At 46.0% G+C, this 68,228-nt stretch overlaps 1 protein-coding gene across 1 annotated transcript; it reads left to right on the forward strand.

Moving 5' to 3' along the window:
- The first annotated feature begins 1,479 nt into the window (after positions 1-1,479).
- Positions 1,480-19,959, forward strand: WSB1 (WD repeat and SOCS box containing 1). Its single transcript, XM_055002041.1, has 9 exons — positions 1,480-1,636; positions 4,836-5,004; positions 6,082-6,350; positions 8,723-8,854; positions 10,633-10,733; positions 13,523-13,695; positions 14,661-14,774; positions 16,951-17,058; positions 18,837-19,959. The coding sequence occupies exons 1-9, from the start codon at positions 1,597-1,599 to the stop codon at positions 18,994-18,996; spliced, it is 1,266 nt and encodes a 421-aa protein (XP_054858016.1). The 5' UTR covers positions 1,480-1,596; the 3' UTR covers positions 18,997-19,959.
- The last annotated feature ends 48,269 nt before the right edge of the window (positions 19,960-68,228 follow it).

Here is a 68,228-nt window from a genome sequence, read left to right on the forward strand (position 1 = left end):
TTATTTTTAATCGTCAGTAAGCTGCCTCACGTGCTTTTGGTAGAGGGAATGGGATAAAAATAAAGTAAATACGTAGAAAAGTAGAGATGTGGAATTCAAGGTTGCTGGGCTCCTTCAGCCACAAATACTCTCTCTTATTCCCACTGAGCAGAGATTTGGCTGCTGTTGCTTAGTGGTGAGAGGAAAGAACTCCAGACATACTCAAGGACAGCCAGCATACAGTAATGGTTTGTGCTGGACAAGAATCTGGAAGATCCAGGTTCAAATCCCCACTCTGTCCTGAAAGCTTGCTGGGTGACCTGGGCTACTCTCAGCCTATTCTACCTTACAGGGCTGTTGTGAGGATAAAATGAAGGAGAGGAGAAAGATGTAAGGAACGCATCTTGCTGTCTATTATTACTGCATTTGTTCCAAGACTGAAAGCCAATTTGGTGTAGCGGTTAAGAGCAGGAGGACTCTAATCTGGAGAGCTGGGTTTGATTTCCCACTCCTCTGCTTGAAGTTAACTGGGTGACCTTGGGTCAGTCACAGTTTCTCAGAGCTCTCTCAACCCCACCCACCTCACAGGATGGGTGAGGATAACAACAACACACTTTGTAAACCGCTCTGAGTGGGCGTTAAGTAGCCCTGAAGGGCAGTATATAAATTGAATGTTATTATTATAGCTTGCACTGAAAAAAAAAGCTCCTGAGGCTACATGGTTAAACCTTGAAACTTGACTGACTGGGTTGTTTAGGAACACAAACTGAACGTTATAAAATCCTCTGGTAGGGTTGCCAACCTCCAGGTGGTGGCTGGAAAGCTCTTAGAATTAGAACGGATCTCTGGATGACAAGAGGGAAGTTCCCCTGGAGAAAATGGTTGCTTTGGAGGGTGAACTCTATAGCATTATACCCTGTTCAGGTCCCTCGCCTTTTCCAACTCTGGCCTCTCCAGGCTCCACCCAAAAAATCTCCAGGAATTTCCCTTCCTGGAGCTGGCAACCCTATGCATTATTATTACAATTGATATTTTTTAACGGCCTTTTCTTAATTTCCCCCCATATCAACAAGAATATTGATATTAGGAAACAAGTCTTCAGAGCACTTCACATATATTATCTTGCTTCACTCCTTCCTCCCCACAGCCCTGATCAATATTTTGCATCCCCACGTTGCAGGCCGCAGGCTGCGGCTGACCGAGCGTTTGTCGCCCGAGGCCGGGCCTTGCAGTGCGAGCGGCCATTCCCGGGCGCGCAAAAAGACACCGAGGAGGGGGAGGAGGGAAGACCCCCCAAGTCGCTCGTTTCAGCCCGTTTCCGACTCGAGCGCCCTCCGCCTCTGCCCCGCGGCCCGCTGCCCTGCGAGGCTGCCGCCTCCTCCTCCTCCTCCTCGGGGCGAGGAAGCGGCTCGGGCGGGCCGAGGGAGGCGCGGAGGGAGCCCCGCCGCCAGGCCCCGCCCGCCCGCCCGCCGCGTATATGCCGTGCCTGGGCGGCCATTTTGTGCCATTCTTCCTTCGCGGAGGCTGGAGGGAGTTCCGCGCGCCCAGGCCGCTTCGCTTCCCGCCTTCCCCGCCTCCACTCGTCGTTCAGAGCCGGTCTGAGGGGCGGCCCCGTCGATGGCCAGCTTTCCCCCGAGGGTCAACGAGAAGCTCATCGGTGAGAGTCCCCCGGGGAGGGGAGGGGGACAGAGGCCCCTTTCGCGCCCCTCCATCCCGCCCTCGGGAACTCCGAGCGGGTCTGCAGCGCGGGCAGAACTCGCTGCTGAGGAGGCCGGGTGGCGTCCGCTCCCCGCCTTTCGCTCCCCGCCGCTCTCGGTTCTCTCTCCGGCCCCTCGGTGGCTTTCCCGCCCCCGCTGGCTTTCCGAGCGGGGGTTCCTGGGGCGGCGCCCGGCCTCTGCGCTGCCCCCCCGCCCTGGGCGCGGCGTGCCCCTGAGGGGCCCCTGTGGCCCGCGGGGCTGGTGGGGGGCAGAGAGGGGAAGAGCCGCCCCCAGAAGGGCGTGGGGGGGAGCTTGGGTGCGTCTTGAGGGGAGCCGAGCGGGAAAGAGCAGGGGCCCCCCCTTGGGGTGGGCGGGGGGAGGCCTCGGCGCCCCCTCCTCACTTCAGCACTCCCCGAATGTTGCCCGCCTGGGAGGCGCCGCCGGGCTCTTGCTCTTTCCTACCGCCACGGGCTCCCCGCATCGATCTCTCCGAGCGAGAGCCGCCTCCTGTGGCGGTGGAGGAGGGGTGGGGTGGGGTGGGGGGCCTGGAGACAGGGCCGCTTGGGGGAGGGGCGGGGGGCAGGCCCCGGGGCAGTGCCGCAATGGGCGCCTCAGGGCACCTGCACGGCCGCTCCTAACAGGAGGCGAAATTCGGTGGCATGTGCGGAGGCGACGTGTTCTTGACGGCGTGGGACCGGGGAGGGTTTGGGGCCCAGGAGGGTCTGGTGGAGGACCCTGTGGGGGGTTGCAGAGGTGCTGCAGAAGGACGGGGGGGGGAGAAGAGCTCCCGGGGGATGGTGTCTGATGAATGGGGCGGTGGCATCAGGAGGCCTGTTACAATCTGAGGTTCAGGGTTAGGTGCCTTAAAATGAAACGGGGGAAATGCCCGTAAATGAGGAGGGGGGCAGATTCGGCAATATGCTGGGCTTGGGAATATGTCCATGTGGATAATGTCAGGTCTCAGAGAGGATCCTGAGGGGAGGCACCATGGAGTGAGGTCGTTGTGTCTCCTTTCTGTAGTAGAATTGTTAACTTTCCAAAGGATTATCCCCCACTCACACACACACACCCCAAACCCAAGCTGAGCGATTCAAGTCACATTTGGTGTGGGGTGGCCCTGTGGGGAAAGGGTTTGTGTGTGAACAAGTGAGAAATGAAGCACAGCTGTTGCTTTTGACAGAGAGGAAGGCATGAAATGCTTTCCTGCCTCAGCCCTCAGGAATGGCCTCTCTTTAGACTCGATTTAGACATGCGGTTGTTGAAGCAAAGATCTCATCCTGTGGCGCAACCATTGCAAAAATCCCTGCTACGTGTGTTTTAGCTTGTATGCAATATATCTGTCGCCCTTGAAAGTATTGGTACTGGCATGAAAACGAAGCAATTTTCAGTGATTGCTACACAATTTACGTTGGAGAACTGTGTGAGAAGACAACTGGTTGTAGGACAACAGATATTGGACACAGTGAAAGAGTTGTGTGTACCTTTTGTGATCTATTGCCCACTTTTACAACAGGGCAGCAACCTTCAGTTTCCATTGTGACACTGTGGCCTCTTTTGCATTGTTTTACAGCGCTGACTTGAGAGTATAATACTGCCTTGTATAACATAACTTCTGATCTGTTCTCCTACAACTGTGTTGCTTTCCTCCCCATGGTTTCCTGAACTTTGTGTATGGCAAATAAGATTCTGTTAATTTTTTTTTAAGTCTTTTATTTGGACTTGTGACCTCATTCCCTTCCTTCCTCCAAATTTGTAATACTGGATATCTGTACATATGAAAGACCAAACTGGTGGGTGTGGGGGGATTTTAGCACAAGATGAAGGAATTCTAGCTGCTTTTCAAGAGAAGCCATTGTGGATTTTGGATTTTCATACTCCGATTTGTACAGTGGCAATTTCTGTCAAATTGAGCAAAAGATTGTTTTCTTGCTTGAAACTCATTTACAGATATATTTCTGAGCAGATTTGTTGTTGTGAACAGATCTGGCATCCAATTTAGCCCTTTTGTTGAAAGCTGTGTTATAGTATAGTGAGCCTGTAATAGATTTCATCTCATATGGCTCATGTGCCTTCTTCCTCTTTTGGATGTAGGTGAGGAAGTGAATTAATTTTTCCTAATTATTTCCAGCAGTCTGAATATTTTTGCCCCAACAAGTACAGGAACCTGGCAGGAATGTTCTGATGAGAAAGAAATCTACTAAACTGGCAAATACAGTTTTTTCTCCCATCTAGGCTTTTTTTTTTTTTTTGAGAGAGAGAGAGAGAGAGAGAGAGAGAGAGAGAGAGAGAGAGAGAGAGCCTGCAGTAGTGGACACCCCTACCTTTGAATACAGACCTCACATGAGGAGCCCTGCCCAGTTACCCTGTATGTGAGGAAGGCGTGGCTGGTCATTTCCTCTCATTCATGCTTGCTATGCCTGATTGTTGCTGGAAAAAGGAACCTGGTGTTGGTAGTAAATATCTCATTCTTGCCATCTCTGAAGGATATGTTTGTGTTGAAATTACTCTTTGCATAGTCTAACTATAAATACAGTGCAAAACAATTGGAATAAACCTAATGGAGAGAGCATCCTTAAGGAACAAATAGTATTTTTAGCATTGTGCAGCTATCCCTGCTGAAGTTGCTAATAAAGCATGTGAAATTCAAGGCTGCAGTCTTGGGTACTCTAGGATTTTTGGTGTAAATACACATCTAGCTACACAATGATTGTTGCTAAGGTAGGGAAAAGGTAGTTGCTTTTATAAATTATGTCTAAACAGTTCTGAGTCTACATTTGGTATAGTCTGATGGTATAGGCCGTTCATATGATGAAAGCTAACAAGCTGTAGGAGCTAGAATGCCGGACTAGGCCTCATAGAGGCCCAGGTTCTAAACCTTGCCCTGAAGCTTGCTGGTTAACCTTTCTCAGCCTTTCTGCCTCACAGGGTGGCTGTGAGGGTAAAATGAAGGGATGAGCTATGAATGCTTTCAGCTTCATACAGGATGGGTGGTACATTAAGTTGTCTTTTTAAAAAGAAGCAAAATAAGAACCCAGGCTTCCTGGGAGAACATAAACATTTTTTTAAAAAAAGAAAGTGATACAGTAGCATGAAGAATGCTGCCCTGTTATGTTGTTGAGTTTCTTACTCTTGCTTATGAATGGCATAATCTCTTTTTAGGCAGGTCACGTACAGTAGGAGAGCTTCTAGCCCCTGTTTCTCCTTTTGACAAGAAGTGTGGCCGTGAAAACTGGACTGTTGCCTTTGCACCCGATGGCTCCTACTTCGCTTGGTCACAAGGCCACCGCATAGTGAAATTGGTTCCCTGGTCTCAGTGTCTTAATAACTTGTAAGTACAGCCTCCTTTTGCTAAGTAAACTTCGTCCTCCTTTTTTATTTTTGTTGGTCTGAATTCCTAATTGAGATAGTGTGCTCATCAGATGAATCTTCCTATTACCAGAACTGATTTTTTCTTCTTGATATAGGAATTAGCATAATTTAAGCCAGTCAAGAGCTGCATGAAACAGAGAGAGTGTAAAAAACTAAAATGGTGAAAGGCATCCCCTCCCTGCATAGACATGCTACAATGATGAGCGTAGAGTAGTTTGGTCCAGTGACTAGACCTCAGAGATCCACCTTTTCCTTGGGCATGCCTCAGTTCTTGATGAAGTAGTGACCTTCACTAAGTTGGTAAGAAAGTATTTAAAGCGTCTGGAAAAAAGGTGTAGTTAGCTTTTTCCTGTACCATAAATAGAAGCTATTTATTTCCATTAACAGGAAAAATGGCAGTCATGACTAGGGGTGTGCACCAGGGAAATATTCCGTTTTCCCCCTTCAGGTAAATTTGGAATAACCCAAAACCTGAAATGGCAAGCCCCCTCGGGTTTGGGTTATCGGAAATCGCTTTGGTATGCTTCAAAATGATTCGGAGCATACCGAAGTGAGACCCCCCCACCTCTGCTCTGAGCCCCCCTTCCTCCAACCCCAGCCCTACTTACCTTTCCTGAAGGCCACAGCCAGTGCCTCCACCGCTCGCGCCGCAGTGGCCAGCAGGGAAGGCTGCCACCGGCACTGCTGCTTCCACTGCTGCCAGGATGTCACAGGTAAGTCGGGTGGTGGTAGGAGGGAGCCCTTTAAAAAGGCCCCGAATCTTTCCAAAGCGATCCAAATTGCTTCGGGAAGCTCTGATTCGTTATTTCTGAATCGGGGCCATTATACTGGCCCTATTTGGAAATACCAAATCTTTACGAATCAGGCCCGGTTTTCCCCCGAACTGGGAACCCGAAGCGCACACCCCTAGTCATGACCCATCTCCTGACTTCCTTTGCAGAGAATGATGTATAGCAAACCCACTTATCAAATCTGTCATTCCAAGGGCCTTCTAAAATGTTCCTTCTAAAATGTTGACCTCTTTCCCCCTCCCCAGCTCATTGCCTGGTGCAAAAAATTTTGCAAATGCAAGCCAGTCCAGATTCTTGAGACAGAACAGCAATGGTGACCAGAAAACCAAACCTCGTGAGCATTCAATAGATTGTGGTGATATTGTTTGGAGTCTTGCTTTTGGGTCTTCAGTGCCTGAAAAGCAAAGTCGCTGTGTGAATATAGAATGGCATCGGTTCAAGTTTGGGCAAGACCAGCTTCTGTTGGCAACAGGCTTATCGAACGGGCGTATCAAAATATGGGATGTTTATACAGGTAAAAAAGAAAAAGCAGCCTGGGGTAATGTTCATTTCCTTTCACTCTTAAAAAAAACCCTCAAGAACTGGAATGTGATCCTGGTTTCTGAGAGATGTGTTGTTGCCCTTGGAGTCATTCATGCCAAATGTACTTGACTTGTATTATGTTCATGGAGAATTATTGCACAGATGAGTAAAACATCTGTGTTCAGAGGCAGTATACATCTGAAGGCTACTTGCTAGGAGACAAGTAGGGGTGAAAGGGTTGTTGCCTCTGTCCTGCCTGTGAGATTCCAGGGAACATCTGGCTATCCATTGTTGAAAGTGGGATGCTGGATCTTTGGCATATTCCTGAAGTATTGCTTATTTTATTTTTGCATTTCTGTCTTGTTTTTCTCATCCAAAATGGCTTAGTCCGTCATTCTCCCTAATCCATTCTATCCTGACAACAGCCATCCTATGAGGTAGGTTAGGCTCAGAGTGTGTGACAGACACAGTGTTACCCGATGAGCTTCCATGGCAAAATTTCCTCCAAATCTAGTTCAACACTAGTCGCTAGGGGTGCGTGCTTTGGGTTTTCAATTTGGGTTTTTAACCCGATTCAGGTTGATTCGGTATTCCCAAATTTGCCCCAGCATTGTTGAGCCGATTTGGAAATAGCGAAGCAAAGCTTTCCGAAGCGCTTTGTGACACCTGGAAAGCTTTCAGTAGAGCGGCAGCAGTCACAGCACTTTTCTTGCCATTTGCATACAGCAAAAAAAGTACTGCTTTCAAGCTTCCCGCCACCTTTTTTACCTGATGGGGGAAGGAGGGAAACCCCTCCTCCCATCCAGTAAAAAAGGTGGCAGGGGAAGCTCAAAGCAGCACTTTTCTTGCTATTTGCAAATGGCAAGAAAAGTGCTGCTTTGAGCTTCCATATGCTCTGTAAAGATTTTGGGTTTTTTACCTGAGTTGTTCACTACAACCCCCTCCTTCCCCCTTCCATTGGGTAAAACCCCCAAATCTTAATGGAGCACACCGAACTGGTTTAAATACCTGAATCCTCTTCGGGATTCGAGTTATTCCAGATTGTTTTCCCGCTTTGGGTAAACCTAAAATGGGAAACCTGAATCTTTTTCTTGTGCACACCCCTACTAGTCACTGTGCTGTGCTGGCTGTTACATTTATATATTAGGCAGTTATTTTATTCTGACTTGCACCACTTGTCACATATTTGGAGTGTGCACAGTTGTCCTTTATGTCTGCCAGAGTGATACTATGACCTGTGGTTGTGCCTAAGCTGTTTGGATTCTTGGAGGGCATCTTTTGCTACTAGGCAGGGCAAAAATCAGTCTCGGGTTCCTTGGAACTGTAACTTGAGCAGCGTTGCAGTGGGTTAATGCTTACATTGCAAGCAAGTTGCCAAAAATTAATTGGTTTCAAAACCTTTGTGCTGCTTAGAGAAGTGTTTATGTTGGCACTTGGTCTGAAAGGCTGTCCAAGAGATAAAGCAAGTGTATTGACTTTTTTTAAAAAGCTCAGGCTCAAGGTTTAAGTAAACATAAGTACCATGTAGTATATGTGCATAATTAATTGGTTTCCCGGCCCATTTGTAAGTATTTATGTCTTGTTTTTTGATCTCTCTGTATCTTGAATCACAAAAGAGAAGCTGCTGCCCCAAAGTAAAAACAAATTATTAAAACAGCAAAAGACACAGCAGCCGCAGGATGCTTTACATTTTTATCTCGCCTTTCCTCCAGGGGGTTTGGAGTGGTGAATTTGGTCTTCTCCATTTTATCAAAACAGCCCTGTAAGGGGGCGAGGGGGGATAGATTACTGAGAGTAATTACTGAGCCAAAGTCCGGCAGTTTCAGGCCTTTCTAATCTTGTTTTCTATTACTGAGACTTGGTGTTTAGCCCCAACTGCTCCCTGAATGCCTTCAGTCTTAACTTAGTGCCTTCAGGTCAGCAGAGATGAAGGAAATCAAGCTTTCCTAGGAGGTGCATTCTATGTTCTCAGTGCCCCAATTGAAAGGGACTTGTATTTACTTCTGGGGGAGCACAAAGCAAGGCCTCAGAAGGTGATCTAGTTTGTGGGGTAAGGTCATGCGGGACAATCTTGTCTTTAAGAGGATGATGATACAAGTGGGAGGCAAAAGGTCTTGCAAATAAAGGTTGCTTGAGGGTAGCATGATACTTTAGACATCTTCAACATTTTTATTAGGAATTCTAATTATGTGTTAAACATTAATATTAACAGGCAGAGAAGGGGGTTGCAATCCTTATTAGATGCTAAGACTTCTGGTATTGCCTTGATGTGACATTTTGGAAAGAAGTCTTCCTCTCCCATCCAAAAATGGAATGTGATGATTGATATTCTTTGCTGGATTTTGAAATATGTTCTTCCCACAGGAAAGCTCCTCCTTAACTTAATGGATCATACTGAAGTTGTCAGAGACTTAACTTTCGCCCCTGATGGGAGCCTCATACTAGTGTCTGCTTCAAGAGACAAAACACTAAGAGTGTGGGATCTAAAAGATGACGGTAAGTTACTGCAGTAGTCTTTGTGGTGCAACCAACAGGGCTGTGAAAGGGCACTTTGGGATCTATTTTTTTTGCTACTTGTGTTCTATATAACAAGTTCAAACAGAATTAGAAAAGAAGCATCCCAGATCCTGGTTTTTCTTACCAATCTGGATATAATTAATAATAATAGCAACATTCAATTTATATACCACGCTTCAGGCGGTATATAATGCTCACTCAGAGCAATTTACAAAGTATGTCATTATTATCCCCACAACAATCACCCTGTGAGGTGAGTGGGGCTGAGAGAGCTCTGAGGAAGCTGGGACTGACCCAAGGTCACCCCGCTGGCTTCAAACGGAGGAGTGGGGAATCAAACCCTGTTCTCTAGATTAGAGTCTTGTCACTCTTAACCACTACACCAAACTGGCTCTTATATGCAAGTCCTGTCTAATCCATATACTTTAAGATAGGGCTTTTCACTCTTTGCTTCCCAGGTCATAAAGGTAGCTAACAGACCTGCTGCAAGAATTCTTTAGTCCCCCTCCTTGTTTCCATCGTCCTAATACACATTTGCTTCTTCTTCTTGCCTAACAGACTGCCTGTGATTGCAGGTGGGGTTAGGATGCACAGCACCCAGTCTCATGGACTGCGTGCATAAAGGTCACTTGAATGGGATTTCCTGCCCCATCCAAAGGGGGATCTGGTACTTAAATGGCCTTCCAGGCTCTTTCATCATCCCCTCACTGAGGCAGCGATGCTTCAGCTGTTCCACTTCAGCTGGGGCATGATGGTGGTAAGATTTTTCTGCATGCGTCCGTAGGAAAGTATATTCTTGGCTAACAATGACCATCTCCCCAGATATGCTAGCGTTCAGTATAGTGACAAATTTGGCCTCCCCTACCCCAGTATGAAGTGCCATTGAATGTAGAGAACTGGGGGCATTTGAAATTTCCTGAGATGTAGAAGACACATCTGCAGCCTCTAGGGATGGTATGCTGTGGATCCACTTATTTATGATGGCCTTCTCTACTAGTGAGAGAACAGTAATAATTTCTTAGGTTCAGCACCATTTTCAGAATTGGTCTAAAAACAGACCCACAGTTGCAGAGAATCCTCTCTGTTTGGTTCTCATTTGAGAATCTTGCCATCCTGCTGTTGACCCACTTATACAGGAAGCCATGTGTTTACTTAGTTGGGGTATTCTGAAGCTGTTCCTTAAATATACGTGTTCCTACACCTACAGAGAGAGAGAGAGAGACAGCAAGCAACTTGTGTGAATATATTATTTCCCAGCTCTTTCCCAGAGAACCATCATTCCTACTTCTTTTTGGGACTGGATTAGAAGATGTTTTGCCACTTTCTGGGCATGGAGCAGGGGTCACCGGGTATGTGGGGGGGGAGGTAGTTGTGAATTTCCTGCATTGTGCAGGAGGGTTGGACTAGATGACCCTAGAGGTCCCTTCCAACCCTATGATTCTGCATGCAGAGCAGGCATTGAGAAATGACCTTCAGTTAACTACAAGCTAGTGAGCCATCCCAAAGTTTTTCCTGTCCACCCTTCCCCTTCTCTGCATTCCTCCATTGGGCCTGAAGCGACAGAAACAAGAGGATGTGCATGCCTTTCCCTGCTCTTTGCCAATTTGGTACTCCGGGCATCTGCTTGGGTTCCTTGGGCAGTGACTACAGCTCTCCTGGCTTTGACCGCATCTCTTCACAAGTCCCCTTAGACTGCTCCCTAGCATCAGTAGTTCTCTGGAATGTTAATCTTACCTACCAGTCTCTTCCCCCTCCAGGAAATATGATGAAAGTATTAAGAGGACACCCAAACTGGGTTTATAGCTGTGCTTTCTCTCCGGATTCTTCCATTCTCTGCTCTGTGGGAGCCAGTAAAACAGTAAGTGTCAAAGTTTCATGTTCTCTGGCTTGTATGTGATTGTGAGCAGAATCATTTGGAATCTTAAAATAAAGCCCGCTTGTGCTCGGTGTCATGCTATCATGGTGGTGATGATGCAAGAAAATTGCATGATGGGAAAAATGACAGTCAGTAAAAAGCCTCGTTCAGTTCTCAGTCACTGGGCTAAGCCTTGCGCTGCTTTTCGGTTTCAAAGCATTTGGATGCATTCATTTATACAGACTCGCTGTGCATCTCTCCATCTGTTCCATGACTCTTCAACATTAAAGCCAGCAATAAAGTTTTGAAGAGAGTGGTTGTAGTACTTTGTGGCTCCGAGTCCTGACTTTTCTGTTTCTATGTTCTCTTCAAAAATTTCATTTTTCAAAGTCAGAGCTGGTAAACCTTATTTAATATAAAATGCCACTCTTGAATTAGTCAAGAGTTACAAAGCAGCCCTTGCATGTGCAAGCTCTAGAAGGAAGAGCAACATCTTGTTGGACTTGTATAGAACTGTATTCTGTTGCCTTGCTATGCTATTGGATCTGTGCTGTTAAAGGATACTAGTAACCTGACACTTATATAAAAATGTTGGAAAGTGGGAGGGAAACCATTAGTCTTAACACTGCAATCCTGTGCACCCTTGGAAGTAAGTTGGCTTTGAAATTAGTGGGGCTTATTTCCGAGGAAATGTGTATAAGGATTGACACGCGTCTCTTCTGCATAGTACTGAACTCCAGCCAAGGTAATACAAGGGTGGGCAACTTGTATTCGCTGAGGCATCTTTGTGTGGAGTTGATCTTGTTAGAATGGGAAACTTCCATTTTGAAGGAGCAAGTTTCTACCTGTCAAGGTTACAATGGTATCTAAAATTGTAATGGTGGAAATGTTCATCTGCCATAGGCAAGTGATAAAGATTAAACAATTGCCCGATCTGTGTGTTCAGTTCTTCCCTCCCCACATAAAGAATTGGCTTCTGCTTTTTTCTTTTAAATTTTGATGGCAAAATGACAAAACCAGTATACTGTCTCTCTCCCATTAAATGTCTCTCCCACCAATCAAGCTTTCCAATGTTCGTGAAAAAACAGTATGGAAAAACTCCGTAGCCATAAGCAAATGAGAGAGGAATGCCTTAGCATGCTTTCATTATTCTGAGGTAGCTTTCAGTGTTGAACAAGTTGTCCATCCTCTGGGGGCTAGTAAAGAGCCCAGCTTAAAGCTAGCAGTAAACTCTTTGTTTATTTTGGTATTTTTTAATATTGCAAACTTCAGGGGGGAAACTTAGATGAAAGGGAGAAACAGTGAAATCCTTTAAAAATAGGACAGATGTGGATGTATGCATTGCTCTTTCAGGCTGTGTGTTTTCCATAAGCTTCTTGCTTTCCCTGTCACAGGTGGTGGCAGCAATATTGGTGTGATTGAGGGTAAGCTGACACCACTCACAAGCGCACAATGGTGTTTAGCTGGGCAGAAAGAGTGGCATCTCTGGCTACCAGGCTGGGGGCGAACTTTACCATAGGACGAAGTAACCCTTTGCGCGCTCGGCTGCAGGGTGTACTGTACGTACGCAGGTGCTGGTTGATGGTCCACTTTCTGCTTTTTTTCCTTTCCTTTTCTTTTTTTATTTTCACATTAGTGAAATCTCACTGACTCCTTTTAAACAAAATATAAATATATATTGTCCATTCATACGGAATTCTGGAGTCCTTTTAACAAGCTGAGCAGAGTCAGACTATATGCCTGGCTTTAACAAAGTTTTGTTACAGTTAAAGTAAAGGAAGTCACTAATACCGCATTGGTGAAACCCTAAGTTGTTTTGCACATTGTATTTGCAGAGGTTTTTTAAAATTTATGTCTGACAACTCTGCTTATTCCTAAGGCTCAGGGTGGCTTATATTTAAATGCTTGGAATTTTGTGCCATAACAGCACTAAAGGTGCAAATCTGGTTTTTTAATCCGTAAAGCTTTGCAGATACTACGTCATACGTAGTGGAATGTTGATTTTCTTGCACATGCTCTAAACCGATGCAGTGGCATTTAAAGTGTAAAGCTGCATGCGAATTGTGCTGAGCCATGCCTGCATTTGTAAATTTGCTGATTTACTAAGACTCTTATTTTAAAACCCGGTAAATTCATGTACTGTTTTAATATGTGTATATATAATTTAAGCTTAAACGTATAAACTTTTAGTAACATGGTTTTAAGTTCTGTTTGTTGCCAAAGACTTGTCGTTTGGCTGTGACAATTCTTCTTTGCTTGCAGTATCTGTTTCTCTTCCTAGGCTGACGGCGATCCAAGCCTATTGTAAACAAGTGATCTTAAACTCACAGGGGATACCACGGGAGTAACAATATGTTAACCTTATTTTTTTTTTGTCTGTATATTTCTTAAAAATTTGGTAGATAGTTGGCAAAATATGGGGAATGTAATATAATATTTAACCCTATTTCTTTTATATTTATAGTTTTAAATAATTAAAGTTTATAAGAGGGGATTCATTAAAGATTACGTGGTTAAAATCCCTTTGACATTGTATTCATGTATTTTGGCTTACTTTGTAAAATTAACACTTAACAAGTTAGCATTTGCATGTATGCTTTATTATAAATTAAATTAAGTACGACACTGAGCATATTCCTTAATTGTAGTAATTCTAAATGCTTGGCTTTAACTGTAATCCTAAATAAGACTAGCAACCAAAAAGCAAGGTTTGTGGCGGGAGGGGGAGTGTGCTTGAAGTGCTGCGTGCTGTGCATGAGCCGAGAGAGAACAGTTGCCTGTTTTGATTGCAGGTGTTGCTTTGGGATATGGATAAATGCTCCCTCATCCGGAAACTGGAAGGTCACCACAATGATGTTGTAGCCTGTGAGTTTTCTCCTGATGGAGCTTTATTGGCTACTGCATCTTACGACACTCGTGTTATTATCTGGGACCCTTACGTTGGAGTCATTTTGATGGAGTTCGGGTGAGTCGGTGAATGGGACTGGGCACATATAGAAGGTCAGGATAAAGGCCAGAAGGATAAAGGGAGTTCAGGACCATTTCCTACCCAGCTGCCTCACACCTACCTGAAGGAACAAAAGCAAGACCCTCACCTCGTAGTGCAAGGCCTGCTAGCATAGGCACACACACACACACACCTTGCCTTTAGTCAGACCATTGGGCTAGTATTGACTACTTTGGCCTCTCTTCCAGTTCGGTTATCTTATTCATTTACTTCATTTTTATTCCACCATTCCTCCAAGGAGTACAAGGTGGCTTACGTCATTCTCCTCTCAGTGGTATTTTCGCAGACAGCCTCCGCTTAGGCTGAGGAAGTGTGACAAATCCAAGGTCACCCAGTGAGCTTTCGTAAATGTGGTGGGTCTGACACCTTGACCACTATGTCATGCTTGTTATCATACCTTGTTAACTGGAGATGATGGGGGTTCAGCGTGGGATCTTCTGCGTGCCAGGCATGTGCACTGACGTGCAGCCCTTCTTGAGGATCTTCCTTCAACTCCGACTGCTTCTCTGTCTTAATTACATAAATGCAGTGCCATAGACGTATGACAGGCATTGGTCTGTCGATCCTTGTTTGGGCTGATACCTGTTTTGGGGTCTCTCGCCTTTTCCAGCTCTGCTACCTGACATTTTCTAATTGGCAGGAGCTGATTGACCCACCAACTGTTGCTTACAGAGCTGAGTTCTTGGAATGAACCGTTTAGTGTTTGCCTTGTATATAAATGGCAGTGTCAGATAGTAACTCTTCAACAGCTTAAGCAAATGAGATTTGTGTGCAGCTGCTTGTCTCTTTCTCCGAGGGGAGTGCTCTTTAATTTTACTCTTAACTTAGCATAAACATTTAATTTTTGCTTAGTGAATAATTGCACGGAAAGTAAATGCATATATAACAGCCTTATGAAGTGAAGTTATGCTTTTGATCCTCAGGCATCTGTTTCCTGCTCCTTCTCCAATATTTGCTGGGGGAGCAAATGACCGGTGGGTCAGAGCTGTATCTTTTAGTCATGATGGACTCCACATCGCATCTCTTGCAGATGATAAGTGAGTATGGCCGAGGGAGTTGAATTCTTCTGGGTCTTGCTGGTAATAAGTGGGTATCTCTTTAAATGCCTGGCAGTAATTGGTTTAAACCGCTTAGGGAAGGGAGTCGGTTGGAATAGGGTTGTAATAATATGGATTTGTTCAGGAGGGTGTTTTCCTAAAGGGTATAGAGTTTTAATTGCATTGTTTGTATGTATTACCTTGCTCCTCCTCCATTGTTTTCTAATTTTGTAATCTGCCTTGAGGGTCAGTAAGAAAGATGAACTATAAATAAATAGGTTACATTTTTTATTAAAAGAAGTTCCAAGTATTTAGGGCCTCTTATCAGAAAAACTATTCTCTCTTCATTGTTAAATGTTCATAAGCGGCTACTAGGAAGATACCCTGTACCGAATTGAACCATTGGTCCACCTTGTTCAGTGTGACTGACAGTAGCTGACCCAGAGACTCAGGCCGAGAGGTTTCTTCTTAATATTTCTCAAGTACTAAGTCATTACTGGCAACTTGATTTGTTGCCAGCACACAAGATCTCTGAATTTTAGTTGTAATCTAATGGTGTCAACTCTTGGCTTGTTCCATTTTGAGCTAATTTTTCATGAAGCATGTATAATTGCTTTCACAATAGGTAGATGAATTCTTGATGTGAAGGCTTTTGCAATTACAACATTGTTTGGCTGGCCAGCTGTACCCGAGCAGAAGTCACAGTGACTTCATCTGAAGTGGTGTTTCTTAACCTCGCCTATCAAAAGGTCCTTATCTGGGGAGCCAAACCACAGAATTCTTTAATACAACAACAGATAGGTGTCCTGTCACAAGACAGGAAAAAGCATGCTTATACAAACAAGTTTCACTTAAAAGTGTTGTCACGTGTTCCCCAGAGACCTGTCCTTTAAAAAAAAAATGCCTCCGTTGGCTTTGCCTCAGTTAAAGTTGGCTTTGCATAAACCATTGTAGAAGGAGATTGTGTCTGCCTTGTCCCCGTTCCTCCTGTGAAGGATTCAGTAGAATGCTGGGGGTGGGGAGATAGTGGGTTAAATTTAAGAATGTAAATGCCCTTCTTGGTAAGTGAATGGGGTACTGAGGCCAAAGTCTCCACCCCAGAAGTTGGCGTTTTTGAGCTGTTCTATTTTGCGGCATGAAGGCTTCCTTTAGCTATGCTGACAGCCAGTAATGGCCCTCTTCTCCATCAGTTACTGTCAATCCCCTTTCTTAGGCCATCTAAGTTAGTACCCATTGCTATATTTTGTGTCAGTGAGTTCCATAATATATTACTTGTTATATGAAGTGCTTCCTATTGCCTGTCCTGAGTCAGTTGCCAGTTAGTTTCAATGAGTATACCTACATTCTTGTGTTGCTGAGGGAAAAAATGTATTCACTTCCTGTGTGCCATGCTTAGTGTTATAAACCTTTGTTGTGGTGTGCACGCACGCACTGTACCAAAACTTTTATTGTCCATTAATTCATCTAATCCATGTTGGCAATTAGGAAATACTTTGATCTGCCAAGTCAAAGTGTTTTTCTTACAGTATTCCTAAAACTTGCAGTATAGGATGGTATTGTTACCCTAGGCTTGGTTCATTGCTTCCTTGGGGCCGGTGTCTCCGCTCACAGCCTGTGCACTGTGAGCCAAACGAGATGTGACGGTTTGGCCCTCTGTTGCCAGTTCACAGGTAAAAACTTCTAGTTTTTCCCTTGTGCTAAATTAAATTAAGGTCCTTGGTGACCTGCTTCAGCCCAGAGGAAGTAACTTTGATTTGCTTCATTTAAAATTCCTTGGTTTTGCAATGTCAAGCAAGTTCTAAGGCTAACGTAACAATAAAAATGAAAACAAGTTAGTTTCTAATATTTGCATCCTTATAAAATGTTTAAAATGGCAAGCAAAACATGAACGCCTGGAAGGATAGCACCAAGGATGGGGACCCATAATCAGAGCGCCGCCATGAAAAAGGCTCTCTGTGTGGTGGTCACCCACCTGGCCTCTGGCGGAGGGTGCATCCAGAATGGCCTGCAGGTGAGGGCCAGAGGCCAGGTGGCATTGAGCCTCTTAGCCGGGGCATTGTATACATTGACAACCTTTGTGGCTATTCCTGTTTAAATGAAACATGAAATTTGATACCGGGCATAGCACAGAGTGAGCAGAAGCCATTATTTTGACGTGTTCATTGTGTTCCTCCAGGATGGTGCGGTTCTGGAGAATTGATGAAGACTGTCCTGTGCAAGTTGCACCATTAAGCAACGGACTTTGCTGTGCCTTTTCTACTGATGGCAGTGTTTTAGCTGCTGGGTAAGTTGTGGTCTCTTTTCTTTCCTAAAAAGTATTTCAGTTGGGAGCAGGGCTGGCGCGTCCATTGAGGCCAGGCCGGCAGCCGCCTCGAGTGCTAAGGTGCTGGAGGGGGTGCTGGGGGCGGGGGCGCGCGCCACGGAGCTCAGTTGCCCCGTGCTGCTGTGCCTGGCCAGGAACTCTGTGCTGCTGCTGCCACCAGCACACAGCTGCGCAGCAGGCAGCCAGGGCGGCGCGCAGCAAGCCAACTGACACAGGGAGGCAGTATTATTATCTAAATCAAAATATTGGAAATTTATATCAAACTTTTTAAGAAACTTTTTAGAAATTTAAAGTGCAAGGTGCAACGTGTGAGTCATACGTATTTATAATTTTCAGGGAGCAGACCATCCTCCGGGTGGAAAAGGAGCTGTAACCAGTCTTCACGGGCCGGATTGTACCATTTGATTGTACAGATGGTCTCTCACAGTCTATAATCATATCATGCAGTTGGTAAAGTCCGACGGAACAGTGTTGTGACAATGCCCGTGAGGAAGCTTGTTGCGTGAAACGGGAATTGAAAATCAGCTGGTGTAAGACCCACAGGCTGTTTCTGAAGACTGGTTCCAGCTCCTTTTCCACCCGGAGGAGGGTCTGCTCCCTGAAAACGAGAAATATGAGTAATAAGTGATTCTCTCACCAGTTGGGTTGTTTATATGTTGAATGACTTGTTCATGGTTCTTTACTGAATATGTATTGTTCTTTATGACTTCTGTATGAATTTTGTATGACTCACACGTTGCACCTTGCACTTTAAATTTCTAAAAAGTTTCTTAAAAAGTTTGATATAAATTTCCAGTATTTTGATTTAGATAATAATACTGCCTCCTTGTGTCAGTTGGTTTGCTTGCTTGTCTGTGGAGGTGCCCCGGTTGTGCTAGGGCAGAGGGAGGCTGCACACATGCCGCTCCGGCCACCTGCCGCACCTGGCCCGCAGCTGCTGTGCCCGGCCAGGAGTGTGTGCTGGCAGCGGCAGCGTGGGGCAGCTGAGCGGGCAGCCTCCCAGCCCCTCCCGCTCAGTTGCTCTGGGCCGCCGCCACCGCCAGCACACAGCTGCAGGCCAGGCGCAGCAGGCGGCCAGGGCAGCATGGGGCAACTGAACGGGAGGGCTGGGAAGCCACCCGTGCGCCATTCCTGCCCCCGCGCGTGCACCAACACCCCTGAAGCTGCCTCAGGCACCAGAAACGCTGGCGCCGGCCCTGGTTGGGAGGCAGTTTCTTACCCTCCCTAAGCTCCTGCTTAGATGTCCTCCCTGATACCTTCATGTTGAGGTTCCAGGGCACAACTTAGGTTAGTTGTTAAAATATCTCATCAATTCTCGTCTTCCTTGGTGGTCTCCCATAATCATGACCGACCCTGCTTTGCTTCCAAGCTCTGGTGAACTCAGGCTTATGTTGACTATTAAAACGTGTGCTGACCCACATATGTGACATAGGAGTCTAGTACATTAAAGCGTAACATTTTGTGGGTCAGAGTTCACGTCTTCCCATGCATAGAAGCATAGATAGGGTCAGGCTTGGCTAAATACTCACAGTGGGAGGGAAATGTTGTGAAGGGGCCAGTGTGAAACAAGATCTGATCAGAAGAGAAATCGGTTCTCCTAGATTTCATGAGACGCTTCCAACCAAGAGCAGCAGGGTAGAAAGCACCAAATCTGACACAAAATTTAATTTGAGAGGGTGGGATACGTGTGGCTGTGCTGAAAACCTATATAATTTAGTGTGGTTTTGTTTACTTTGCAGAACGCAAGATGGAAGTGCGTACTTCTGGGCCACTCCCAAGCATGTCTCCAGCCTCCAGCACTTGTGTCGCATGGCGATCAGGAGGGTGATGTCCACCGGTCAAGTCGAGAACTTGCCAGTTCCGTCTGCAGTGGTGGCTTTTCTTTCCTACCGTACTTAGAAAACGGGAGGGAAGGGGTGGTGTCTAAATCTGATAAGAACTTGATAGCCTTTGAGCTTAAAACATCACAAGATTTGAGCTAAATCTGATAACTTTTCCATTAAAAAGTCAGACGGTCCTGAACTCTCACCATGTGGATATTTTAAAGACATTATTTATAGAAAAGAACAGTAGAAGTATTCAGACAATTTTTTTAACATGCCAACTGTGAAAAACCTGTACATAATTAGATGTAAGCTACATAATTAGATGTAAGCTACTGTGCTATCTATGTATCCTGTGAAAGCTTTTCCTGGTGTAATATGTAGTGTTTATATATTGGGTCTCTGGAGCCTCAAGACATGATGGTGCTGTGTGAAGCGGAAGGAAGCTCTTGAACTGGATGGGGCATGTCTGGGTAAATGTTGACAAAGCTTAGATGCTTCTGTGCTGTTTGTATGTAGGGGTTGGGATTAGAAAATTGGCCCCTGATTTCAAAGTTGTGTGAGTGTGCGCATCTTGTTGAGTCTGCATAATTGTGTTTTCATGAGGCCCACAGTGTGTAAGGAAAGGGCGGGTGGGGGGTGGGGGTGGGGGAAGCAAGGACTTGTACTTTGATTTGATAAACAGGCATGCTATCTTCAAGAGAAGGCCTTAATTTTGCAGCCATGTGAAAGGTTAAAAGTTTTCAGTCCTATGGGTTTTTTAAAGGAAAAAGTCTATATGCCTTTGAAATACAGCCGCTGTATTCCTGCCTGACAACTTTTAATATGTGAACATCTAACAAACCTTGGTTCTTTTCAGTATTCTGTGACTCTTTGCCATTTTATGGGCTGATGCTGGGTGAACTACCAAAGATGAGGCATTCTCTTTTTGCTTTTGCCTTCTGTTTATCTGTTCCTGCAGATATAAAGAATGTATGCATTGCATAAAATGCCTGATTATATATTACTGAACTTTTTGTATTAAAGGTACGAAAATGTCTTCCAGGTGTTTATGTACTAGTTATTGTGTAAACTACATTGATTGGAAAATCAGTTCAGCTTGGGAAAATGGGGCGAAGGGGAGAAGAACTTATAATAGTGTGGTGTGTAACTCATCCTTGCAAACCATTCAGCAAATTATCAGTCCACAGGAGTCTTTGCTCAGCATCTGCCAGTGTGTTCCCGTGAAAGTTGTTTGCAGCACATCAGCGACCTGGAACGAAGAATCCATTCTCATCTCGGTCCTAAGCTGCTTGCCTGGAAACAATCTTCACAGGCAAATAGCTAATGAAAAAAATCTGAAATCACACATTAAAAACACTCATTAAAACCAAGATGAATGACAATAAGGCTTTAACATCATCCTGTCTAGTAGTTCCGGTATCAGGGAAATGAGGGTTTATCCATAATAGTGGCTCAGAGATAGTGTTTGAAGAGAACTCTCAAGTGGCTGGTTCACAAAAGAATCCACCGAGCTTCCGAGGGTCCTGGGCTGCTGTAGCTTAAGCTTTAATAGATGGTGCCATGGAAAGGAATGAGGTCACGCAAAGTTCAGCAGGGAGTCCCAAGGCATCTTCCAGCTCCACACACTCCTTCCCTCCTTTCCCAGAGGAGACGACGGCATTGGCTGGCTGCCCCCGCTGGTTCAAGAGCTTAACCGGGGAGGGCCCAGAGCAATGATCCCTCTAAGCAGTGCAGTGTCGTGAGCCAGAAATCTACTTTGTGAGCAGCAACGTGCGAGTTTTGTGCACACCTTTTCTAAAACCAGAATCCATTTGATTAAAAAACTTTTGGATTGTCTGAGGCATTGTTATTGGGTGCCATCAGTGAGCACTCTTTATTTCTTTAATGAGGAAAGAGACACAGGGAAAGAAAATACGAAGAAGACATGCTCAACCTCCACCCCCACCAGCCCCCAAATCTTCAGAAATTTCCCTACCTGGAACTGGCAACCACAGTCGCCATGCCTTTTCTAAAACCAGAATCCGTTTAATTTGAAAACCGTTTGAATTGTCTGAGGCATTGTTTTGGGGTGCCCTCAGTGGGCACTCCTTTCTTTAATGAGGAAAGAGACAGGGAAAGAAAATATGAAGAAGACACTCTCAACCCCCCACCCTATCCAGCCTCCAAATCTTCAGGAATTTCCTTACCTGGAGTTGGGAACCATAGTGTCCATGCAAGGTGGGCAAGGTTGCTCAGGCAAGCCGAGAGGCTGTGCAGGCGTTCATGGGCTGAGGCCCTCAGCCCCACACTGCTGCCACCAGCGGGACCTGGAGCTATGGGCATGCAGCAGAGAGGCCCCAAGGCTGCCCGCCCATCGCCACCGCCGCCTCTAGCTCCCCGTGAGGGGAAGGACAGGGCTTGCCAGGCTAGGCGAGAGGCTGTGCAGGCGCTCGTGGACCAAGGCCGCCAGCCCCATTGCACCGCCGCCTGCTGCAGGTGCGCAGCAGAGAGGCCCCACGGCTGCCTGTCTCACACCACTGCCTCCAGCTCCCCCTTCCTCCGCACCAGGGCTGGGGCTGGGACCGGGCCCTTCCAGCAGGAAAACGAAGCTGTGCCAGGTGCACCAGGCTGGGATCTCCCCAAGGCGAGGCCTGGGCCGAGGTGTCACCAGGCAGGCCATTGGGGCAGGAAACGGAAGGCGAAGCCCAGGGCACCCCTCTGTACGCTGGGCTTCTCAGCTGTGCGCTGGGGGGTTAAAATGTGTGCACATGAGCACACGTTACTGTGAACCCTGGCCCAGAGTACCCTTCTTGCCCCTTCCCTGTAACTCCCTGTTTGGTTGGGCATGAAGAATCCAGGCAGAGCAAATGGGGGAAAAAAATTTTCTGTAACAAGTTATGAAAATGGAGGATTAACCCAGGGTGTATTATAAACACACAAGGCAAAACTCCCAGGAAAAGAAGCTGCCTGGAAAACACTTTTGGGCTCCAAATTACATTTTATGTTGCCAGGGATCTGCTGCCTCAACAACGACCGATTCCCGTTTTCTTTCCATTCCTTCCACCCCTCCAGTCCTGTGGTTTGGGTGGAATCTGGGAAATGGCCCAGGAGGAAAATCTACAGCAGAGCCCCAAGGCTTTGTGCGAGGGAAGTGCTGCCTTGAGGTCTACAGGCTGCTCTGCTCCTTAGGAAAGAGAAAGGCAACATAGAAATGTTGGAACAGGGACACAGATTCGTGACATGTACAGGAATTGCCATAGGGTGTGACATCTCCCATCAGTACAGCCTGATAATTGGAGAGGCTACATGAGCAAATCCACCTTTGCAGGTGGAGTACAATTATTTGGGTGGCTGGTAGTAATGACGTTTTTTGAATGAGGGAGAAAGAATCTTGAATGGCCGAATTGCTGAGTTCCTAGGGCTCGGGTTCTCCATTTCAAATGGTTTCAGATAACTCCTCCAGTGTTCTGATATGCTAAAAGTGAGTTAAATGTGCTGGCTATTGCATCCTACAAAACTGTTCTTTCTAGTTAGATTTCAGGAAGTCTGTGTTCGATCCCAGTGCCATTTTGCATTTGAGTTCTGAACATAATGTGGCAGTTTCAGTTCCTTATGTCAAGACCTTTAAAAAGTTGTCTGTTACAAAATCTATTTGATGACTAGCTTCCAAATCGAAAATTACATGATTTCCTTCAGTTGCTGGCTGCCATGAGCATGTTGCTTTTGTGGCTGGCTGAGATGATTTGCTGTTAGAAAATGCCCAGTATTGCATTAGGCCAGCAGTTCGCATATCTTCCATTGGCCACATTTGGCTTGCAAGGGTTTTTCACCCAGCACTCAAATGGGGACATTGCTTACTGGACTGACACTTTGCTGTAAAAATTTTCACCAGCACACTGGCCATTTCCCTGCAGTGATGGAATAAATTCAGTAATATGCTTGGCAGACGCCTCAAGGTAACAGCTGCTGTCTGGAGCATCACTTTGAATTCCCCTGAAAGAGCAGAGTCTGACAGATGAGCATGTGTATACTGTTCGCCAGGAATGTGCACCCCAACTTGGCTAACACACAAGGCAAAACCCAGTACACTAGCTATACCAACAAGTGGAAAATCCCACCCCGGGAACAGTTATATCAATCGTTTTACTTCAAATATTTAAAGTGACAAGTGCTCAATGGATAACAAGTAAAGACAGTTCATCAATTTCAGTCTTACAAAAATATCTCATTGATTCATACAGTTCATACAAATGACATAATAGTTCCAATCAGGGCTTTTTTTCTGGGAAAAGAGGTGGTGGAACTCAGTGGGTTGCCCTCGGAGAAAATGGTCACATGGCTGGTGGCCCCACCCCCTGATCTCCAGACAGAGGGGAGTTTAGAGTGCTCTCCGCGCCGCTCGGCAGCACGGAGGGCAATCTCAACTCCCCTCTGTCTGGAGATCAGGGGGCGGGGCCACCAGCCATGTGACCATTTTCAAGAGGTTCCGGAACTCCGTTCCCCGCGTTCCCGCTGAAAAAAGCCCTGGTTCCAATACTCCCCCTTAGTACATTCAGACAGAACTAGGGTAATGACTCCAGGACCAAAAGGTGAGTGCTGAAAAGGTGTGATCAGTCCTTGGAAATAATTTTCTTTGATATCTCTTTTTGTAGTTCTCTTTAGTAATCCACAATTGACTTGATGGACAGCTGGAGATCCGAAAAAGACGCCCAAACTGGGGTGGCTATCTAGAACGCAGATTTTGTCCCGTGGACTTCCTCAGGGGCGTGTCTATGGTCCACTATAACATTTACATATCAATCATTTAATAATACAATGAAAAAAATTTCAATAAATATGCTATACATTAACAGAGCTTACCCGTGTCATCTATTATTCATTCATAATACCTGGAGGATGACGCAGATGCAATCTATCTAGCGTACCTCCATTCAAGTCTTACGGCTTTTTATATCTTATCAGCCTTAATCCTACTCCTTCCAAGTAAAGGCACAGCAACCCCAATTTTTTGCTCATCCCCAAAAGCAGTTTAATAACAATTCATTGTTAAGACCTCGTGGCTTCATACTATTAAGGGAATAAATCCACTGTGCTTCCTCTGCATACGTTGATTGCTACCTCTGCGTGCCACGAACAGAACTGCTACTTTAAAGTCGTATGTTTAAAGCATATGTTTGTAATGCTGTTCCTGTGCCACAAATCACAGCCTCTCATTCTCTCCCACTTGCCAGCACGCTATTATGTATTGCGGCAGGCTTTTTCATGGCTTCCGTGTTCATTTACTCTGCAATACCTTGTCCACCACTGATTTAAAACTAATACAAGAGACACTTGAAAAGCTAAACACATCAGCAGCTGTTGTGTGTGGAATAGGCAGAACCCTGCATGTTACTTTATTGTGTATATGTTTTTGCACATGGGAGTCACAGAACAGATAATATCCTTTCTCACTCAATTTTAACTTCAGTCTCTGAAGGCTCGTGCTGAATCTTGAAGAATACCAAGGCTAGTGTCTTGAATTTAACAAGGTATTAACCAAAAGGCTAAAATGAACCTTGTTCCCCAAACAGCTGGTAGAAAATTGAGACTATCGTGTTTAAAACAGGCTTACTAGGAACATACATGGCATGCACATATCATTTCCTATTCCTGTGCTACTAAAATGGAGATTTGGAAAACTGTTGTGAGTATCCACTGGAAGATCTGGCAGTAAAATGAGAACTCTGTTTGCAGAGCTGTGAATTTGTAGCATCTCTCCTGCCAAAAAAACTTGTATGTGCCAAGCTTCAAACAGTACTCTGCTTGGGGAACAAGGTTCATTTGAATCCCTTTGGATTCCTTCCAGAAAGGAAGGAGAAAGAACAGGCACTGGAAGCTGTAATCACAAAAGCAGCCAAACTAGCCTTCGACTGCTTGCAAAAGGACCTCTGCAGCCCCGAGGTGTGGGTTTTCCATGCTGTGAGTGCTCACTAGCAAACAGCGAGTGCTAAGTTTCATTAAGCAATTAGCTGCAATTAAATGGAGACTTACTTCCATGTGCAGAATCAGTCACAGCTTGATTTGGGAGGCAGACAGCCAGGCGCAAGTATTGTCAGCCAAAGTAATAGATGGTATCTGAACATATTGCTTTTAGTTTTTTTTTTGTATTGATGTCTTTGTTTACATAGACATACATAGTCACTTCCATTACATTAATTCCATTACATAGTTCTCCCTCCATTTCATCCTCACAACACTCTTGTGAGATGGGTTAGGCTGAGAAAGAATGACTGGCCTGTGGTCATCCAGTGAGCTTCTTGAAAATTAAACCCTATTCTATCTAGTCTGATAATACAACACTTCCAGTTTTTGCAGTTTATTTGCACAGGCGTCAGTGCTGCTTGCGTTTAAGCAGGGCTTTTTTCCTGGGAAAAGAGATGGTGGAACTCAATGGGTTGCCCTCGGAGAAAATGGTCACATGGCTGGTGGCCCCGCCCCCTGATCTCCAGACAGAGGGGAGTTGAGATTGCCCTCTGCGTCACTGAGTGGTGCAGAAGGCAATCTATTTTTTTTTAAGAATTTTTATTGGATGGGTTTACAAACATAAACATAAAAATCATTATCATTATCCACCCCATTACATTTCCCCCCATCCTTCCCCCCCCCACCTTTTTCTGGTGACTCCCCGCAGTTTTCCATACCCAACTTAATCTAAAAAGTATATTATATAAATTCTTAAAATCTATAATATATATTTATATTATACATACTAATCAAATCTCTTTACTTATCTTAACTATCTACACTAACTATATTGCTTATCTTAATTGAAGATATAAAAATTATATAAGTAATATATAAGTAATAATAAGTACATATATATATATATATATATATAAAACCTACTATTCCTTATATACCAATTAACTATATTGTCTATATTTCACATATACTCCCTATAACCTTATTACTCATACTTATACTTCCCTGTAAATATAAAAATACAGTAAAATATACCCCTTTTTAAGCTTAAGTAAGTTTCTATCTCCCCTAATTCTCCAAAGACCACAATTTCCCCTTCATGTCCCACTTTTTCTCCACATATTTCTTGAATTTTTCCCAGCTTAATGTATAGTCTATTGTCCTCCACTTCCTGTCACGCGGCACGCCTTTCAATTCCCACGATCCGCCCACCGCGTCGCTATCTCCCCAACCGCAGGTATGCAAAACAATATTCTTCTTAGCTCTTTTTAACTTTTTCTCACTCTCCAAACTCCAATTAAATTACTGACTTTTAATATACTTTTTCAGCTTGGTAACTCAGTCTTTAGTTCTTTTAAGGTTACGGTCTTTATTCAGTAAAACGGTCCGTTGGGGGAGATAGTAATCTTAAATTAACACAAACTTCTTGGGATGTACTCACTGCTTCAAACGTCCAAATCTGTTCAATTCCGTTCCCGAGGCTTGGGGAACGATGAGCCTATGTCAATTTAATGACTCCCAAAGCTGCTGCAGAGATTTTGGCCACCCTTCTCCGAGGAGGATCTCAAGGCTTGGGAGGAAATCCCTTAATTCAGAGCCTCCCACCCGCCGAGACCCGTCACTCTCAGGGCTAAAAGCGTTCCTGCCGGATTTCTAGCTAAAATCCGGGGGCTGTGGGCAATCTGAGAGCCCCACCAGCCCAAAAAACAGCACCTTGGATGATCCGGAGCTCCAAATCACGTCGGTCTCGCCATTACCCCAACCGGAAGTCCCGCGGAAGGCAATCTAAACTGCCCTCTGTCTGGAGACCAGGGGGCGGGGCCACCAGCCATGTGACCATTTTCAAGAGGTGCCGGAACTCCGTTCCACTGCGTTCCTGCTGAAAAAAAGTCCAGCACTTAAGCATTCCTTTGCTCGCAAGAGGAAGCAAAAGGATCTCAGGAAGCTGCTTTCTGGTCTCAGGCTTGGAGATCTCGGTCTGTTATGTCCGTATGTGTTTGGGCTTATTTCCTAGCTCCGATGAATTTCTACCAATCTGGAGACGCCCGTATGTGATCTATTAGGACAGGCTTCTGTTGTCAAAAGTCAGCAAAGATATAGCCATGACTTGGCCTGCTGGTGTACTATGAGAGGTTGATTAGAGAGGTTCTCCTTGGTGCCTGTTGGAGTCCACAGTCTTTGTCCTCTTCCCTGCATTTTTTAAAAAATGCCCCACCACACCCTTGGCATCTGTGGTTTCTTGTAAAACTTCCTAAAGCGAAGAGTCTGCTGCACAGGCAGCAGGATTTATTTTATTGTAATTTTTAAAACTGAATCCATGCATATGGTAGCTTTCCAAGTAAATGGTCTAAGATGATTCACTGTGTAGAGCCACTCTCCAAAACCATCACATAAAACTTGTGCAAATGCAAAAGAGCCATCCTAGCTCCAAATAAAAACAGGTGCCAATAAAGCTACACTTAAAGGAGACTGAAACCACATCAAGCAACAGCAGGAAAAAGAAAATGAAGAAGAGGAGGAAAATGAGGAGGAGGAAGAGTGGTACAAAAGACTGGGTTCAGTCTGGTGCTGAAAAGAAAATGTCCTGGGTAGCAGGCACTCCTCCCTCTGGAGCACGTTCCATAGCTGAAGAAGTGCCCCAAATGCTAGCAGTGCACTCTTAGCCAAATACAACAACAACAACAACAAAGTTTATTAGCCAGAGGCCATCACATTCTCGAAATCAATTCAAAATTACATGATTGCACATCAGCGAGACACATGCAGTTTTAAAATAAATATTTAAAAGGTACATATTTCAACAAATCACCACCTTTAGAAATTTACTTAATAAACCAATCTTTAAATAAAATAAAATAAAATAGATCAGTCCTAAAAGCATAATTATATGGCCACAATATAAACTTAAAATATCCAGGCAATCATTAAAATTGTAGTTTACTATAATTTACATAATATCTGATCCGATCCAAGCCACGCAGTCGCGTCCGACCCTCAGCCACTCCGCAGATCGTCCCCCTCCAGGCCTTTCTGTCCTATAGAGCGTCGAGAGAGATCCGCAGAGTCCCGCAGTGAAGTTTTTACAGGGTAGTTCACCATTGCTTTCCCCAACCCAACACACTTAGCCGTACGATAGCCACGAATGGTGAGTCATACGTTGCCACCCCCTTGGCACTTTGAGCTGGTGTGGGATAAGGGGGAATTTACATAATATAAATACCTAAAATTCAAATTACCTTATATTATCCAATTATAACAATACTTATCTAGGATTCTGCACCCTAAGCCAGGATTTCCTCCTATTAATGATGACCATCCAGCCATATTTTGCCACTTGGAGCGTTGTTTCCCTAGCCAAATCCTTAATGGCATCTAATTAGGGTTGGCAGCTCCAACTTGGGAAATTCCTGGAGATCTGGAGGGTGAAACCTGGAGAAACCTGGAGAAAGTGGGGTTTGGGGAGGGAAAGGACCTTGGCATGGCATAATTCCATAGAGTCCACCCCCCCCCCCCCCCAAAGTAGCCATTTTCTCCAGGTGAACTAATCTCTGTGGCCTGGAGACCAGTTGTAATTCCGGGAGATCTCCAGGCACTACCTGGAGGCTGGCAACCCTACATCTACTGGAACGTGATCTCAACAGATGGACTGGTTTGTACAGGAGGAGATACTCTCTGTCATGATCCCTCCAACCATCCCAGTGACTCCAATTGAGTCCCCGCAAGGGAAGAGCCTGAGAAGCTCAGATCAGTGTCTGAGGAGGACTGGAGGGGCCAGGGAAGAACCAGCACTGCAGAGGCGCTTGCTGTGCCACCAGCCCAAGAAGTACTGCTAGGCCTTTAGGCAGGACTCAGAATCACAGAGTTGGGAGGGGCCATGCAGGCCTTCTAGTCCAACCCCCTGCCCCGTGCAGGATCAGCCTAAAGCATCTCTGACAAGTATTCATCCAGCCTCTTCTTGAAAACTGCCAGTGAGGGGGAGCTCACCACCTCCCTAGGCAGCTGGTTCCACTTCTGAACTTCTCTGACTGTGAAAAAGTTTTTCCTAATATCCAGCCGGTACCTTTTTGCATGTAATTTAAGCCCATTGCTTCGGGTCCTACCCTCTGCTGCCAACTGGAACAGCTCCCTGCCCTCCTCCAAATGACAACCTTTCAAATACTTAAAGAAAGCAATCATGTCCCCCCTCAATCTCCTCTTCTCCAGACTAAACATTCCCAAGGCCCTCAGCCTTTCCTCACAGTGCTCAGTCTCCAGACCTCTGATCATTCTTGTCGCTCTCTTCTGCACCCTCTCGATTTTGTCCGCATCCTTTTTGAAGTGAGGCCTCCAGAACTGCACACAATACTCCAGGGCCGATTCCAGATGGCCAGAAATTGCGGTTTTTCTGCGGAAATAATCACTTACCGGCCACGTTCACTTTCGTCTCCATCCGCTTTGTCTCGCAGCGTGCCGTGCCATCCCGCTTCCGGATGTTCGCACGGCCAACTGAGGTACCCGGGATTGGTTGTTTCCTCCCCGTCACAGTTGACGTCGGGGGCCTTCATTGGTTCGCATTTGTTTTTTTTTAAAAAATTTTTTAACGTGTTTTGCGCAAATGCGCAAATGCGCAAATGTGCAGGTATGCGAATATGCAGCGTCAACTTTTGTGCATTTGTGCATTTGTGCGCATTTGCGCAGTTCGATGTGCGCAAACGTGCGACTGCGCAAATGGCGCCCGGTTTAAAAAAAGAAATTAAGGGAATATTGTTGCCGGCCGGCCAGCAAAGGAAGGAGGGAAAGGGGAGGGCCTCTCCACGGTGATGAAGCGTCCAGAAGTGTGCAAACCCGCAATACGGCGTTCACACCGTCCGCTTCTGGAGCGCAACACAGCGCCATGAACCGGAGGTAAGCAGGGACGGGACATTATGGGTTTTTACGAGTGAGGTCGCTGGAAAAGCGAAAGCACTCGCTTTATTTGTGCCCGTCTGGAATCGGCCCAGGTGTGGCCTGACCAAGGCAGTATAGAGAGGGGCTATGACCTCCTGCGATTTCAACACTATGGCCCCTTTGATACAACCCAAGATTGAATTAGCCTTTTTTGCCACTGCATCACACTGACTACTCATATTTAGTTTACAGTCCACTCTTACCCCAAGATCCCTTTCACATATACTACTGCCCAGAAGTGGATCCCCCATCCAGTATTTGTGCTTCAGTGCTATCAGACAAAGCTTTTTCCAGAAGTGATGTCATCATGTTGGCCGCCCTTGCTTCACCGAAGCAAGGGCATCGAATCTCAAAGCAGCATGGGGGCACTTGCACCGCCAGCACACTGCGCCCCATTGGGAGCATACGTGCTGCGTGCTTGTCCAGGTTGCCTGCCAGTGGAGGGTGGTTGGCGGGCAGCTTGCCATCTGCTGCCAATCACCGGCAATCATTGGGTCCAGGGCCAAACCACTGGGAGTTCACCCACCACCTGTGGGCACCTGCTGGGAACCCTACCTGCCTCGCAGCTCGAGAATCAAAGGGTGAGCCTGGGGAAAGGCCTGTAGTGAAGTAGGCTGTAGTTGCTTGCGCACTATTTCAGTTATGGGTCTTGGTTTGTGTAGAAAAGGGCAAGAGTCCAGCAGCACCTGTAAGACTAACAAAATTTGTGGTAGGAGATGAGCTTTCATGAGTCACAGCTCACTTCTTCACATACGAAGTAAAGGTCACAAAAGCGAGAAGCAACTAATAATGCAATCCTACACAGTGTTCCACCCTTCCCTTTCTCTGTCTAAAATATTAATACTTTGTTAGTCTTATAGCCCTTTTCTACTGCTACAGACAGACTAACACGGCTACCCATCTTGGTTTGTGTAGTGGTAGAAGACACTGAGATTGTGGTAGGTGAGCCAGCACCACATTTAGGGGCAATGACGCCTTTGGCTATTATTTAAGGTTGCCTGGTCTTCCACGGCATAGACCCTGAGACTCCAGAGGGAAAAGGTGGCTGGACAACATAGGAAGAGTATTCCACTCACTCTGGATGGACACCTCTGACTTAGGAGAAGTGACCTTCATGTTCCTTCCAGCCTCCAGTGGATTCCCTTAGCAATGCCATCATAAGCACATTGAAGTCCTTCCAAGCCTATTGACTTCAATGGACATAGGAGGGTTTAACTGTGCTTTAGACTTGGGGTCAAATTATACTTTATATTGAGGATCTGCAATCAAATCTCTCCATGTGTAATTCAGCCTTAAAAACCAACCATGACGGATGGGGGGGAAGGGGTGGGGGGAGGCAACATGTAACCAGAACTGCGGTGCTGGAAAAGTGGGGGGGAGATAATAACTCTACTCCTGTGCTGTTTTCATGGTCAAAACTGTCCCCGTTCTGGTAGGGGAAAAGACAAAGAGAAAATGCCTGTCCTTTGCACTACATGGCTTAAGGGGGGGGGGCGAGTTTTGATCAGGGAAAAAGATCAAAGGGAAAGGGCTGACCGCTGCTTCCTTCTCTGGCCCCATGGCTCTGATCCACATCATCTCATGTGCGCACACAGACTGCTTTTTAAAGCTAAACTACCTGCAAAGCTGCTATATTGACAGTAGATAAGTAATCAGTGACTTCTTGTTGAGGCCATGGTCATACCACACCGTGGTTATCACAAAGCTAAGACTGTGCCCAACCGTTGGAATGTAAGCCATAACGGAACCTGGTTTTGAAAGGCTGGAGTGGGTTGAAATTAATGACCAAACCCAGAGAGCAAAGGACGGCTAGTTCTGCCATCTCCCCACATTTCTCAGCAGGGTTCCAAAGGGCTGCTTTGCTACGCTCTGAGCCCGCGAGAGGCAACTAATAGCGCAGTCCTACGGAGGGTTCCACCCTTCCCTTTCTCTGCCTAAAATATTAATACTTTGTCGCTCTGCAGTGAGCACACAAGGTGACTTTCGAAAACAAAACAACCCACAATATATTTTAAGCAACAATAAAAGGAAAAGCTTTATTCTTGTTACAAGCAAGTTATTCTGCATAATGTTATTTTTGTTTAACATCATTGAATGCTAAGCTAGTTAATGACACAAGCTAATGTTGACATACAGTCTTTGAGTTTTTCCGTTTGATAATTTCTCTCAATTATTTCTAATTTAATAAAAAGGGGAACGTTTTTTATCTTTCTTTTGTATACAGAATTATCGATGTATATCTTTCTTTTGTATACAGAATTCTTTTATGTTTGCAATACAGAAAGTCACTTTCGAATGGGACCAAAATGTCCTGCTATCTGCATATGGAATATCATCTTGATTGGAGCAGCAGGGAGTCTATGAAATGTGTGTGCCTGTTCTAAGACCATCTGCCTGTTTACAGTGGAGCCTTCATAGCTATCAAGTACAGGATCATCCCACATGAATCAGATCTGAGACAGTCAAACAGAGAGTGGCATAAATAAAAACCCAGTCTTTTTTTTTTTGCAAGTTGGCATTTAGCTGTTTCTGGTTTCCTAGGCCAGACCAAAGAGGCCTGGGGAAGAACATCTTGTTTGGGTACAAATTCTCCTGTGTTCCACTTGTTTTAAATGTTGCCAAATTTGCTGCTTCAAACTGCAAAACCAAGGCAGCAACTTACCAATAAATAGTCTGAGACACGATTGCCAACCTCCAGGCGGGGCCTGGAGCTCTCCCTCCCAGCATCTTGCCTACTTTGGGTCTATTTGCATGACCCTGTTATTTGGGAATTACAGTCTTGCAGGACACCATTGTTTGGGACATACAGTCTGTTCCTAGCTCCCCACTGGTGCCTTAGGAGTAGGCTTCCCAGGTACACAGTGGTGGCAGGCAGTCTCCCAGGGGTTTACCCCCTTTCCCACCAATCGCTGGCGATTGGCGGGAGGTAGCAAGCCCCCCAGAGATCACCTGCCACCAGCAGGCAACCCGGGAAAGTGCATACTTGGTGCACTCCTGGCAGGGTGCGATGACATCACTTCCTGAAGTGACATCATTGCACCAGCCAAGGGCATCTCCTGTGTTTCGTGGAGGCCAATTCTGGCCCCAAACAGAGCCTGGGTTTCCCAGATCCTAGTCCATCACTTAAATCACTGCTTCACACTGACTCAAGCCAAAACAATCCACTCCACATTCAAAACTAATATATCAAGAAGGAGAACGCTGGGCTAGAATGCTTCTCTATAACATGGAAGCTTTTGATGGGTGTGGACTTTGTTTTGTATGGAGAAGAAGCACTCAAAATGTTGTAAGCCCCTCCCCTCAGTGTTCTGAAATGATTCAAGCCAGCTACAGACATAGTGGTACGAGGCCTAGATGGTCATTCTGCAGGATCATCATACATGCTGCTTTTGCTGAACTCAAGAAGAGCACCTGCCTTGAGGGACTCACCGTCCGAAATCTGATAGAACGAAAGGATAGGAAGGAGGTAGAGTCAAGGGTGTGCAAAGACAGCTTCTCCATTCACTGGTAGGGACCCTCCAGTCACAGTTTGGGTGGATGTGACCTCGCAGATGGTGCTCATAAGTCCTTTCAAATTGTGAACTGAAGCAAACCCTCTAGACTAACCAAACTGCTCCAGAGCTCCATCCAACCCCAAATGACTTGTACTTTGGCTCCATGCATGTTTCGCTGCCTGCAGCCTACAGGACAATATCAAGGTCATGAGGTGGGAGACCCAGTGACAACGCCTAGAGCCCCTGGCTGGCCCTTCTCCCCCCTCTAGTCCACTGCTGCCTGCCCTGCTCGAGTGAGAGAGGGAAAGAACAAGGAGAAGGTGTAGTGGTTTGATGTAGTGGTTTGGTGTAGTGGTTAAGAGCACGGGACTCTAATCTGGAGAGCCAGGTTTGATCCCCCACTCCTCCGCTTGCAGCCAGCTGGGTGACCTTGGGTCAGTCACAGCTTCTCGGAGCTCTCTCAGCCGCACCCACCTCACAGGGTGTTTTGTTGTGGGGACAATAATGACATCCTTTGTAAACCGCTCTGAGTGGGCATTAAGTTGTCCTGAAGGGCGGTATATAAATCAAATGTTGTTGTTGTTGTTGTTAGTGATAGCCAGTTGCCTCTGAGAGGAAGAGGACAAGTGAGAAGGTCCATTCTGGGCATTGTTCCGATGGGACTTCCAAAACCTGGACCTAGTGCTGCTTGCCCAGCTGGCACATGATAGCCACTGAGGTATGGCCTACCTTCTCCCCTCTGACACAGAGAAGGCCATACAAACCCTGACTGTCCTTGTCCTTTCTTCCTCTAATTGCTGCCTTAAACAAATCACCAGAAATATTTAGCCATTTATTTATTTATACCCTGCGTTTCATCTCCTGGGGACGTAAAGCAGTTTACAACATCAATCTCCACTCCTCACAGCTTCTCGGAGCTCTCTCAGCCACGCCCACCTCACAGGGTGTTTGTTGTGAGGATAACAACACACTTCCTAAACCACTCTGAGTAGGTGTTCAGTTGTCCTGAAGGACAGTATATAAATCGAATGTTGTTATCGTTTCCGGAGGCAGGTGCAAAGGGCTCGGCCTTCCGATGAGTAAGAAGAGAGGTTGCTTTGTTACAATGTTAAATAGCAAAACATACTGACAAAACATAAGGACTATAAACTGCGATATTGAAAGGCAGCGAGTTGCTTGGTCGGGACTTTGGACTCCCACTGACACTGTCATAAGACAGGCCAGGTGCGTTCACTTATGTAAGAACTGGCCTTCTTTTTATCAACGTGAGCATTGATAAATGCCAAGTGATATGATCTCGGCAATTGCCCAGGGCTCTGGAGGTGGAGGGATGTCAACCAGCACAGTTGCCCCCCCCCCACTTCCTCCAGCTTCCTATCAGGCCACCTGCCGCATGGGTGTGGGGTCTGCACTGGGAAGCACCCCTGGCCCCATGGTAGAATGCGGAAAAGCCCAAAGAAAATTTTTTAGAGCAGAGTTTAGTAGCTTTTTATAAATAAAACCAAACTACATCAAAATTCAGAGAAAGAAATAAACAGACCCTATAAAAACTATTTGCATAACCAAAAATACACAGCTTAACATAACTAATAAGAACCCCGTGGCGCAGAGTGGTAAGCGGCAGTACTGCAGCCCAAGCTCTGCTCACGGCCTGAGTTTGATCCTGGTGGAAGCTGGGTTCACATAGCCAGCTCAAGGTTGACTCAGCCTTCCATCCTTCTGAGGTTGGTAAAATGAGTACCCAGTTTCCTGGGGGTAAAGTGCAGATGACTGGGGAAGGCAATGGCAAACCACTCATCCCTCATGGTCTCAGTCAATCTTTATTACGGTCATAGACCACACAATAATAGCATACAACCCAGTCATGGTAAGTCATATTATTTACAAATCTATTCACTAAAATTTCAGGGTACAGAGTCTTAAATATTTAAAACCTTAAAACCTGAGTGCCTAAGACCAAATTATTAAATATTAAAATCCTTAACATTATAAAATATTTAAATATTTCCCCCTGTAAAATACTTCCTAATCCGTATGGCTTGCACAGCAAAATTTGCCACCTTTAATGTAATTTCATGGTCCTTATCGGCTAAAAGCTTATCTAGATAGAATCTGTCATTTCTACCTGGGAACCGATTACAAATTGGAGTTATGAAGATTGCCCTAATATTTTGATAAAGCTCACACTCGAAGAGTACATGTCCCCTAGTTTCTATCTTTCCAGCCCCACATATACATACTCTTTTCTCGAGTGGTTGTTTTGCATATCTGCCCTCCATGACCGCTGATGGTAACGTGTCCATTCTGAGGAGGGTAACTGCTCTTCTATAATCTGCTTTATCCAAGTTTTGTAAGTAAGGCATCATTATCACTTGGTTTAGGCTATCTATTCCCGGGAAGTACCCTTTGACTTGACTCAAGTCGTTCTGCCTTTCAATATCCAGGATTCTTTGTTTCACAAAGGGTTTGACCATGTCATGTTCCATATTCATCAGAAACTGTTTGGAAAGGCCATAATAACCCAATTTGCGCTCTGTTTCTTTGATCCAAAGTGGTGCTTTAGAATCCCATGCTATTAAACCGGTTAAACCGGAGGGATTAGTTATTAGCTTAAACCAATAGACAATGGTAGCAATCCACAGGCGTGCTTTTACAGTGACCATACCGGATTCCAAACGAATATGTGCATTAGAGACACAAAAGGGAACCTGCAAAATGTGCCTTAAAAACTTGGATTGCATCATGGGTCAGTAATGACTCGGTTGCCTGCACAGAACTCGGACTACCTTTACCTTTATTGATTAATAATCCCATAAATTTCTGCAGCCCAAATGCTAGTTGTTACAAGTCCTTTATTAGGAAGTGGTACACACCAATAAGGAATAATAAATATACACAGGAGTATGGTTGTTTTAGCCTTCTGGCATGGAGTATACTTGGACTTCTGCCTCCCATTGACCTCTTTAATTTCTCTTTCTGTAAAGGCATCCCTGAGGAGCCCTTTAGTCCCATCACAATCCTTGCCTGCCATTCCCTTCCCATCCTGGTTATTCTCGCATCCCACCTACCCCTTCGATATAACTTTACTTAGGGCAAAATGACGTTACATTTGGCCATGAACTCCAACCTGACTCATTTCCCCTGCCGCTGCACGGCCCCTGTGGGAACCTGGCTTTCTCGGCTTACTTCCTCGAGTGCTGCAGGGCCTGGTTTGGATTGGGATCATCTTCCTGAGGAGGAAGGACTCCTCTCCCTCCCCCACCCGGGGAACACTTTTTGCCCTGTCCTAGGACTTCGCATGCAGCCTCAGTGCACGTGTAACTCTGCAGTGGCGTAAATAGCACTTCCCTGCAGCCATTTCAGTTCTGGAAAGAAGTGGGGGGAGGCTGGAGCCCCTCCTCCTGAGCCATGGGATCGATCCAAATCTAGCCCCGTGGCACTTGGAGGCTGCGTACCTGTAGGAGAGATGAGCTGAGTTGGGCAAACCTATTATGTGGTTTGGGTGGTTAAGATTTCCTTTTCTTTTTAAAAGAGCCGGATTGGTTCCATGCTGAGCACTTGATTCTTGAAAGACTATCCCGTGGAATATGGCGCTACTGGACTCAAACCTTGGCTCTGGAGTTGTAGGTTGCAAACCCCTGGTTTAGAGTGTCTTTATACGCTAATGATGTCCGCAGTTGCAGGAAGTGAGTCATGCTTTGGTGTTTTTATATTTTAGGGATGGTGGACTTCTGCATTCTTGGGGGCCACCCTAATCTCCAGGAGTGTTTTTTGCTGTGCAGATGCCCTTTGTGTGTTGAGTTCAATAACAGAGCTGCTGCCATCTAGTGGCATGAGTTAGATCTTCCCTTTGAAGGTGTTAGGAGGACGTCTGGCACCTGGTTTATCTGCAGGCCAAAAATTTTTGAGCTAGGATGTCTTTCTCCCAGATGTATTCAAAGACCTTTCCAAATGTGGAGAAAAAATAACATACATAGAATAAGTGAGATTGCTAAAACAACTCTTATGGTTAACTATTAGAAACAAACAAATATCTTGGTATTATTAATATCTCCAACTACAGCATTTTAAAAGCAGGCAAGTAAATAGAAAATGGCTTAACAGAGTTCCAGCAAGATATAAGGCCATTTTACAAAACAGGCCCACGTACCTGCAAAACAGTAAAGAGTCCAGTAGCACCTTTAAGACTAACCAACTTTACTGTAGCATAAGCTTTCGAGAACCACAGTTCAACTGACGAACGCATCTGTGGTTCTTGAAAGCTTATGCTACAGTAAAGTTGGTTAGTCTTAAAGGTGCTCCTGGACTCTTTACTGTTTTGTTACTACAGACTAACATGGCTAATACCGGCAAAAGGCAGTCTCTGTGATATATAAAATGTTAGGAGAACATCTATTGGCAGAAGGTCCAGGATACATAACTAAATGGGGAAGATATTTTGGCTCACCTGCGGATCCTCAGATGCGGCCTTGTGTTTGGCCTTCACCTCCTTCCGTCCCATTTTCTGTTAACATAAGTGAGCTCATGTTTAAAGTATATATTAGATGGTACCAACAAACATGATATTACTAGTCAATACCCATCATCTTAGAAAAAGATGTGCGGCCAAACTGGTTCCTGTTTTCATACCTGGTGGGAATGTATCAAGACGCAGCGTTTTTGGACACTAATCAGACACCGTGGCAATAAAATAACAGGTTATTCTAGACCCCTATAACCCAAAGTAATTCCTTTGGGAATTTTAGACAATAAAACAACCTCTCAAGGAAAGGGAACTCATAGTACTGTTATTGACAGCAGTAAAACTCCTAGGGGCAAGAAGCGGGAAGGGGGGGAAGATCACCTCTCATCACAGGCTTGTATAACAAAAATTGGGAAATCATGATAATGGACAAGATTTCACCATAACGGAAAAGTCTCGATTCTATCTCAAACTTCTTAGAAAAATAGCTCTCCTTTATTTCATATGCAGATCCAGTGAAATAATATGGTAAAAAGACCATCTAAATTTAAGGATGGATGGATAAAATTAGTTGTATTGTATGCTTATGTAAAAGTAATTGTAACGTATGACAATACAAAGTTCTGCTGACAAATACTTAATTGTAAGATTTTATGTTCCATCTTTACACTAATGCTAGGATCTGGGAGGACCCCACTTTGCTGTGTACGCTCACTAGATGACCTCTGGCCAGTTATACACACTCAGCCTAACCTCCCTCACTGGGTTGTGAGAATAAAATGGAGGATATTTGAACCATGTAGGCCATTTTGGGCACCCTTGGGGGAGAAAGGTGGGGTAGAAGTAAAGCAAGTAAGTAAATTAAAATAAATAATGTAAAATATCCACGTCTAGGTCCCTTTCTGTCATTTCAGGACCCCTACTGTTGTCCGCAGGGCTTTTTTTCAGCAGGAACGCGGGGGAACGGAGTTCCGGAACCTCTTGAAAATGGTCACATGGCTGGTGGCCCCGCCCCCTGATCTCCAGACAGAGGGGAGTTGAGATTGCCGCGCCAGTGGCGCGGAGGGCAATCTCAACTCCCCTCTGTCTGGAGATCAGGGGGCGGGGCCACCAGCCATGTAACCATTTTCTCCGAGGGCAACCCCACTGAGTTCTACCACCTCTTTCCCCAGAAAAAAAGCCCTGGTTGTCTGTGTTACACTTTCAAATTAAAAAACAAAAGGTTTTTAAAAAGATGTTTGAGCTCCAGCTGGTTCAAAACATACAATTAAGACTGCTGGCAGGCTCAGGCAACCCTGACCATATGGAAAGAATTTGTCTGAGTTAATTTCAAAGTACTAATTCTTACTTTTTTGAGACCAAGATATCTAAAAGACTGCCTGCTCCCAAATGAGCTGTTCTGACAATCAAGAACGTTGTCAAGGCCCTTGACCCATATGACTGTGCTCTCAGAAGTGGCGCGTGTCATTTTTGTTCAATATATTAGTAGCAGCTAGAATTCTGCTTGCTAGGTGAGGGGTTCATAAAATCCTGGGACCTGAGAAAGATGGACATGATTTCATCTTTAAACTGGATTGGGACAGAATGAAAAAAAACATCAAACTCCTTTTTCAGGATGGTTAAATTAAGCATTGATGAACGCCAAGTGACGTGACCTAGTTCAGAAGGTCCAAAGGATTTCCCTCAATGCTTAAACAATGTTGAATGAAAAGGACTGTATTGACTCAGCCAGAAGCATGGATTTGGAGGATGCCCAAAAGTCCCAAAGCAGAACATTTAGAGTAGGGCTCGTTGGCATCCTTTTATAATCAAAGAGCCAACGACATCGAATTTCAGAGTAAGAAATCAGCCAGCAGAGAGTATAAGGACGTCTGTTCGCGTCACTGGAAATGTTCAGCTTAGCATTACTACTAAGGGGCATGCCTTGACGGCAGTGCAGGGAACACGTCCGCCCTTCCTTTCCAAGCATATGTGGCTCCTCCTCCTCCCACCTATTTCTTGAAACGGTCAGAATGTGTTTTGAGCCATCAGCAGCCCCTGGTGGCCACACTGGCGCATAGTTCAAAGGTCCATTAAAAAGCATAAAGCTGCCAATGTGCTTTATTGTGAGGAGAATAGGGTTTCCAACTCCAGGTTGACAAATTCCTGGAGATTTGAGGGTGAGACCTCAGGAGGGCAGAGTCTGGGAAGGGGAGGGATCTCAATGGGGTATAATACCATAGAGTCCACCATCCAAAGCTGCTGTTTTCTCCAGGGGAACTGATCTACGTAGATGAACTGTAGTCCCAGGAGATCTCCATGCCCCGAGGGCAGAAGAAGAATCTTCGACTGTATTGTAATGTATGGTCTTATCAACTATTACCATATTCAAGAAAGAATTAAACTTCTTCACTGTACATGGACAGATATTGCTGTAAAGGAGAGATCTGCATTTGTCTCTATTGGTGGTAACGTTGCTATAACACTTACAGTTTTCAAAGAATTTCATGCACACGTTGTTGTGTAATCCTTGTAACAATCTTGTAGGTCAAGCTGCTGAGCCAAGGGCTGACTGGTCCCCATTCCAGAAGGTGAGGGAAAGTCCCAGGTCCCAAGAAAATGGTGATGGAAGGCGCAGTCTACTCTCTAGCTCTATGGAAACTCTGATGTGAGAAATTCTGGAGATTTGGGGGTGGTGCCTGGGAAGGGCAGAGCTGGAGGACGGGGGAGCTCCCCAGGGATGTCACTCTAGGACTTTGGTTTCCCCTAGACTTTATGGTATTCCATGGAGCCAACATGCCAAAGCTGCCATTTCTTCCAGGGGAACTGATCTCTGTATTCTGGAGATCAGTTGTACTCAGGGTTGCCAACTCTGGGTTGGGATATTCCTGGAGGTTTGGCCATGGATAATAATAACAACAACAGTGTTATTCTTAAACGATGGGAGTTGCATCTTAAAACCTCTTAAACTGACTCTTTTACCTTTAAATTTTATTTTTCCTTTGTATGCTGGTTTTAGGACTGTAATCCACAATGATGATAAACTACAGTATACTTATATACTGCCCTTATGGACAGAGTTGTTCACTGCCCTCAGAACCATGAACAAAGTCAGTGTTATTATCCCCACAATACAGCTGGAGAGCTGGGCTGAGAGGAGGGGCTTACCTGAGGCCATGGCAGGAGTGGGAGTCAAACTAGCAGAGTGCTGATTTGCAGTCCAGCCACTTAACCACTATGCTACAGCAGCTCTGGGGAGCTGGGGAGGGCAGAGTATGGGGAGGGACCTCAGTGGGGTATAATACCATAGAGTCCACCCTCCAAAGCAGCTGTTTTCTCCAGGGGAACTTATCTTTGTTGTCTGAACATGTAATTCCAGGAGATCTCCAGGCTCCATCTTGAAGCTGGTAAACCTAGGGAGACACCTGTTGAGGGGAAGACGCTGTTTGAGTGGTGGCAGCTAGCTAGATGGAGACCTGGAGGGGAAATCAGATGGGCTGACTGATAGCCTTTTAAGGTGGGGCAAAGAGAACTGTATGCGGTTAAGAGCCTGTAACTAAGGAAGTATCTTATATGTATTGGCTCTGCCTCCTGTAATGCTGCTTACCTGGAGCCAATGATGAGCTAGGCCAGGGACATCTGCCAGGAGACTGGACACTTGGAAAGACGAATATTCACCTCTCTAAGGCTGCTGAGGTGGCAAACCCACCTTGGAGAGGAAGGAAAACATCACAGCAGCACACAGAAGGCATGTTCATGCAATGCTCAGCAGATGTAATAGCTGCTCTAGTATTGCCTTCAGCTTGTAAAACCATCAAGAAATTAATTATGAAGATAGACACAACAACACCATTTCAGAGCTAGGAGGGTTTGTTCTTCCATCTATATAGGGACCCCACCATGTTTTACAATTCCAATGTATTTGTTTGTCGCGCACAGGGCTGGGCACAGCAGGCAGGAGGCTCACTGGTACTGCAGGGCTGAACACAGCAGGCAGGAGTTCAATATTACAGAAGACAGCAAACCAGGGTCCAGGAGTCAGGCCAGGTGTCAGGGTCAGGCTATCAGTCAGAGAGAGAGAGGGGCAGGCAGAAGAGTAGTCAGTAGGCAGGCCAAGGTCAAAGTCCAAGCAAGCAGTAGAACAGGGTACACGAACATCCAGGTAGCAGGGAGTGGCAAGCTGAGTTGCTTCCACGCTTGGTTTCCTTATCTCTAATTTTCCTCCTTTCAGCTGGCCCCAGAGGCTCGGATTTTGCTCTTGCCCTGGGGGAGTCTTTGTCTCTTACAGCCTCTGTGGAGGTTTCTGGCTGTTCCTCGTCCCTGACAGTCTCTGCAGAAGCTCCAGGATGTTCTTGCTGAATTCCCTCTGGAGCAGCAGCAGTGGTTTCTGACTGCTCCTCCTCTCCCATAGCTTCTGCAGGGGCTTCCGACTCTAGAGGAGATCCTACTGGCCCTTCCTGCTCATCTTCTGAGGAGGACTCGGAGGAGGACTCTGAGGCACTAGGTAAGGTGGCCAGTCGGGGCTGGGGCTGACAACGTTCTTGATTGTCAGAACAGCTCATTTGGGAGCAGGCAGTCTTTTAGATATCTTGGTCTCAAAAAAGTAAGAATTAGTACTTTGAAATTAACTCTCCCAGATAGTGTAATTCCACTCGGCTGGGGTGAGCTGTCAGGAGTAGAAGGCACATGGTTGGGACACCTCGTGGGAGGAGCGTTTTTGTGCTAAGACTGCCCCCAAAGCGGTGTCAGAGGCGTCAGCCTGCACGATGAACAGGAGGCTCGGATCTGGGTACACAAGGACCGGTCCGGTTGTAAACCGGGTCTTCAGGGTTTGAAAGGCCTGTTGGGCTTCCTGGGTCCATTGGAATGGCAGGCGGGGCCGTGTCAATCAGGTCAAGGGGACGGCTAGTGCAGCAAAGTCAGGGATGAACTGTCGGTAGTAGTTCGCAAACCCTAAGAAGCGCTGAACCTCTTTATGGAAAGTACCGCCTCGACCTTAGCGGGATCCATGTGTACTCCTTGGTTGGACACTCGGTGTCCCAGGAACTCAACTTCTTCCCGGTCAAATTCGCATTTCTCGAGCTTGGCATACAACCCATGCTGTCTAAGTCTCTCCAACACAGAACGCACATGCTCCCCATGCCTGGCGGGGTTGCGGGAGTAAATCAGGATGTCATCCAAGTACACGATGACATAGTGGTCGAGGAGGTCCCGGAACACATCGTTGATGAAACGCTGGAAGACCGCTGGCGCATTGCATAGGCCAAAGGGCATTACCAGGTACTCAAACTGGCCGTAACGAGTCCCAAAAGCTGTCTTCCATTCATCCCCTGACCGTATCCGGATGAGGTTATATGCTCCCTGCAGGTCTAGTTTAGTGAACCGAGTTGCTCCTCGGAGCCGCTCTAAGAGGTCAGGGATCAGAGGTAGTGGGTAGCGGTCTCTGACTGTAATCTGGTTAAGGGCCCAGTAATTGTTGCATAAACACAAGTCCCCTCCCTTCTTTTTGCCAAACAGGACTGGTGCAGACATCGGAGAGGCTGAGGGTCGGATAAACCCCCACGCTAGGTTTTTTGCCAAAAAGTCCTTTAGGGCCACTCGTTCTGGCTCCGATAACGAGTACAGGCGTCCGTTGGGAAGGGGTTTATCAGGAATCAGGTTGATGGCACAATCGTAGAGTCTGTGCGGAGGTAGTTGATCAGCCCTCTTCTCCTTGAAAATGTCTGCGAACTCTGCATAGCGGGGTGGCAGCAGGGATCCCTGGACCTTGGCGTCTGTGCTGGCGAGCAGCTTCCGGAGGGGATCCGGCTTCCTGGTCGGGAACTGGATGACTTGGTGCTTCCAGTCGATGAGCAGGTTGCTGCCCATGAGCCAGGTCAGCTCCAGCACCACTGAGAAGTGCGGCATGCAGACTACATCGAACTGGACTCGGTCCCGGTGGCCTCCCACAACTACCTCCACCGGCTCAGTCTTGTGGGTCACTGGACCGGATTTCAGTAGCCGCCCGTCAATGGCCTCCACTAGGGCAGTAACGGGTTTTTCGTGCAATGGAATGTGGTGCTGGTGGGCAAACTGCCGGTCCATGAAATTCCGGGAAGCGCCGGAGTCAACCATGGCGTGGGTTTCCACGCGCCGCCCATCTGGCAACTGGATTTCTAGGTGGAGGAGGAGGTGTCCCCCTCCGACGTTGAGGGCCCCATTGGTGTAAACCTCTCGCCCCGGTCCGTGTGGGTCGCCGCAAGCCGGGGCCGGTCTTTTGCTGCACCTTCTGGGTGGCGCTTGTCCGGGCAGGCGTTGGCATAGTGGCCGGCCCTGCCACAGTACAAGCAGAGCCCCTGGGTGCGTCACCTTGCTTTCTCTGCGGCCATAAGACAGGGTCGGGCGCCGCCCAGCTGCATGGGCTCCTCCCCTTCCGCCCCCTTTGGAGCGGCGGGGCCGGAGTAGGGGCCTGCAGGCACCGGCCGGGTCACCCCTCCCTGCCGGGCCCCTTCGCTGCGCGCCTGTCTCTGGGCTTCCAGGTGCTGGTCAATGCGCTGGCACAGCACCACAAGGTTTTGAAGGGAACTGGGGCATTCTGTTCGGGCCAGCTCGTCTGCAACCTCATCGGAGAAGCCCTCCACAAACTGGTCCTGCAGCGCTGCCTCGTTCCACGCAAGGTCCTGAGCCAGTAGCTGGAATTCCATCACGTAGGTGGCCACGGATCCCCGTCCCTGGCGGAGCCGTCAGATGCACCGGTTGGCGCTCTCAGCCTTGACGGGGTTGGCGAAAGTTTGCTGGAGCCGCTCCACAAACCCGGTGTAGTCTTGCAGCAGCGGCGACAGTTCCAGGTGTCAGGTTCAGAATGCTCTCATGTATGTTCTTGCCTAACCGACTCCATTTTTAATCTTTTCAGTGTTTAAGTGCTTTCTTCACAGGTGCCAAGGTTCCCAAGCAGCTATCTCACAGAGAAGGATTGTTTTGGCTACTGCTGTTCCACCAAGAACCAGCCTTGAAGGACTTTCGCTTTCCTAGCTTCAAAGGGATTGTTTTGAGAACTATGGGGGGAGGTTGGGCCTGCTGGGATCTGTTACTTTGTACCTCATGCTTTGCCTGTCATTGGTAACAATTCACATGTACCATCCTGAATGTTGTGTTCAGGCTCGTGGACTATAATAAACTCTTTCTTCAGTAAACTCTTTAAAAACAACGGGCTTTTGTCTGATTGCAGAAGGTAGTCTGGAGTAAGGACATTATCTAGCCACAGTTCTGACATTTTGTTACCAATCGCATTTTTCCAATGCCTAAGCCGGATCAAACGGACTCCAAAGCAGCCCCTATCAGGGACCCTTTGTTTGACCCGTATGCCTTTCCCGGCTCTCAAGGATTGGAACCTCAAGGACCCGTACCAAGAGGGAACGGCTCCTCCGTTACTACTATTTACACTATCGCTCCCAGCAGTGCGAGTAATCGGCCCAGAGCTACCACCGAACCACTGTTTTCTATGCCCACTCCTTCGCAGTGGGGCGCAAGACCTCGGGAGACGAGAGAACAAAGGGCCAGCATAATGTTCACGCAATCATCGCTGGATGGCCGACAGAGTTTAGAAGCGATTCCGGAACATACCGGTAGCCAACCGTGGCTTTACTGGAATAGAACGGCCGAGCAAACGGAGTGGGAGGCGTCCCACCATGGCGTTCTAAGTTGGGATTACACCGAAGTCACCCTGGGAGCGGGGCAAGCGGATGTAAGTGAGCACCATTGGGTGCAACTGCAAAGCAGGACTATTGCGATTGACTCCGGAATTTCTGCGGTCACCGGCTTAGCGAAGGGGATTCTAGCCGCAAGATCCCAAGAAGAGCAAGTCTTGGAAGACCCCCTACATGGGCCAGGGGCAACAGCCACGAGACCACATGCTGAGTATGTGCCGACCTCGCAGGCTATGGAATATACGGTACACCAAAGGATAATAAAGGAAGCACGCCAAGAATTATTATATTGCCCTATGTACAATGATACAATAAAGATTACAACAATTGGTGCAATAACAATTATTGGAGCAAGAAAAGTTTCATATTTACAATAATCAAAGGAGCAAGAAAAGTTCCATCATGTCCTTATAAACATTCAACAGGTGAGTGGTAATCACGTCGCTGTTAATACATAATGTCCCAAAGTCCGTGAGAACTAATTGAAGGCATCCAGGAACGCTGAGTGGCAGGAGCGCTGAGTGGCAACGAGCTTACCGGTCCTATTCGATTTGGCTCGTTTCAGGATAAATCCTTCATCAGGCCACCAACCTATAAATATTCATTAAAAGTCTATCATAGACTGTGCCACAATAACAATCATGAATACAATATCCAAATACACTAATTAATACTCACTATTTCGATTCCAACATAATCTTAACACGTGAAATTAACCACCAAGTACAAAGTCAATGCAAAGTCCATTCGAAGGTAAGGGGGGATCGTTCCTAAGACCATAAATGCTATCATCATTAGTGGATCCCATCTCCCTCAAGGGATCAATTAAGTACATTCATTGAACCATTTGATTCAACACTGATCCTGAAAGGACCCACATCTACATATGGAGTCTGCTTTTTTTAAAAGGGGACAGGACCAATTTGGTATCCTGAGAAACAAATTTTCTCCATTACACATGGCCCCCCGGGCACACCAATAGTTTGTTAAAAATATATTGTTAAAAAGGGGTATATATCTTTTATATCCTTAAGAGAGTTTTCGCCCCACATACAAGCCAGAGAACTCCACGGTTTGCGTAATTACTCAAGTAGTTTATACACCACAATGGGTGCCGAACCAAAAGGGGCGAGGATCAAGGGGAAGGAGAACATAGAACATTCATTAAGAACAGAGAAGGAAATTGTCAAAGCGAGAGGTAGTACCAGCTGTCAGAGGAGTCCATCTCTGTCCGATTTAAGTTATCACGGAGATCACAAAAAGACTGAATAGTCTATTTCAGTATTTAGACCCTGTGGAACCATGGTGTTTAATCTGAAAATCCATCTAATCCCTGCCTGTAAGAGGCGGCGTTTATTTGTTCCCAATTTAGGTACCACCTCCAATACTGAGAATTTAAAGGTTTTGTCCCTACCATGCGTCTGCCACAGATGCTGGTGTAATGTTGTTATCTCACTACAATTTTTGACCCGTGAAACATGTTCCTGGATCCGCTGACGGATCGGTCGGGTAGTGCAGCCTACATATAGGAGGGGACAACCACACTGAAGGAGGTAAACTACATTATCAGTATTACAAGTGGAGAACCCTTTTGGTTTGGCTAATTGACTAAATAACGGATGATTTATGTCTCTGAGATCACAAGACAGGACGCACACACTACAATGTCCGCAGGGGAAATGCCCCTGCGGCAAGGATTTCTCTTCCGAAGGTGTTCTAAAATCGGAATGAACTAATAAGTCCTTTAAGTTCCTAGTGCGGCGAAATCCTATTCGTGGTGGGGACTCACATCCCGGGATCTCTAAAAGGATGTGCCAATACTTCCTAATGATCTTAGTAATCGGGCCAGATAGAGGAGAATAATCAATGGCCTTTGGTGTAGCGTTTTTGAGGAAGCCCTTTCCCTTTCGGTTTTCGTTGTTGTTTGTATGGAATATACGGAACAAGAGGTAGGGAACTCAGACAGAGTTCAAGTTTTAGAGTCCAGACTAGCGAACATGGAAGAGAGTCTGGCTCATGCTGTCCACCTGCTGTCAGTACTCGTAGTGGGAGATGGACGAGAACCGCCGACGGGCTACCCGGATATCGCTCAAAGTCTGTCTACACTACAAAGTATCATCCCACGGCCCGAGGGACCGATCCAACCATGGCCGCAGCAACCCGACGAAACCGGGGATACCGATTCGGAAACAGGAGCTGGGCCGGGACCCGAAGATCCCTGCCCAGAGGACCCCTGTCCCACAGATCCTCGCCCAGACGAGCTGGGCGCTACAGGAGGGGCAGGAGCAGGGGAAGAACCGGAGCGTCTGACAGGAGCGGCTTCCCCTGTGGCACCACCACCAACTTCTCAGGAGGAGGTACCAGTAATACCGAGTGGGGTTACTCCTCTTCTCATCCCGGTGACGAGTACCATTGGAGTGGGCACCACTCCTCAACCACTCCAGACACCGGGGCCGAGCGGGACTCCAATTCTGAGTCAACCAACCCCTGGAGGCACCTCTATTCCTCTTCAACCAAACGGGACACCAACTCCGAGTCAACCGATCCCTAGAGGCACCCCTATTCCTCTCCAACCAGCATCTCCGCACCCACCTCCATTACGGCCGGTGCCCCAAGGACTGACTCCCCTCCCTCGGGTGCCAGCGCCCGGTGGGATGGGGCCTCCCGGTACGCCGGTCCTACCCGCGCCATTCCGGCCGCCGCCAGGACAGCCCTCGCCTAGATTACCGGCTCCGAGAGGACACCCACCGCGGCCGATTCCCGGGGCCCTTCCTCGTCAACCTCGTCCTCAACCACTGCCCCAACAACCTCCGTTACCACCACTGCCCGCACCGCAACAGCCTCCGCTCGAATACTACCCGCTACCTGCACCATCCCCCAGGCAAGAACTTCCCATGGGATGGGTTAAGCTAGAAGCTACGTTTGATGGAGATCCTTCCAAACTGGGGTTCTTCCTTGTACAAGCAGAACAGTTTTTCAATCGATGGGGACATTTATTTGGAAGTGAGGCCAGTCAAATTGAACACCTGGGATCGAGACTTCAAGGCAAAGCAGCAGACTGGTATGTAGGACTTTATGATATTGGTGCCCCCGAGTTGAATACACTTCAAGGGCTAGTGGACGCGCTCCGAGCCCAATATGAAGATCCCCTAGAAGAAACTAGGGCCCGGACTGAATTGCAGTCCATTAGGCAAGGCAGCATGTCGGCTAGAGACTATGTTACAAAATTCCGACAGCTCGCTGCCAAATGCCCAAGGTGTGAGGAATCCACCAAAATAATTTTATTCAAACAAGGATTAAATCCTAAATTGTTGGATAGAGCTCTCATGCAAGATAACCCTCCTACGCTGTTAGGATGGATCCAGTTAACTTGCGAAGTAGAAAATCGCATGCTAGAAGTTCGTTTAGTGGAACAACATCAACAACCTGCGGGCCAAAGGCGCTCCTCAGTTCTCGTTCGAGGAGGCCGAGGGGCTGGATACGCTACTCGTGGAGCGAGAGATGCTAGATGGCAACAAGGTTTGTGCTTGCAGTGTGGCCAAAGTGGTCACTTTGCAGCGCAATGTCCGTACCGGCCTGTGCAAAGACCTCCGCTCCAACTAAGACGTCCAGCTCCCACAACCTACTCGGCGCCACCGCGCCCAACACCAGCTCCCAGGTCAGTGAGGGGCAGAGGAGCTCCTCAGAAGAACCTCCCCGAGAGAGGGTTAGAGTTGGAGGAAGTTATGGAATATGATTCAACAGCTCTAACCGGGGAGGAGAATCCAGAGACTCCCACTTGGGGAAACGAAATGGATCTGTCGTAAAAGGACCCAAACGGCAGATCAAACCTCAGTCCGTTCCTGCTTTGAACAGACCTCCAGGGTCCATACTATTCATACCTGTAATATTAGTAAATCCAGACAGAAAAATGCACATCCGCATGCAAGCCCTGATAGATTCGGGCTGCTCAAGAGACATTATTGCACCAGCCTTGGTGAATGGATTAGTGCTTCCTATACAAGAATTGGAAACGCCCGTCATTTTTGAGCAAATGGACGGCACTAATATGAACCCAGTCACTACTGAAACCATTCCGGTCATAACTGGCATGGGACATCATTGGGAAGCAAGATCGTTCGTCATTAGTGCCATGGCCAAATACCCCTTGATTCTGGGAAGCCGGTGGTTGTGCGACCACAACCCCTATATAAACTGGGCAGAAGGAAGCATCACGTTCAGCCATGATGCCTGCAAAAGTCACCGTTGGGATAAAAATTGGGGTAACGATCCTACCCACAAAGAATCAGCTCTCCTCACCCAGGAAGAAATTAATCAAATACCCAAGCAATATAGAGCCTACATCCAAGCCTTCACGGAAGAAGAGGCCAATACTTTACCTCCCCATAGGAGGACAGACTGTGCTGTAGAAATTTTACCGGGCGCCTCGCTGCCTAAGGGCCGCCTATATCCCATGAGCCCCAACGAAAGAGAAGAACTCCGCAAATTCATTGACACTAATCTTCAAAGAGGATTTATATGACCTGCTAACAGCCCGCACGCTGCATCAGTGCTCTTCGTCAAAAAGAAGGATGGGGGCTTAAGACTGTGCACAGATTTTCGGGGACTTAACGCTGTGTCATCCAGCAACACATACCCCATCCCGCTCATCAGAGACCTCCTCAACGTCGTGGCCCAAGGTAAGATCTTTACAAAATTAGATTTAAAAGATGCCTACTTCCACGTTCGTATCAGAGCAGGAGATGAATGGAAAACCGCTTTTAACACGCCCCTCGGCCAGTATGAATATTTAGTTATGCCGTTTGGTCTAGCTGGGGCCCCGTTGGTTTTCATGTCCATGATCAATGAAGTATTACATGAATTTTTGTACAAAGGAGTTGTGGTTTACCTAGATGATGTCTTAATCTATTCACAATCTGAGGAGGAACACGTGGATCTTGTAAAAAGAGTTCTGACCACACTAATGTGTAACAAACTGCCCATCAAACTTTCTAAATGCGAATTTCACAAAACAGAACTCACTTATTTGGGCTACTGCATCTTCAAAGATGGCTTAAAAATGGATCCGAGCAAAGTACAAGCAATCCAAAATTGGCAAACTCCCGCTACCCGCAAGGAACTACAATCCTTTTTAGGCTTCGCCAACTTTTATAGGGAGTTCATTGCAAACTTTGCTCAACTTACACTCCCCCTAACCGAACTGTTAAAAACTAAAGACAAGGGGGACAATGCCAAAAAGCCGAGTGCCAAATTGCCTTGGACACGAGAATGCCAAGAGGCATTCGACTTCTCAAAATGCAATTCGTTTCCGAACCCGCCCTCCAACACCCCGATGAGAATCGCCCCTTTGTAGTACAGGTCGACGCCAGCAACGCCGCAATTGGGGGCGTACTTTTGCAAAAGGGGGAGGACGGGAAACTCAAGCCCTGTGCCTTCCTGTCCCGAAAATTTTCTGAAGCAGAGAGAAATTGGAACGTGTGGGAAAAGGAGGCATTTGCTGTAAAAGCAGCTCTCACTACCTGGAGGCATTGGTTAGAGGGAGCCCGTCATCCATTCGAGGTCTGGACGGACCATAAGAATTTAGAAGCCCTACGCAGCCCTCGGAGACTAAATGCTAAACAGCTGCGCTGGGCAGAATACTTTTCCAAATTCAATTTCACTTTAAACTTTTTGCCAGGCAAAACTAACTTTCTTGCTGATGCCCTCTCGCGCATGCCCCAACACAAAAGCAAAAGGGAGGAGACTATAGACACCGTTTTTTCACCTATGCAATTAGGGGGTGTGGTAACAACGCGCAGTCGCACTGCCCAGCCCCCTCAGCCCGATCAGGGGTGGAGGTTGAAGCTGAAAGCTGAAGTGGAAAAGGAGGGGGGGAAAGTGCCCAAAGACAAACTGCAACAATCGAAACAAGGGGAATGGCTATGGGGGGACCACTTTTATGTATCCGACAGTTTAAGAAAAGAAGTCTTGCAGCGCTGTCACGATGCCCCTACAGCAGGACACTATGGGTACCTAAAGACGCTTCATTTAGTACAGCGTCAATTTTGGTGGTCAGGCATGCGCAAGGACATTTCTCAATATGTAGCATCCTGCCCCATTTGCCTCAGTGCCAAATCCCGCAAAGGCAAGCCTCCCGGATTATTACAACCTTTAGAAACACCAAGCAGACCGTGGGAAGTAATATCCATGGACTTTATCACTGATTTACCCCCCTCCAAAGGTCACAACTGTATTCTGGTCGTAGTGGATTTATTCTCCAAGCAAGCACACTTTATACCTTGCACCACTATACCTTCAGCTAGAAAACTGGCGGATATTTTTTTGAAACACATTGTAAAATTACATTCTTTTCCGTCTAAGGTGATTTCGGATCGCGGCGGACAATTTGTTGCCAACTTCTGGCGGGAGCTTTTACAAATGCTAGATATTGAACAAGGTTTAAGTTCAAGCCATCATCCTCAAACCGACGGACAGTCAGAAAAAACTAATCAAATCCTAGAACAATTTCTCCGCTGTTATATTAACTTCCAACAAGATAATTGGGTCGATTTGCTCCCCCTGGCAGAATTCTCTTACAATAACAGCGTGCACGCCTCCACAGGAGAAACTCCCTTCAAAGTCGTTTATGGCTTCCATTTCAAACCCTTCCCGTTTGAAGTGCTTCCCCCTCCTACTGCGGCTTCCAGAGACGTAACAGAATGGTGAGGGGAAGCTGCTCAACAATGGATTCAAATTAAAAAACATCTCGACAAAGCCAAAGAGGATTACAAACGATACGCCGACCGCCACCGTGCGGCTGATTGGGATTTACAACCCGGCGATCTTGTCTATCTTTCCACAAAGAATCTGAAAGTGACTCAAACCAGCCGTAAACTCGCGTTGAAATTTCTTGGACCCTTTCCTGTTCGGAAAGTAATCAACAAAGTGACTGTTGCCTTAGATTTACCAAAAAATTTGCACCACGTACACAATACTTTTCATATCAGTCTGTTGAAAAAGGCTCCTCCTGCAGACCAGTGGCACATCCGTGCCCCTCCTATACCAACTTTGATAGATGATCAGACGCACTACGAAGTTCAGAAAATATTGGACTCTAAATGGAAAAGAAATCAGCTGTTTTACCTTATTAGATGGAAAGACTGACTCTGGGTTTGATGAGTGGGTGAATTCTGTACATGTTCATGCTCCTAGATTAGTCAAAGCGTTCCATTCTCGCTACCCACATAAAGCTGGGGGGGAGCATCTTAGAGGGGGCAGAATGTCAGGTTCAGAATGCTCTCATGTATGTTCTTGCCTAACCGACTCCATTTTTAATCTTTTCAGTGTTTAAGTGCTTTCTTCACAGGTGCCAAGGTTCCCAAGCAGCTATCTCACAGAGAAGGATTGTTTTGGCTACTGCTGTTCCACCAAGAACCAGCCTTGAAGGACTTTCGCTTTCCTAGCTTCAAAGGGATTGTTTTGAGAACTATGGGGGGAGGTTGGGCCTGCTGGGATCTGTTACTTTGTACCTCATGCTTTGCCTGTCATTGGTAACAATTCACATGTACCATCCTGAATATTGTGTTCAGGCTCGTGGACTATAATAAACTCTTTCTTCAGTAAACTCTTTAAAAACAACGGGCTTTTGTCTGATTGCAGAGTCTGGAGTAAGGACATTATCTAGCCACAGTTCTGACATTTTGTTACCAATCGCATTTTTCCAATGCCTAAGCCGAATCAAACGGACTCCAAAGCAGCCCCTATCAGGGACCCTTTGTTTGACCCGTATGCCTCTCCCGGCTCTCAAGGATTGGAACCTCAAGGACCCGTACCAAGAGGGAACGGCTCCTCCGTTACTACTATTTACACTATCACTCCCAGCAGTGCGAGTAATCGGCCCAGGGTCATGCTATCAGTCAGAGAGAGGGGCAGGCAGAAGAGTAGTCAGTAGGCAGGCCAAGGTCAAAGTCCAAGCAAGCAGTAGAGCAGGGTACACGAACGTCCAGGTAGCAGGGAGTGGCAAGCTGAGTTGCTTCCACGCTTGGTTTCCTCAGCGTCTTCCTTTATTGCTGTCCTAATGAGGGACAGCTGTTGCCTCTCCCTCGAACAGCTCAGCTCGGCATTGTGCTTGCAGACGGCCACTCCTACGCCTCTCCAGCAGCGCTGCCTTATCTCTAAGTTTCCTCCTTTCAGCTGGCCCCAGAGGCTCGGATTTTGCTCTTGCCCTGGGGGAGTCTTTGTCTCTTACAGCCTCTGTGGAGGTTTCTGGCTGTTCCTTGTCCCTGACAGTCTCTGCAGAAGCTCCAGGCTGTTCTTGCTGAATTCCCTCTGGAGCAGCAGCAGTGGTTTCTGACTGCTCCTCCTCTCCCATAGCTTCTGCAGGGGCTTCCAACTCTAGAGGAGATCCTGCTGGCCCTTCCTGCTCATCTTCTGAGGAGGACTCTGAGGAGGACTCTGAGGCACTAGGTAAGGTGGCCAGTCGGGGCTGGGGCTGACTCATGACATTGTTCATCTTAACAGTTTCAAAGTATAGATGAGCAAATATGCTAGCAAGACTACTTTCTGCAGTTTCTGATGGTTGCATACTGGGCATGCCTTTCTCAAATAGATTTTGCAGCTGTGGATTGGATGCTATCGAATCCGTAAGTCATGTTTTATTTGAATGTCCCTGGTACAACAAGGCAAGACAGAAATGGATTAAATCCTTGACATTACAATGGACAGCATCTACAGTGGATATTTTAGTTCCTAAACTATTAGTAGACTCAAAAGTAGACATTTTTCTCATTTTAGCCAAATTTTTAGTTCAGGCCATGAGAATTCAGGCGACTTACAAGAAATCAGCTTTTTTGTAGCTTCTGTATTAACCCTCTTCTTCCTTTCTTCCTGATATTCCCAGTCATGTTTGGTAAACATTACTTAAGACCTATAGGTAAGAGGAAGAAAGAAAGAAAGAAAGAAAGAAAGAAAGAAAGAAAGAAAGAAAGAAAGAAAGAAAGAAAGAAAGAAAGAAAGAAAGAAAGAAAGAAAGAAAGAAAGATTGATTACCTACACCATAGTCACATAGACCCTACAATACCTCCCTTGCAAAACTCTAGATGTTAAGGTATTTGGGCATGCCAACATAAAGGCACACCTATACTGAGGAACAGTCAGATATGAACAAAAGGCAGGAACGGCTTTTTTTTGGGGAAAAGAGGTGGTGGAACTCAGTGGCGGAACTCAGAACCACACAATGATGTCACTTTGGGTCAGCTGGAACAGGGGGGGGAGTTTTTTAAAGTTTAAATCACCCACGGCAAAAATAGTCACATGGCTGGTGGCCCCGCCCCCTGATCTCCAGACAGAGGGGAGTTTAGATTGCCCTCCACACCGCTGAGCATGGAGCCATGTGACCATTTTCAAGAGGTGCCAGAACTCCTTTCCACCGCGTTTCCGCTGAAAAAAAGCCCTGGTCAGGAAGTTGACCAGATGGAAGAATACCAACAAACTGTGTATGATTTTGACTTTTAGAGGGAAAGCCTTCATCCAAGCCCAAGCTTCAAGAGATGATTGTCCCAATTTGGCTTGGAGTTCCACTCCCGATACACAATTGGGAATTCTGCAGATAGAATGTAGGTCTTTAAGGAGTAGTGAATCAAAGGTATTTTATCAATCCAAATACCTGCCCCATATAAACTTTGCACAACCACCTTGGCATTGAAGAGTTTAATGGCAGCTGAATAATATTGTGCTCCAGATGAATAAAAGAAGAGGCAGATGATATTTGTTGGGCTGTAGCCAATCTTTTAACATAAGCAACTTGCACTGAACAAGTTAATATCTGATCAAACCAAACCTCTAGGTCTTTAAAACAGGGGACCTCCTTGATGTTTTTACCATGAATTTGTACTTATGGTGTGCATGAGATTTTTTACTGAAGACAACGACCTTGGAGTTTTGATAATTAACTATCAGGCCTTCTTCTAGACAATAACAGACAAAAGACTTTATCAGAGGGCTGAAGCTGTTCTTGATAGGAGAACTGCATCATCAACAAAGAATAAAATAACAACTTTCACATTAGCAATAGATGGTGAATAGCAATCCTGGGTGGAAACAGCAGAACTCATATCATTAATACACAGATTAAACAATAAAGGGCCAGCACACACTCCTGATGCACTCTCCGCTGCAAGGAAATTACATTGGAAAGTTGTTCATCTCACTCACAAGACACTTGTGCAGTGGGGTTAGAATACAGAATCTTAATAGATGAGAATCTCTTGTCAATAGATGTTGATTTTAGTTTATGCCATAATCTGAGCCTTCCCATTCTTCATTCAAGAAATTAGAAAACTGGACTTTGGAATGAAATTCATAAAAGCAATTGAAGCTATATATAAGAAACAGAAAGCAAAAATACTGTTGAATGACGATATGACAGAAACAATTTCAATAGAAAAGGGAACGAGACAGGGTTGTCCTCTCTCACCGTTAATATTTATTCTAATGCAAGAAATATTGGCAAGAGCTGTAAGGAAAGACCCAATAATAAAGGGAGTAACGATTAGAGGACATAAATACAAACTACAGGCATGTGCGGTCGATCTACTATTTATATTGGAAGAACCGTTAGAATCAATAGAACAATTAATAAAGCAAATAGAAGACTACGGAGGGATGGCGGGAATGAAGATTAACTATCAAAAAACAAAAATGATAACCAAAAACATGACTATACAACAAAAAACAGAGTTGACCAGAATAACAGGATTTCAACTAGAAAAAAAAGTAAAGTATCTGGGGATACATTTGACAGCAAGATGTAGCTCATTAATGAAAGATAACCATGTGAAGCTACTATAGGAAATAAAAGGAGATCTGGACAGATGGAAAGGACTACAACTGTCGCTACTAGGAAGGATAGCAACTATTAAAATGAATATACTGCCACGCGTAATATTTTTGTATCAAACCATCCCTATATGTATCAGCAAATCATATTTTGAAGAACTAAATAAAAACTTGAGTAAATTTATTTGGCAGGGGAAAAAAAACAAAAATTAGATTAAAAGTACTCCAAGGATTGAAAGAAAATGCATGCTTTGCGCTACCAGACTGGGAAAAGTATTACCAAGCGTGTGGTCTAGTGTGGATGAGAGATTGGATGTCATTGGAAAATTCAAGACTATTAGCCCTTGAACGTCATGACTTACAGTTGGGATGGCATGTATTTGTATGGTATGGGAAGACAGCTGGACATAAATACTTTAAAAACCACCTGATAAGGAAATCCCATATGACAATATGGGAAAAAATTGCACCGCAAATATATGAGAAGACCCCTCAATGGGTCCCCCCATTAGAAGCATTCACTCAACCAAATGTATGTTCAGCAAGTAAAATTATTAGATATAAAGAGCTGCTAGATGATAAAGTTCTACTAAAAAGGAAAGAAGAATTACAAAACCTAGATGTTAATTTAGACTGGTGGTCAAGAGTACAGATTGAATCCAGATACAATAAAGATTAAAAAAATGGGGGGCTTTTATCTAGAACAAAAAGAGTTTGAAAAACTGTTATGTGACTCAGATGAAAAGTTGATAAAGAAAATGTATATCTTCCTAATGAAAATGAAATAAAATGATAGGGTGGAGAAATGTAAAAGACTATGGATACAGAATTTAGGTAATGATATTGACCAAGTACAGTGGGATAAGATATGGAAAGTAATTGTTAAAATAACTAAATCTGCTGTTTTTAAAGAGAATTTGTATAAGATGTTCCATAGATGGTATCTAACACCAGTTAGACTGGCTAAAACGTTTAAAAATATGTCAAATAAGTGCTGGAAATGTAAAGAAGGTATAGGGACATTTTTCCATATGTGGTGGTCCTGCAAAGAAGTACATAGATATTAGGTAATGGTACATAAGTTATTACAAAATATCCTACGGATAACAATTCCTTTGAAACCAGAGATTTTTTTATTAAACTGTATGTCGGATATGAAGAGAGAGCAAGAACACTTAGTAATCCATATAGTAACAGCGGTTAGAATCTTATTATCAACCTATTGGAAACAACAGAGTCCCCCAACAAGAAGAATTAATAACGAAGGTAATGGAGACGGCGGAAATGGATAAATTAACATTGTTAATGAAAGGGCAAATGGAAGAAGACTTCCATGGGAACCCTTCTACAAATGGATGACAAACAACAATAACCAGTAAACATAAATATGATACTAAGATTAACTGTATAATAATAGAGCTCACAATTAGAGATGGGCACGATCCGCATTACAATCGAAAAAACCCACGATAATGGCGATCGCTCGATCGTGAACCAGTGGATCGTGATAGTCCATGGCCAACGACCCAGCGATCGGGAGGGGCCTGGATCGGGGCGATCGGGCTCGGATCGGGGATCCAGACACTCAGGCGCCAGCAATCTATTCCCCTGGCAATGGAGACAGGGGAATGCCTGAGCTCTGTTTGCCCTCCTTTTATTGCCCTGGAAACCCGAATGGGTTTCCCATTCGGAAAAGCCCAGCTTTCCTTGATCAGCAGGGCTTCCTTCCAACCATGGAGCAGCAAAGCAGTCACAAGTTGGGAGAAGACACCCAGGGGAGGGAGGGGGAAGGGGGTGTTCTGCAGCCATGGGCACTCCAATCTCATCGCTGCCTCCCCGTGCCTGCCAGGCCCGGCGGCCGCCGCCACCACCCACCTTCCCACATAGCTGGGAATAGCAGCGCCCCCCGCTTTGGCCTCCACGATCCACGATCCACAACTCGGGAACGGGAGATGATTGGTGTGGATCGTTAATTCGGGATCATCGCCGGCACCGATCCACGATCAGCTGGATCGTTTATTTTTTTTGGAGTGTGCCCATCTCTACTCACAATTGATGTAATAAGGTAGAATATAAAAGATAAAAGAAATAGATAATAGATATCGACAAGTAAAATGATGACTGTCTCATGTTTGTATATATGCGTTGGAAAACAATAAAAAATATTTTTTAAAAAAAGAAATTAGAAAACTAATTTCTGATGGTCGAACAGGAGGCTACTTAGGTAGTTCAGCTGGATTCCAATCATTCTGATAACTGCGGATTCTGCAAGAGCTGGCAAAAATATTAACAAAGTGTTCCTCGCAGGTATGCGAATAAATACGAAATATTTTCTCCTAGGATGCCAAACAAAACTAACCAACTTCCAAAATTCACCCAGATTTCTATTATTTCTAGTTGCTCTGATTAGTTTTTGCCAATTATCAAAGCAGCTTCTTCTTCAGTACTGCGTATGGATTGTCAATGTGCCTTCTGCGGAAAAGGAAAGTTTGTAAGTTAGTTGTAGAGCATGTCTATATTCTAGTAGTGCCTGATGGCAAACTTCAGGAAGTGATGTTGGCATACCCCACCGGAAGTGCGCCCAGAGCACATCTTTCCAGGTTGCCTGCCAGTGGTGGGCGATCTCTGGGGGGGTTGCCACTTCTCGCTGATCACCAGCAATTGGCATGCAACATGGCAAACCGCCACGAGAGTGCCCCCACTGGAGGGCAACTGGGAAGCCTGATAGGAGCAGCAAGTGGAATGGGAACGGTGGTTACCCCATATGGATGCCCACCTCAGTCTTTCCAAAATCTGAGCATTTCCCAGAAATTTTACAAGGCCTCCACAATTGTGATAAATTTTAAAGGACCACAGGTGGAAGTTTTAGTGTTTTCAGCTGATTAATTAGATTTCAACTTGGTGTCGTGGTTACATTGGGTGTTGGATTAGGGTCTGGGCCACCGAAGTTCAAATCCCCAAGCTGATCTTGGAAGCCTGCTGGGTGACTTTGAGCCAGTCACTCTTTCTTGATCTAACCTACCTCACAGGATTGTTGTGAGAGTAAAATGGAAGAGAGGAAACAGACATATGCCTTTTTTAATTTATATGCTGCTTTCTTCCTTAAAGGGGACCCAAAGCAGCTTCCAACATTGTTCTCCCTTGCTTTACTACTCTTAAAGCTTAGAGCCCTTATGTGTAGTAAGGCAAGGATTCCCCCCCCCCTTATCAAAGCAAGGCATCATCCATTGAAGAAGAAAAAGTTCCTCCAGAGACTTAAGGTCTGGAAATAGGCATTTAAAGCTTTTCATGGCACTGAGGTAAATTACATCCCCAATAAATAACATCCCATTTAGTCTCTGTTAAAGGGACAGGACCTAGGCTGTTGGCACCCCCTCCTTGCCGTGACTGACCCAGTTCTAAAGATGTCATTTGGCAGATTTCCTTGGGAGTGTGGTTGATCGAAATCCAGAGCATTTGAGTCACCTGGTTCAGAGAGCGTGCTTTCTTTCTTTCTTATGGAGAGTTTTATGAAGATGCAGATTTGTGCAAACATGTGCAAATAATTTTAAGAATTATTATTGTTATTAATATTAATTAATAATAATTTTAAGAATTATTGAAATGCAGACAATTCATTTGCTTTCTTTAGGTTACAGATTCTGAGGCCATCACATCGCATGTTGTACCTGCATACCAAATGTAGCTTTAGCAAAAAGGAAGTTCAACATCTCTAGTAATGAATTCAACTCCCCCCCTCAACTGTTTTGCATACAGTTACTGCCTTTCTGTACCCTTCTTTGTTATCTTTCAGGAGTCAGCTGCTGATAAGCAGAAGCCTTGAACACCAGAGGAACAGGGGCCATGTTAAAAAATATGTCTAACAACAATGGCTGTCTTGTCACTCTGGTCACATTCCTCCTCCTCCCCTGAATTTCCTGGTATTGTCTTTGATTCCTGTTTCACTCATGCACACAATAGCCACTGGGCACCCAGTGTGCACAGTGACACATTTCCTGCCTCAGCAGTGTCATAGTAACCCGGCCTCTGGAACGGCTACCTGGAAACCCATCACAAAATGGGATACGTTTCTGTTCCCTACTTAATTAAAATCTTTCTGGGTCTTCCACTGTAGAGGGCACCAGAACATTGGAATGGACGTTGAACTGCACAAGAAGTGAGTTTCTTTGGAGTTCACCTTATAAAACCAGTCCTGTGTGGATCCTTAATAAACCAGGGCAGGGGGTTGTATTCCTTTCGTTTATTCATTGCGGCTCCTGACAGAGTATCAGCTTTATTGTTGGAGCAACTGTGGTGAACCAGTGGTTCCCAACCTTTTGGGTAAGGTGACCCATACATCTAACTTTACTAGGTGACTCATCTGGGGCCTGCCCAAGGTTTTTTGGCTCTGTAGGCAAACCCATTTAGTCCAGAATTCCATTTTCTGCAGTAGCCAACCAGAAATTTTTGAGAAACCAACAAACATCACACAAAGGGCACAGCTGCTCCCATTATGGCACAGAGCTAGTGGAGTTAGCCGTGTTAGTCTGTAGTAGCAAAATCAAAAAGAGTCCAGTAGCACCTTTAAGACTAACCAATTTTATTGTAGCATAAGCTTTCGAGAATCAAGTTCTCTTCGTCAGATGCCTGATACAGAGCTAGTGGTATTCTAAAATCACAGCCTTTGTATCCAGAGGCTGCATTCCGGCCTCTGACCACTCTCCCCTTCTCCTCTGCTCCCTTCTAATCCCCCCTAAGATTCTAAGTCACTCTAGTAACTACCAAGACACATTTTGCTTGATTCAACATGCATATGCAGTGAAGAAAAATGCCAGCTACTGTGTTGAAGGACACTGTTGCAGGATCAGGACTTGGTTTCAAAATAGAGGCCAGTCTTTCCTCAAATTAAGCATTAAAGTTGGTTCTTCTAGATGCCACTTCACGCAGCCGCCCGAGGCGCCGAGGTCCGGCAGGGAGAGGCTGCAGGTGAATTGGAGCTGCAAGAGACGCGACCTGCCCGCATTGAGGGGCCTGGCGTGGGGATCAGGCACAGCACAGCGTGCGCGTATTTGGAAAGCTTATTATCTGTCTGTTTTGCAGCCCAGGGTTGAACTAGCAGGATGCTTCTGCTCCTGATGTAATGAACAGCTTGTAAAGCATTTCTGGAAACTCCCATTCACATTCAGTGTACAGGTGGAACAATGCAAGATGTATGGGATTTCCATCCTTCCTTCATATTTTCCCTGGCATTCCCACTGTACAAAAGGATGAATGTGCTAAAAAACAAATTTCAGCCATGTAGAATGACAACTTAATGTCAACCTGGGTAGAAACTCTCTTGGAGATTCACAGCAAAGGAAGAATCCAGGCAAAGTAAATTTCCAAGAATAATTTTATGAAAACACACACACACACATTGCCGACATCCTCCTCCTCCAGTTCTAATCTCCTGACATCCCCATTTTCATCCTGCCAGGGTAAAAAAGGGCATGCGATTGGAAGGGGTGTGTGTGTTTAATACAGGGTTACCACATCTGTGTTGTGTTTGGGCAACCTTCTCTATTTATAGCGTTTAAGTCATGGTGGGTGACAAGATGCTGCTCCCTCAGTTTGCTCAAAGGAGAGATGGGCAGACCTTTTAAAACCTGGACTTTAGCTTTGGTTGCCAACAGCCAGGAGGCAGTAGCAGAGTATAAATTAGTGCTGTAGAACTTGGTCGGCCACTTGGTGTCTTAGCTGCCTTAAGTGTTATTTTTATTGCAAAGACAGGGTTATAAATCTTCAAAATGAGTAATAAATCAGTGTTCATATGCACACATTTACAACATGTGTAAGTGTTGGATAGTGGCTGAATACAATGCCCATTCAGATAGTTCAGAGAAGGTGTGAAGCCCTCAAAGAACTCACCCTCGCATCTTATGCTAATTATGTTTTTAACAAGGATTTAGGGGGAAAGCCGTGGCTCAACGGCAGAGCATCTGCTTTGCATGCTGAAGGTACCAGGTTCAATAGCTGGCATTTCCAGTTGAAAGGATCAGGTAGTAGCAGGTGATGTGAATTAAAGGTACTGACTGTCACTTACAAAGCCCTTCATGGCTTAGGACCCGCATATCTAAAGGACTGCCTCTCCCACTATGTCCCACTGCAACAGCTTGGTCCTCTGAACCAAGTCTGCTGAATGTGCCATCCTGCAAATGGTTAGTATTGACAGGTGCCCATAAATGTGCATTCTCTGTTGTGGCTTGTGTTTGTAGAATGGCTTGCCTGAGGTCAGACGCTTCTATCACTCTTCAGAATGTGTATGGAATGGGATGGAACTATGCAAAATGGAATTGTTCAGGAATAGAATTGTTCAGGAGGGCATTTTTGTAAAGAGAAATGTTGAAATAGATGACTGAGCATGACTTGGACAGTGGGAGGTGTTGCATTTATTTATTTATTTATTTATTTATTTATTTATTTATTTATTTATAGTTCGGTGGAATTGGTTAGAGGACTGCACCCAAAGAGTGGTGGTCAGTGGTGTTTAATCGGATTGGAGGGAGGTGTTCAGTGGGGTGCCGCAGGGCTCAGTTTTGGGCCCGGTACTTTTCAGTATTTTTGTCAATGATCTGGATGAAGGGGTAAAGGGGCTACTCATTAAATTTGCTGATGATACCAAATTGGGTGGTTGTGAACAGGATGCAATTCAACATAGATAAGTGCAGAGTATTACATCTGGGCCACAAAAATGTGAAGCACAAATACAGGATGGGCAATGCTCTTCTGGGTAGTAGTGTATGCGAAAGAGATCTTGGGGTGAGAGTGGACTGTAAACTAAATATGAGCAGTCAGTGTGATGCGGTGGCAAAAAAGGCAAACTCAGTCTTGGGTTGTATCAAAAGGGCCATTGCATTGAAATTGCAGGAGGTCATAGTCCCTCTCTATACTGGCTTCGTCAGGCCGCACCTGGAGTACTGTGTACAGTTCTGGAGGCCTCACTTCAAAAAGGATGTGGACAAAATCGAGAGGGTGCAGAAGAGAGCGACGAGGATGATCAGGGGTCTGGAGACTGAGCCCTACGAGGAAAGGCTGAGGGCCTTGGGAATGTTTAGTTTGGAGAAGAGGAGATTGAGGGGGGACATGATTGCTCTCTTTAAATATTTGAAAGGCTGTCATTTGGAGGCAGGCCAGGAGCTGTTCCAGTTGGCAGCAGAGGATAGGACTCGAAGCAACGGGCTAAAACTACATGCACAAAGGTACCGGCTGGATCTTAGGAAAATCTTTTTCACGGTCAGAGTAGTTCCAAGGTGGAATCAGCTGCCTAGGGAGGTGGTGAGCTCCCCTTCTCTGGCAGTTTTCAAGAAAAGGCTGGATGAATATTTGTCAGGGCTGCTTTAGGCTCATCCTGCATTGGACAGGAGGTTGGACTAGAAGGTCTGTATGGCCCCTTCCAACTCTGTGATTCTGTTATTCTGTGATTTATTCAATTTACAGCCCACCCTCCTCACAAACGGGCTCAGGGCGGGTTACAATAAAATGCTCAATAGGCATTAAAACATATCAATACAGTTAAAAACCAAAAAGACCATAAATACATGCATTTCGGATGGCGCCCCCCCCTCCAATTTACCAATCATTATATAAAACAAAGAATAGAAGGGGTGGGGTGGGGCCACAGTTTATAATAATCTGGTGACTGCACTTTGGAAGTAACATCATCACATTGATGCCAGAAGTGCGTGCACCCAATGAGTACAGGGTCCTCCCCTCCCACTTGGAGGGTAAAGGGGCCTGGGAAGCCTAGCTCCAGGCCTCAGCAGTTCCCTGGAGAAAATGGCTACTTTGGAGGGTGGACTCTATGGCATTATGCCCTGCAGAGGTGGACTCCAAACCCTACCCCCTCCAGGCTTCACCCTCCCCCCCACCCCCAAATTCCCGGAATTTCCTGACCTGAGGCTGGCGACTCTAACAAACCTGCTGGAGAACAGGCTGCCCACACTAACTGGGGTGCTAAACATTTTGCCAGCTATGGCTCAGTGATTGACATTAAAATACTAAAAAGAATGTCTGTCTGTGGGTATTGTTTTCATACATACGTGTGTATGTCTGCGCATTCACCTAAAACTGTGAGTGTGCATGTACAAAACATAAGTCTGCCTCAGTGAGTTGGTGTGGGAATTGTAGGCCACAGATCAGGATAACACACAAGAAGACCTGGTCTTGCTAGCTTTTACACACTGAAATTTTTGAGGCAACCCAGACACCCAAATCCTAGATATGATTTTCATCTCTCCAGTTTTTACAGATGCAAAAAACACCTTTAGAATGTTTTTTAAAAAAATCAATTGTATTTATGATTTTGACTGTGAGCAAGGAAATTGGTTTTGGCTTTTTAAATGTCATAACTATTTTACAGGGTTTTTACATTATTGTCTTCTGCAATTGATTGCTGATTGACATGAACTGCCTTTAATATGGAAGAAGGGTCAGGGTATCTATTTTAAAATGAATAAATTAGTGAAGGGATGTGAATTGGAGACCCAACACCCCCCTCCCCAGCGTAAAGATTTAACTTCTATAATCCTGGAGCAAAGTACACCTTTATCTCCCTTCCCACTGCTTTCTTTCTCGCTGTGGTTCTTTTTATAGCCTGCTAGTTCATGGCCTTTGTAAGTGGCTTAAAAACAGCAGCCTTCTTAATCCTGGCTATAAACTTCAGCAAAGTTCAGATATCTTGCATACTTATAAGGGCCGGGGACAATGCCCAGGTGTATTTTTTACAAGGGAGACCCCAAATGCAAAGCAGCCGAGTTGAAATTCATTGGTATGGTTTGACACTGTTAGATTTGGTCTCAGGAAGGACTAGGAGTAGCTAGCCCACTGCAGAAAGTACTTTTATCCCCTTTAAAGCTTTATTTAAACCAGTGCTTTTTTCCTTAAAAAAACAAAAAAGACACCAGTACTCATGATGTTCACCAAATTCAGGGCCCAAGCCTGCCAGCGGAAAAAGGTGTTGGTAATGCCACCGTGTACTGCCAGAAAATTTTGCTTTGTTGATCCACCATTCATCAAACACCCGCTCAGATTAGATCTTTTAGTATCTGACTGCACCTTGTTTTCATTCCCATTCTGCTCACTCTTTTGGCCCATTGTAAAGACGCAGCCAGCCCAGTCTTTGCTGTCCCTTGCAGCCCAGGTGGCGACCCTCATTGGAATCCCCCCCATGCAAGCTGGCTGGGTGAACTGGGGCCAGTCACTCTCAGCCCGTCCTCCCCCGTGGGGCACTGTGAGGGTGAAATAGAGGAGAGAGAAATGACTGGAACTGTTTAGAGTCCCCTTTAAATGACTGGAACTGTTTAGAGTCCCTTGCTTTTAAAAATATTTACTTCTAAAAGAAAAAAGGTACACGGGGTTCCTGCAAAATGAGAAATTCTGTGAGCTACATCTCCCTGCTACGTGCTACAGACTTGGACCACGAGAGCAAAGGAGATTCTTCCTCCTTCTTGTTGACCCCCAGAGAGATCTCCTGGCCTATTGACCAATGTGTTTACCAACGCATCTCAGTTTCCTGGGCTTTCAATCAGATAAGGCTATTGGCTCTGTGCCAGGTTCTCTTCCAGGTCAACACAAACAATAGAAGCGCTAGGTAAACATATTAAGCATATAAACATGACTAGAACAATGGTGGCTGCCCTCTTGGTACTCCGGAGGGTGGTTGCATGGCAGGGGCCCCTCTGATGCGGCAGGCCCCACTGTATTCCATTCCCTGCTGGAGCAATCGGTATCCCTGATAGTGGTGCTTGGAGCAGGAAGACGGGGAAGTTGTAGCGGTTGTCTCCCCCTTGGCAGAAGCGGCGACAGGCCCGCCACCATTCCTTGAAGTGGCGGCATGAAGGGGGTCCCCTGAAGAGGTGGACCCATTGGTATACCATTTCGTGGAACGTTGACTTGTACTCCAACTGGTATTCCCTGGATCGGCCTTGTGGAGGAGGGTGGCACCGGTTTCCCCCCCCTTTCTCCTGGCCAGAGTAATGCTGCCGTGGTGGCCCCAAGGGACAGATATCCAGTCGGTAGCTGCTGTCGTGGTGGCAGCACCTTCAGCCCCCGTTGGGGCTGCGAAACAGCCTGCTGTGAGGTAGCAGGAGTTAATTGTAATCCCGTCGCCGGTCCGTGCAGTGGCGACATCCTGTTGTGGGGCTGCGAAGTAGCCTGTTGCAAAGTAGCAGGAATTAACTGTAATCCCATCGCCAATCTGTGCAGTGGTGGCGACCCGGAGCCTCTCTGGGGAGTTGACCCTCTCGCCATCCCATTCTGTGGTGGGGTGGCTGGTCCTCTCCGTGCAGAAACAGGAGCAGGTGGTTGCTCTGGAGGGAGTTGTTGCTGCACTGACATTAGTCCACTTGCATCAGGTATTGGGCTCCTGGAGACCCCAGCAATAGGCAAACCATGCATCATCTCCTGTAGTCCTTGTACTACTTGCTCCATGTCTCGCTGAAGGTTGTCCATTTCAGCTCGTACAACCTGCCATTCTTGGGATTTGGTTGCTTCTGTGCATCCTCCCACAATGCTCTCTTGGGACCCCAGCCCAGTGGGTTCATTACCCCCTAGGTGAGCTTTAGGGGAGTTGCACAGTTGCTCTCCTGGAGGGTTGCCACCACCCCTCCTCATCAATGTCCTAATATAATGCTCCAATGTCATATTCCACTTTTGGTCTATCGGCACAGCCACTACTCCGCTGAGCCCACACATTCCTGCGGGCTCTTTGACAGTGTTCCCTTCTGGTGGCAGGGTTCTGTAATCCGTGGGTTCGCTTAGCTCGCGGGAAGTTTCTTCTCCTTTGGCCGCCTCTAGCCTGAAGAACTCTTCCAGTTCAATAGAACGGTGGCAAAAGATCGTGCCACACCGCCGTAGCTTTTCCTCCCTTGTCCCTTGGGTCACTGACCAATGTGGCGCCCACTCTCGGGGAGTAGCTAATGTCCAGCTCAGATGAGTAACACCCCTCCTGGGGATCTCTCCAAGCTCCTCGTTTATCGGAGCAGCTCCCGCTGCCCTGAACCCATGCATCCCTGCGGGGTCTTTATCCATGGTTATATCCATTAGGTACTCCACCCTAGGCTGGGGTCTGGGTACCAGTTTGTTTGAAGGTCCCCCAGCCTCTCCATCCCCCGGGCTTGGATCCAGCTGGGGTTCTAGAATGTTTTGAGGCTCCTCTGGCTCCATCATCCCTGGGCCCAACTCGTACGGCATGGCACCAGTAGTCGAATGTCAGAGGTTTTGTGTTCAGAGGAATAAAAGCACTTCTGCCAAAATGTCAGTCCCTGGCAGTTAGATCCCCAAGTCACAGCAAGTTCTCAGGTGCATTGGTTGAAGGAATTTTTATTAGAGATCCATACAGTTCAAGGTGTTCACACAAAGGTAGCAATTGGCAGAAGTGGCTATTCAAAAAAGGGCACTACTAATTATAGGGAAACTTTCCATCCTTTGGGTCCGTTGACATTATGGCGCGAAAACCCCAAAGAAGTTACATGGAAACTGATTAGTTTAGGCTGGACAAAGTACAGAATGAAATCATCGCAGTCCCTGAGAAAAGATTCAGTGCTCGCTGCCCGCAGCTTGCATCCAAGGACAATTACTGTAAAGGACAATCTACCTTCAGTAGATAACAGACAACCCCCACTAGCAGAGTACTGTTTATGTTAGCAGTTTACACACTCTCAGATGAACAATACAGAATACAACTGTAGCAAACTTTTATGATCAGCGCAAAATACAAAATACATTAATGGCAGGTATGCAGGCATACATGACATATATTCTGTATGTACTCAGAGGCACGGAAGCAAAATACATATGATGCATGGCAGATACGCTGATGCCTATCTGATAGTGTCCCAAATCTTAGCATGATCGTTATGTTTTGGGCCAGTTTGGCCCTACTGAGCCTTTGTTACTTCTGTTGTAGACTGGAAATGATGTCAGCAGAGGCCTCCACAGTGCATGCATTGTTTGTGTCAGTCCCTGGCAGTTAGGTCCCTTCAAGTTC

This window comes from Eublepharis macularius, chromosome 17 (genome assembly GCF_028583425.1).
Source record: "Eublepharis macularius isolate TG4126 chromosome 17, MPM_Emac_v1.0, whole genome shotgun sequence".
Taxonomy (NCBI): domain Eukaryota; kingdom Metazoa; phylum Chordata; class Lepidosauria; order Squamata; family Eublepharidae; genus Eublepharis; species Eublepharis macularius.

Excerpts from the sequence above, each read along its gene's own strand:
- WSB1 (XM_055002041.1), top strand. The coding sequence starts at position 1,597 with ATGGCCAGCTTTCCCCCGAGGGTCAACGAGAAGCTCATCG. Across the intron at positions 5,005-6,081 it reads TCTCAGTGTCTTAATAACTT|CTCATTGCCTGGTGCAAAAA; the intron begins GTAAGTACAGCC and ends CCCCCTCCCCAG. Across the intron at positions 6,351-8,722 it reads AATATGGGATGTTTATACAG|GAAAGCTCCTCCTTAACTTA; the intron begins GTAAAAAAGAAA and ends TTCTTCCCACAG.